The sequence below is a fragment of the Clarias gariepinus genome, chromosome 5, assembly GCF_024256425.1.
Source record: "Clarias gariepinus isolate MV-2021 ecotype Netherlands chromosome 5, CGAR_prim_01v2, whole genome shotgun sequence".
NCBI lineage: Eukaryota > Metazoa > Chordata > Actinopteri > Siluriformes > Clariidae > Clarias > Clarias gariepinus.
Window position 1 is genome coordinate 1,089,816 of NC_071104.1, and position 72,089 is coordinate 1,161,904.

The 72,089-nt window shown below is 40.3% G+C and overlaps 3 protein-coding genes across 3 annotated transcripts; 2 read left to right on the top strand and 1 right to left on the bottom strand.

Moving 5' to 3' along the window:
- Positions 1-4,792: 4,792 nt before the first annotated feature.
- Positions 4,793-8,408, top strand: slitrk5b (SLIT and NTRK-like family, member 5b). The gene is made up of 2 exons (XM_053495935.1): positions 4,793-4,863; positions 5,696-8,408. The coding sequence occupies exon 2, from the start codon at positions 5,743-5,745 to the stop codon at positions 8,200-8,202; it is 2,460 nt and encodes an 819-aa protein (XP_053351910.1). The 5' UTR covers positions 4,793-4,863; positions 5,696-5,742; the 3' UTR covers positions 8,203-8,408.
- A 21,658-nt stretch (positions 8,409-30,066) lies between these two features.
- Positions 30,067-46,247, top strand: LOC128523797 (glypican-6-like). The gene is made up of 9 exons (XM_053495934.1): positions 30,067-30,408; positions 37,232-37,390; positions 38,189-38,580; positions 39,630-39,795; positions 41,576-41,706; positions 41,841-41,963; positions 43,930-44,063; positions 44,166-44,269; positions 44,398-46,247. Exons 1-9 carry the CDS (start codon positions 30,264-30,266, stop codon positions 44,586-44,588), a joined length of 1,545 nt encoding a protein of 514 aa, XP_053351909.1. The 5' UTR covers positions 30,067-30,263; the 3' UTR covers positions 44,589-46,247.
- Positions 46,248-49,220: 2,973 nt separating this feature from the next.
- dct (dopachrome tautomerase) lies at positions 49,221-55,675 on the bottom strand. The gene is made up of 8 exons (XM_053495863.1): positions 55,287-55,675; positions 53,143-53,442; positions 52,683-52,783; positions 51,914-52,080; positions 51,459-51,638; positions 51,199-51,334; positions 50,829-51,027; positions 49,221-50,298 (listed from the first exon to the last, which is right to left on the bottom strand). Exons 1-8 carry the CDS (start codon positions 55,573-55,575, stop codon positions 50,135-50,137), a joined length of 1,536 nt encoding a protein of 511 aa, XP_053351838.1. The 5' UTR covers positions 55,576-55,675; the 3' UTR covers positions 49,221-50,134.
- Between the last annotated feature and the right edge of the window lie 16,414 nt (positions 55,676-72,089).

The window sequence follows — 72,089 nt, forward strand, 5'->3', positions numbered from 1 at the left end:
GAGAGGAGAAGAGAGAGATAACAGTTAGGTATGGTCACAGTCACACAGTGTATAATGTGAATGTATATTAACTGTAGAGTGAAAGCAGAGACTCCGGCAGGACTAACTATGACATCATAACTAAAAGGGAGGAGCCAGAGGGAAACACAGACATGAGGGGGAACTGAGATGTAAAGCGACCAATCACCTCACCGTCAACAAACCTGAGTGATCAATGAGAGTGAGGAGGACAACATCTAAACATACCAGACGAGACCGTTTAATGCTTTATATCATCAGCAGAGAATGTGATTATACTCTGTTATTTCGCTGTAAACTGCTCCAGTTAGTGCAGACGAAGCCACGCTGTCCCCAGTCCAGTGCAGAGACTTAAGTCTTTATGTGGGCAAAAGATCAGGAAAGTCGAGATACCAGAGGACGAGCCTCAGTATTATAAGCACCCTTAATGTTTCCAAAGCCTTAAATCCAACACCCAGGTGCCGTGTTTGACACATCGATGAAATCGGGTTGGTTGAGATCACCTAAAATAAAGACGATGGCCCACAGGGTGCGCTGCGGTTGAGTTTGAGCATTAAAGTGATTCACCGCTCTAACTGCATTTCCACTGAGAGGGAAATACAGCAGAAATAATGATGTTCCCAAACTCACTGCAGGGAGGTACGAGGTCTCGCAGAGGGACAGAGCAGTTCTGTGTCACATGAGATCTCTCTCTAATTGTATACTGTTTACACCAGTTCTTACTCACGCACACACACACACACTCGATCTCAAGCACAGGATCTGCCTTGTTCATCCAGGATTCAGTGAACAGCACGATTTACATATTCATAATGTGGTTTTATCCAGTCCTGGCTCCGCCCCTGTGATCATGTGATTGGCTGATTAGCCTAACATGTCCACCTGTTCCATGTCTTCTCCCCAGTCCTGGATCAGTAATTGATTTCTTACCGTAAGTCCGAGCTTTTGTGTTTTCAGGGCCTACATTTTCTTTACGTTCTGGATCTGCATATAGTGATGTTTAAATTGTCCCTAATAAGAAACTCGTACCAGAAAAGTGTAAAATGATTAAAGTTAAAGATGTTTACATTATTTTATATGGAGCAAAAGTACCGCGCACGATGAACTGCAGGACGTCTTGCGGTTCAGCGGCGTGATGCAGACCGTGACCCATTTCTTCCCTGCTGTGTCCGATCGCATATCTCCAGCCAGCACCACTTGAGTCACAACGGTGGTCTTTAAGACGCGCAGTCAGCTCAGGCTCAGAGCCTTGTTCCAGAGATTACCCTCTAAGCTGAAAGACTTCATGAGGTATTAGGGAAAAACCCGCTCGAGTGTGACACGGTAGTCTTCGGCTCGCTAGATTTAAAACCAATTACTCACCTTTTCGGGCTCCGGACGTAAACGTGCTTTAACGCGCGGCTGACGTGCAAGGAATGCAAGCTCGTGCAAATCATAAAACTGGGGGAAATCATAGAGAAGATCATGCTCTGCTGTTCGTTCTCCACTGATGTACGTCATAAATGAGAATGTCAGTTTAATTAACTGTTAAGGGACAATTTATACCGGAGGATAGCGTGGTGTACAGACAAGCTGACTTGACATGTGTGAGAGCACTTCATAATCAAGCCAATGAATTCCACTGACCAAAACAACAACAACAACAAATCATTGGGTTAAAATGTGCATCATAACTTAAACTTTCTTTCTATTTCAATACGGTTTGTCGCCTGGCAACAGAGTCAGCTGAACCCACCATCACACCATCATACAGCTGTTCCTGATAAACCTGCTCCTCACCTGCTCTTCTTTCTGAGATAATGATGGAGATGTTCGGTCTGCTCCCTCACCCAGGTGATCTAGAGCATCAGACCTCCACGGGGTAAAGTGCAGAGCAAACTCTGTCCCATGACACTCTGAGATGGGATTCAACATATTATAAATGCACAAATCAGTAAAGACTGTGTGGAATAAAATAAGGGATTCATCTTCTTTCAGCCATCCATGGCCGAGAGCCAAGGGAGTCAAACCGACCGTGCTCTGTGGGTGGGTTACATACCCCTCGCGTGTGTGTGTGTGTGTGTGTGAGAGAGAGAGAGAGAGAGAGAGAGTTTTAAACCTGACTCCTGGTTCAGTTCAATAGCATTAACTTATAACTCTGCAGTCAAAATTCTGCAGTAAAGTCCATAAATGAATTTTAATGCCTGAGCGCGATGGCGTCTGTTCGAACCCGCTCGCTCGCTCGTCCTCTCAGCTCCCTTACATTCGACTCCGGACTCGTCTAGACTCACTGATCATGTGACTCTGAGACTCTGAGAACTTTAGGAACGCAGCAGAGCTCAGCTTTACTGCCTAAACTCTCACTGATGAACTGCAGTATACACACACACACACACACCTATACAGTACATGTTTGTGTCTGTGTGTTTGTGTGTGTGTGTGTGTGTGTGTGTATACTGCAGTTCATCAGTGAGCCTGTAAAAATTGGAATGTGGTGTCCTACATACATCAGGACCTCATGAATTAAAGATTACATTTAGAATAAATAGGAATGTGTGTGTGTGTGTGTGTGTGTATGCCCCGCCTATTTGAATCTGTATTTCGATCTGTTTAGTATATGAAGGCATAGTGTAGGTGTGGAATCTGTTTCAACCAGTCTCAGTGAAGGGGGCGTGGCTTTTATATCTGTCAGTCTCAGTGAAGGGGGCGTGGCTTTTATATCTGTTAGTCTCAGTGAAGGGGCGTGGCTTGTATATGTACTCTAAGTCAGTCGCAGTGAAAGAGACGTGGCTTTTATATCTGTTAATTTCAGTAAGGGAGGCGTGGCCTGTGTATCTGTCAGTCTCAGTGAAAGAGGCGTGGCTTGTGTATCTGTCAGTCTCAGTGAGGAAAATGCTTGTCTTCTGTATCTGTGAAGTGAAGAAGGCGTGGCCTGTATATGTGTCAGTCTTAGTTAAGGAGGCGTGGCCTGTATATGTGTCAGTCTTAGTTAAGAAGGTGTGGCCTGTATATGTGTCAGTCTTAGTTAGGGAGGTGTGGCCTGTATATGTGTCAGTCTTAGTTAAGGAGGCGTGGCCTGTATATGTGTCAGTCTTAGTTAAGGAGGTGTGGCCTGTATATGTGTCAGCCTTAGTTAAGGAGGCGTGGCCTGTATATGTGTCAGTCTTAGTTAAGGAGGCGTGGCCTGTATATGTGTCAGTCTCAGTAAAGAAGGTGTGGCCTGTATATGTGTCAGCCTTAGTTAAGGAGGTGTGGCCTGTATATGTGTCAGCCTTAGTTAAGGAGGTGTGGCCTGTATATGTGTCAGCCTTAGTTAAGGAGGCGTGGCCTGTATATGTGTCAGTCTTAGTTAAGGAGGCGTGGCCTGTATATGTGTCAGTCTCAGTAAAGAAGGTGTGGCCTGTATATGTGTCAGTCTTAGTTAAGGAGGCGTGGCCTGTATATGTGTCAGTCTTAGTTAAGAAGGTGTGGCCTGTATATGTGTCAGTCTTAGTTAAGAAGGTGTGGCCTGTATATGTGTCAGTCTTAGTTAAGGAGGTGTGGCCTGTATATGTGTCAGTCTTAGTTAGGGAGGTGTGGCCTGTATATGTGTCAGTCTTAGTTAAGGAGGCGTGGCCTGTATATGTGTCAGTCTTAGTTAAGGAGGTGTGGCCTGTATATGTGTCAGCCTTAGTTAAGGAGGCGTGGCCTGTATATGTGTCAGTCTTAGTTAAGGAGGCGTGGCCTGTATATGTGTCAGTCTCAGTAAAGAAGGTGTGGCCTGTATATGTGTCAGTCTTAGTTAAGGAGGCGTGGCCTGTATATGTGTCAGTCTCAGTAAAGAAGGTGTGGCCTGTATATGTGTCAGTCTTAGTTAAGGAGGCGTGGCCTGTATATGTGTCAGTCTTAGTTAAGAAGGTGTGGCCTGTATATGTGTCAGTCTTAGTTAAGGAGGTGTGGCCTGTATATGTGTCAGTCTTAGTTAAGGAGGTGTGGCCTGTATATGTGTCAGTCTCAGTGAGGGAAATGTGGCTTGTCTTCTGTATCTGTGAAGTGAAGAAGGCGTGGCCTGTATATGTGTCAGTCTTAGTTAAGGAGGCGTGGCCTGTATATGTGTCAGTCTTAGTTAAGGAGGCGTGGCCTGTATATGTGTCAGTCTCAGTAAAGAAGGAGGTGTGGCTTAAGGCCCATGTATTATATATTTTTATTAGATTATTTTTACAGCATAAATAATTCTTATCAAATACATAACATTTTAAATCTGTATATTTTCTGTGTCATTAAGCACTAAAGATTTCTTCACACTCGGTCCTGCTGCGTCGGTTTCGTCCTGATTCCCCTTAAGGTGTTTTTCCACTGTGAAATATAACACATGCAGTTATGCAACGCAAATGTAGATGTTTGTTTTATTCTTAGTGAAAATATTCAGCTGCGAATCACGATGAGACAAGGGGTGATTAAAAAAAGAGGAGAGCCAATCAGAGGCAGGCTAAACAGGCAAAGAGAAAGAAAGGGAGTGTGTGTGTGTGTGTGTGTGTGAGAGAGAGAGAGAGAGAGTGGGAGGGAGAGGAAAGACAGAGAGGGAGACACTGCAGCTCATGTCCTGTCCTCTGGTAAATCAGCCTTGTTACATAAACATTAAACACACATGACGGGGAGATCTTTAGAATAATGCAGTAGAGGTGGAGAAAAGGAAGCAGAGGAGTGGGAGGATCAAAAGAGGAAGACGAGCCAAAGAAACGGAGAAGAGAGAAAGGAAGGAAAAGAAAGACGAGAGAAGAAGGAGACAGGCAGAGGACGGAGATGTGGCGGAATTCGTCATCTTCACAATAATGAATCAACAGTTCTCGTTTATTAACAAATGTTTTGTGGATCTTAACGTCACCGGTAAGTGGATCACGCTGAGAAAATGTTCTTAAAATATGTATGAAAAATTAGAGAAAATAAATATTTACATGTATAAGATGTAGGTCATGCGCTTCGGGCTTGACACGTTATTTACATGCATGTCATCACCAATATTTCTGGTGTTCTATTTATTTATCTATTTTTTGATAAACTGTGTAGGACTCAGCAAGCAGCATGTCACAGTGCGTCTTAGATCGGGACCTTTATTTAGTTATGATGTTTAGTAAGAGTTAAAAAATAATAACATGCGTGTGCATTAATTTATATTAAAACTTTAGTTTTCAGTGCAAATGCTTAGAATGAAAAACGCCTGCAGCGGGAAAAGACGCAAGAAACTAAACATTACCTAATGAGGTTTGTTTTTTGTAGAAGAACATGAGCAGGTGTATATATATATATATATATATATGTGTGTGTGTGTGTGTGTGTGTGTGCGCTCTGACATCATACAGGTGCTGTTTAAGGCTCGAATCTGATTGGTCAGCAGGTGTTGTCACACCTATACTAACAGCATGGCTTACACAGTAATGTCAGCTGTAAGTCGTTACTGTAGCAACAGTTTATTATAGACACCGACTTTAAAAGCGTGTATTTCTTTTTTACTAATTGTGGAAGGAGTCTCCAGTCTCAGTGCTTTGTAACAGTTAGAGATAAAGCTATAATCTGTCTATTTATTCCATAACAGCCTGTGTTATTCAGAATATCATTATGCAGTGGTACGGTCAATAAAAAATATTAATATGGATTATTTATATCATGAATGCATTATTCTCTCTCTCTCTCTCTCTCTCTCTCTGTCTTCTTCTTCTAGAACAAACGAGGAAACTGAAGTGATTATCACCATCCACGCTGATAAACATGAAAGTCTGCGCAACTGTGATATCGTTTATCACCATATCTGTTTGTTTTAGCGAGACGTTTGATATTTACGAGGACGTTTGCGAAGGGTTGTGTGTTTGCGAAGAAAAAGAGGGAGTTTTGATAACCAGCTGTGAACGACGCGGAATCGTAAATCTCTCTGAAGTGGGATTTCTGCGCTTCAACACACATCATCTGTTTCTCACAGGAAATCTGCTGCAGAAACTTTCGCTTGACGATTTCTCACGTTATGAAGGACTCAGGATCTTGCATCTTGGCAGTAACGACATAGCCGAGATTGAGAGCGGGGCTTTTAACGGACTCAGTGCGCTGAAGCGCTTACACTTGAACAACAACAAAATCGAGGTGCTAAGGGATGACACTTTTATTGGCTTGGAAAGTCTGGAGTACCTTCAAGTCGACTATAATTACATCAGCCGCATTGAATCGAACACCCTCAACAGGTTACGCCGTCTAGATGTGCTGATTCTGAACGACAACTTGCTGTACTCCTTACCCAAATATGTTTTCCAGTTTGTTTCGTTGACCCACCTCGACCTTCGAGGGAACCAGCTTAAAGTTCTTCCTTATAATGGACTTCTTGAACACTTATCCAAAATTGTAGAATTACAACTTGAAGAAAATCCTTGGAACTGTACATGCGAGCTTATTGGGCTCAAAGACTGGCTAGAAAGCATCTCGTATAAGTCGTTAGCAGGAGACATAGTGTGTGAAGCGCCCTTCAGGCTTCATGGCAGGGACCTTGACGTGATCTCCAAGCAGGAACTTTGTCCAAGAAGAGCCATAGCCGAGTATGAGATGGGTGCTGAGGCATTTCACGAACCCGAGGCAATCGCATCTTCAAATATCATACGTGCTACCCAACCCCCAAGGGGCAGCCGTCAATCAGGGAAGCTACGTACCAAACCGACGGCAAGGGTTTCCTTAGGGAAACCGCGGAAATACGACCCAGTGGTGGCTAACCAAACCAAAGCCCCGGTCTCTCTTGAGTGTCCAAATGTATGCACTTGCAATCTCCAGATTTCAGATCTCGGCTTGAACGTGAACTGCCAAGAGCGGAAAATCGACTGCATCTCAGATCTTAATCCCAAACCATATAATCCCAAAAAGATGTACCTTACAGGAAATTACATCAGCATGTTACACAGTTCAGACTTTCTTCATGCCACTGGCTTGGATCTGCTTCACCTGGGCAACAATCGGATATCCGTCATTCATAGCAAAGCATTTGTAGAGCTACGTAACTTACGAAGACTTTATTTAAACGGAAACTTAATCGAGCGTCTTACTGATGATATGTTCTCGGGGTTAGAACACCTCCAGTTCCTTTACTTGGAGTACAACCTGATCAGAGAGATAGAAACTGGAACCTTTGAGCAGGTTCCCAATCTTCAACTCCTGTTCCTTAACAACAACCTTCTCAAAGCATTGCCAATGGGGGTTTTCAGAGGCTTAAACCTGGCACGGTTGAATCTGCGCAACAATCACTTACGGAACTTGCCGGTCGATGGTGTTTTGGAAGATTTGACATTGTTGGTGCAGATCGATCTGTTTGAAAACCCCTGGGATTGCTTCTGCTCGATTGTGGAAATGAAAAAATGGTTGGAAGAGCTCGGATCCGGAACTATTGTAAACGATGTGATTTGTGAATCTCCACCAAAACTGACCGGAGAGGAATTACGCTTTGTTCATTCCTCTGATCTTTGCCCAGTTGATTTAAACGTTCGAACTTCCTCGTCTCCTCCGTCAGAGGAATCCTTCCCGGGCAGCACTGTTACTGTTGAAACATCTTCGGATTACAATTCAGTAGATCCTACAGTGCCTCTCTCCGTTCTCATTCTCGCTTTGTTCCTTATTTTCATTGCGACTGTGTTCATTACTGCCGGTCTGTTCACGATGTTCAAGATGAAAAAGCACAAAAAAGACAAGAGCAAAAACACAGACTCTAGTTCCTTTGATATCGTTTACGTAGACAGACCAGGAGCAAAGGTCAGGACGTCTGCGGGTCACGTTTATGAATATGTGCCTCCTCTTCCATCATCTAAGTGCGGGCTTCTGGAAGAACGGTACACTGATTTTGACGAGCAGAACGCTTTGTCGTTTACCTCTGATGACGAATTAAGAAGCATCGTAAATGGCTCGGAGTTTGGCGCGAGTAACAGGCCTTCCCCTCTACACGACGATGACCTTTTTTATCGAGACATGCTGCCGCGAGGCCACCAAGGCTCCTGCAGGTCCAGTTTACCGTGCAAACATAGTTCGACACACTATTTGCCCGAGTACAACGTTACACCTCAGTATTTGCACCCGGAAAGACAACAAGCAACGATGCACGTAAAGCCCAACCGGAGTGAATATTGGGAGTTAAAAGCACAGCTTAATTTTGAGCCGGACTATCTGGAGGTTCATGAGAAAAGGACAATGTTCACTCAGTTTTGAGTTGAAACAAATGTTCTTTGTTTTGGATTTTGTCCATAGCAGGGCTGTTATGTATAAACCCTCTGGGAATAACTCCTACAAGTCTAAGAACAAAAAAATAAGTTCAAATCTGGAAGATGAAATGTGTTATGCAGGTTTTTAGAGCAACTCTTGGCAAGGAGTAAGAGGTACTCTTCAGAGTAGATCTTCTTCATGAAGTATGACTAGTGCAACCAACAAAACACAAACCAGTGGAAGTGCATCAGATGTGTATAAATAACACCAGTTCTAAATTATGTCTCATGTTCTTATGTTTTCATGTTCATGAAAAAAAGAAGAAGAAGAGGAAGTGGCTCCAAAACTCTGAGGGGACCCAGCACCCTTTTTTTTCAGTTCAAATTGCACCCCCCAGTGGCCAGTTCTTGCAAAGTTCACATAACAATATAATACAGATAGAAAAACTGTTTTAAGATTCTTAACTAACCTTTTGAAATGCCTACTGAAAACTAATTGGCTGGTCAGAAATCCATGTGCAGATTGGCATAACGATGCTGAGTACAATTAAATAATTGTAACCCCTCCAGGGTCTCACCTGCTGGTCTGTATGTGAGTCCAAAGTCATGCAGATTACAATCACAACACAATAGATATCTGACAAAAAACAACAACAAAAAAACAAAACAAAAAAACACACACACACATGGCAACAGCGCCACCACTAGGCTGATCTGGCTCGTCTTCCTTGTCTAGCAATGACTTGGTCAGCATGTTTTGATAGAAGCAGAGGAATTGGATTTTAATGCAAGCACTGGGATCTTACTCCTGATGTTTTACCAAAAAGACCATGATAAGAAAACAGTTTACTGGAAGCCTTTTTTTTGTCTCTTTTTGGCTGCTGAAACTGTAAATGTTAGTTTACTGTACACCGCGCAGTCAGCGTCTGAGAGAAATTTGTGTTGATTCATATTTACAGTTTACATACAGTACAGTACAGTATAGTATAGTGTACCGCTTAACTCCTGAGATAATATGAACATAGCAACCAGATGTGCTTCATTGTTCCTCCAACAGCCATTAGTACTTTGTATCTCATATTTTATAAATAGTTAATCGATTACTATATTAAGATCTCGAAGATTAACAGTGTGAGACGCCGCTCTTGGAGCGCTCCTAAACCCTCGCCCATTAGAGTAATGTTTCGTAGGAGTTAATGAAGGAGCTTTGAGCTGCTCCTGAGGAAGCGGTCTAGTCTTAGAGTCGGTCGAGAAATTATCTGGAAATGTCGACTGAAAGCTCAACCGGGCCATCCGTACAGATCTGGAAATAAAAGACACAAAATTCACTCCAGGATCATCTGCGCTCTCCCCGTGCACGCGCCTTAAACGACATCACATAATGAACACCTCGCGCAGTCAGGAATATTTTTAGCTTACCGCGATTCATTTGAAGAGCGCACATTTATCCGCAAACCATTTGTACTGAGATCGGGACCTCTCCTCCCTGCAGCACATCTGATACGGTATGTTGGTTTGGTTCGAGTCGTAACCTCCTTGCAGAGGCTGAAATATCACATGTTTATTGCAGTTCCAAAGCATGATCACATGACACACGTGCAGGTGTGCAGCCATTAGACAGTCAGGAGCTGCATCTCTCTCTCTCTCTCTCTCTCTCTCTCTCTCTCAGGAAGGGCTTATTTTGTGCAACTCGTAAAGGAAGGGTTACTGCAAAATCAAACAGTGCGATGAAAATTCAGGTCATTTTATGCTTTCAGAGGCTCTTTGTCTGAACCTTTAGGTTAAATGCTGTAATGTGGAGTTTAGACAGCGTTTAAACACTTAGCCTTCTTTCCCCTTTTGGCTCTTTATTTGCTTTTAATAAAGGACATAGCAATAAAAATTGCATTTTATTAATAAGCGTTTGTATGGCCGGTGTGTGGCAGTTTTCTACATTTTGCGTTCTCTTTATCAAACCACAGAAACAGCTGTGTGAGTTAAACTAGAGCCATAAACAAAAGAAAAGAAAACTTTTGTCCTTATATTCACTTTTTTTTAATATATCATTTAATGTGTTTTATTTTTTTATTATTTCTTTGTTATTATTTATATTTGTTATATTTATTTTTTAGATATTGTTCCAGGTATTGACTTAATTTATATAGTCAACCAATTTCTTTTTCTTTTTTGACACTAAAATTAACAACTAACAGCATAAAAATCTTAAAAATGACAACATGACTAACTCCAGGTCCTTAAACTCAGTTCAGTCCTGCAACTCTTCCTGATAAATTATGTACATACATATAATAATGATTTATTTATTTATTTTTATTTTTTCCCCTTTATGGGGCGTGGTTGGATAGTTAGCCCTGACATTGCACTAATTTTTCAAATATAATTACAGTTTAAATATATGCATTTCAAATTGATTGGAAAGTTGTTGGTATTTTTGTTACAAGTGTGTTAGTGCTGTGTTTATTTTATGTTTGAAACAGTTGCTTTCAGGTGAATTTGTTGGTGTGACTGTGAACTTCATTTGTTTCTAAATGGAAAATAAAGTTTTCACTGGTCGCAGTTATTTCTAATTATTTCATGCACGTACAGTAGGAGCAATCTGCAGGTCCGCGTAGGTGAGTTTGTGACCCTCGGTCTTGATCGCACACCAGCATTAAGGTGTAGAGAGGAGCCGTTTGTGACAGGGCCACTGTGAAGAAAACCATGATAAACACGCGAAACAATAAAAACAGTTTCCTTTAAATGAAAGTAAAGTCACTGGGGTATTTTTATAAACCGAGCTTAACACACTGTGGTCAAGAAGCGACTGATGACCGAGATCGTTCCAGTGAGGAAGCGTAGGCTGTAGTAAGATGGAGCCCCGGGCTCGAGTCCTCGGCACAGTGAGAGTGTAACGTGCCTGAAGATGCAGATGAGGACGGGAAGGAAGAGAAGGCATGAGAGTGTTATATAAGTGAGATGACCACTAACTCAAAAAAAACAGCACTGTCTTCAGATTAGAGGGAGAGTGTAACATGCATACAGGACATTATACTCAGATCCATACTGGACATTATACTCAGATCTATACTGGACATTATACTCAGATCCATACTGGACATTATACTCAGATCCATACTGGACATTATACTCAGATCCATAAAGGACATTATACTCAGATCCATACTGGACATTATACTCAGATCCATACTGGACATTATACTCAGATCCATAAAGGACATTATACTCAGATCCATAAAGGACATTATACTCAGATCCATACTGGACATTATACTCAGATCCATAAAGGACATTATACTCAGATCCATAAAGGACATTATACTCAGATCCATACTGGACATTATACTCAGATCCATAAAGGACATTATACTCAGATCCATAAAGGACATTATACTCAGATCCATAAAGGACATTATACTCAGATCCATACTGGACATTATACTCAGATCCATACTGGACATTATACTCAGATCCATACTGGACATTATACTCAGATCCATACTGGACATTATACTCAGATCCATAAAGGACATTATACTCAGATCCATACTGGACATTATACTCAGATCCATACTGGACATTATACTCAGATCCATACTGGACATTATACTCAGATCCATACTGGACATTATACTCAGATCCATAAAGGACATTATACTCAGATCCATACTGGACATTGAATCAGTGAGGAAACACATGAACAGTGCATACATCAATGTTTTAGAAATAATCAACTGCATGTTTATCTGTAGATTAGTTTAGCTGTATACCTACAATAATATACTGAAACTTGTATTCATGTCCATACAGTAGTCATTTTGGTTCATATGAGACATTATACTTACTGGACATAATACTCCAGCCCATACTGGACATTATACGTACTGGACATCATATTAACGTCCATACTGGACATCATGTCTACACTGGACATCATACTTACTGGACATAGTACTTACATCCATACTGGACATCATACTCAGGTCTATACTGGACATCATACTGTATAATGTCTATTATGGACATACTACTCATGTTCATATGGGACATCATACCCAAGATTATACTGGACATAATAATCAGATTCATACTGGACATAATACATATGTTTAAACTAGACTTCTTCATCAGGTCTGTACTGGTTGTGAAAAATAAATGTCCAGTAGAATGTAGGATGGATGCGGAAGGTTTGACATAGGTTGACAGTCTTGTTTTTTAAACTTCTCATAAACTTACACACACACACACACACACACACACACACACACACGTTCATGCTGGTTTCTGAGCTCTACTCTCTTTCATGGACTTCTCCTACACATACAAATAACACCAATAAATAAAGTGTGATTATCCACAGGTGAAAAGAAAGCAATTTGTTTTATCTGCCATTGTCACCTGCCCTTGTCTGTGTGGGCAACACACTACTGCGCCCCTGATTCCACACACCAACCACCTGTCACCTCAGCGCGGAGCAGAAGGAAAGGCAATCTGTGAACGCCAGCTGTGCCCCAGCCTGTGGAACTTAGAATCCTAAAGCACCAACAAGTTCTGTGAAACAAACGCTGTGGAGCCAATGGAGGGGTTTAGGATCGGGTTAATGGGCCCCCAGTAGGAAAGTGGGGACCGCCCACTTTATAGCCAGAAACACCTTCTCCTTAGTGTTGATGGTTAATTCTGTCCATGAGACAGAGGACCAGGATGAATTGGACTGGGTGAGTTCTGCACTTTAGGGAACTCATCACCAGAGGCAGGTTTCAAAAGATTGTGGTGATAAATCTGTAGTGTCCATTAGTTCTTTTTGTTCATCTTACTCCATAGCTGTCGAAAGTGGCACATGAGCCTGGGTTCTCTGTTCATTGTCCACACTCGGGGGACAGAAGTGTGACGTCAGGGAGTCACTTTTATGGGAATGGGTCCCTGATGTTTGGGTTTGGGGATAGTGAGTGGGAGAACACAGAGAGGGAGCGGAAAGGCAGAGTGAGAGAGGTGATGGGGGGCGGGGTTTGCTCTGTCACATGATATTCAGCCAGCTGGATCACTGCAGAGGGCGACGGAGGCCAGTGTTAAACCTCTCTGCTGTGTGTGCTCCTGAATTTGTGAAACAATTTCAATGTATTTTTATGTATTTTTATTTATTAATTTCAATGTATTTTTATGTATTTTATAGCGTTTTAACAATACTCATTGTCTCAAAGCAGCTTCACAAAATGAAGAGAAAACTTATGGAAGACACAAACACAACTAAGTGAATGCAGCATTTAATGATACATTAACATGAATCAATCAACCAATCTGTTCTGTCCCGATCAGGGTTGCAGTGTCTCCTATTGGTATGAGGGAGGAACTTAGGCTTGGAAAAGGGTTGATATTAAAATACAGTGGAACCTTGGATTATAAGTAACACGGTTTACGAGTGTTCCGCAAGACGAGCTAATATTTTTAATAAATTTTGACTTGAAAAACGAACAAGTCCTGGTTTACGAGTACCGGGTATCATGTATCACGCATGCGCTTCTTGTTTTGACGCCAAGCGTCACGTGATCACAACTGATTTGATGGTTTTTCTCTCTCTTGCGCTGTGGAATTGTGGGTAATCGTCTCCCCTGCTGGGTCTTAGTGCTCGTCTCTTACTGGTATAATCAACATCCGAGCATGTGTGTACTGTTTACTATAACACCGTGACCGCGTGTATCCCTCTTTGTATCAACCTGTCAGTTTTATTTTTACTTTATATTTTGTATAAATTATTTTTATGTATTTTTTGGGGGGCTGTAGAACGAATAATTTGAGTTTTCATTATTATGGGAAAATTACATTTGGTTTACGAGTGTTTTGGAATACGAGCTCACTTCCGGAACGGATTATGCTCGTAATCCGAGGTTCCACTGTATCAGGAAGGAAATTCTCAGGTAATTATTTCTGAATTGCCTTGTGTGTTCTTTCAACACCTTAGGATGGGGAAAAAACTTTAATAAGTCACTACTGACAGCAAAACACAGCGTTGTTACACAGCGGTGGTTTGTTTACGCGTGCAGGTGTTGCTGAGCACCAAAGAGACATTTAAGCTCTTAAACAAATGATAATTTTCATTTGATAAACTTCCTTACTCACAACTCTGTACATTTCTATTACACTCCATACACGTCTCTGTACACCAGAGAACAGGCCGCGGGGTGAAGCAACTGACACACGTTTCAAAAGTGGAATTACAAGCGGCGTTCAAGTCAAACCAGGACTTGTGGTGAAATTTCTGGTGAATGAAGGTGTAAAACAGGTGATGGACATTTACACAAGACTTTAGTCCCAGTATGGTGATAAGACTCTCAGTAGCTGTGAAACATCTGAACGGTGTGAAAGTTTTAAAGAAGTCTGTACCATCCCGGCCGAGGTGTCTCAGAGCTCACTGCAGGCGTTCCCGTGAACACTCAGAGAGTTGAACCCTGATCACTGAAGATCAACGTTGTTGACTTGTGAAAGAGACGCATCTGTGTGTGGATGAACATTTCACACACTCATTCACCAACACCACTCACACTTTACAGGAACTCGGCTGGGAGTTATCCCTCCCCCTATTCATCCTTATATACTGTGACCTGAATAATTTCAATAAAATTAAATTATTTAAATAAAGTGTAAAGTATAAACTGAACAAGCTTGATATATGGATTAGTCAGTATATGAATGCCCCTTTCAAGTAGATATAATCTGTTTATTATTAACTATAAGCAAAAAAAAGTAAGAAATCCTGTGAGATAAGGATTCCATCAGTAAAGTTTTGATGGTACAGCTCACCTGCTGAAGACAATGAGAATAATTTTAAAATAGATAAGAAACAATATTATTCATAACTAATAAAAAAATAAAAAATAAATATGTGAGTAAATAAGTAAATAAATAAAAAGATACTAAACCATCATATACAGTACTGTAAACATTTTTTAGGCCCTGTGTTTCATTTTTATTTCTCTGTACAAACTTTATATACCTTTTTTAAATAATTTTTTGTATGACGAAAAAAAGTTAAACTTTAATATTCCAGAAAAATAACAAAAAATTATAATAATATTAGTAATAATAATAATAATTTTACAGGAAAATAACTGCAGGCCAGAAAAGAAATCAGCGGATAATGTAAAAAAAAAAAAGCACTTTTCAGGCAAAACAAAAAACTTTCATGCACTTTTCTGCATGAAAAAAGAACGATATCTGCACGATATTCATTTAAACTAAGCAGCACACACACACACACACACACACACAGGACCTGAGACTATATTATAACCAAAGGCTTATCGTACTTATTAATTAGTGTCACTAATTACTGTTTACTGCTTTTCGTAATTTATTATTTTCATGTAGAAATGTTTTTTCGAAGACATCCTTGCTCTACACCAGTTATTGGTGCAGTACTTTATGATTCAGTTTATACAGCACTGTGTTTGTTTACGGTGCACAATGTGAACTGCTCAGGACTACAGAGGTGATAAATTAAATAAAATCATTTAAAGGTGTGAAACAAAAAAAAATATTTAAAAAATGAAATAAACTAAATTTCAAATACTTTAAAAATGCTGAAACAAAATTTACAAGAATATGATTATCATATGATTAACATAACAATATAAAGATATAAATATCACATTTTAAATACTAAAATAGACCAAAGCAATACTGAAATGCAAACTGAAATTTTTATAATATATAATAAATTATTACATACTTTGTGTATTATTATTATTATTATTATTACATTTATTATTATTTTGAACAAAACAACAACACACTTAAAATCAACATGGACAGGGAGGTTAAAGGGGCAGTAAATAGCTAATTTACAACAGACACAAAAGAAGATATAAAACACGAAAAAATAAAAATGGGAGCACTAATAAAACCTGTTTCATTTAACTCACCGAAAAATACAATTTTAACAGCCTTAAAGTTTCTTTTACTTAATATGTTCGTCATTATATTAACTGTACTGTGTAAATTTGTCATTTCTGAAAACAAGAAAGAGGCGTAAAGTGTTATTACATTTTCATTTATAAATAGAAATCTAAGCAATTATAAAGATTTAATTTACTAGAAAAAGTTTATCCTCATCCTCGCTTTTGTAAGTACAAATCCATAAACAACGAAAATAAAAAGAAAACTCAGGAATCAAACTTAGCATTAAAACAAGAATATCAAATATTTTGCTTTATAATGTATTTATTTATTTATTTATTTATTTATTTAGTACAAAAGTAACGCACAGCAGTTTGAAGACTTACAGAAAGAGCAGCTGGTGTTAATGTGTCTCTTAAACTCCGAGTAATAAACGATTTGACAGGGTAACGTTTATACACTGATGATGATGATGATGATGATGTCAGTCGCACTTGTGGCTGTAGTAGAGCGGCGCGCTCTGATTGGCGCAGGCAGCCAAGTTATGCTAATGAGGTAGTTGGAGTTCTGGCGCGCGGGCGCCGCCCTTCATTCAAGCACGCGGTGCGGCTGAGATGCGGTGCTGCGCGTGCGTCTCTCTCGCGCTCTGTCACACATGTACACACTATGTGTGCGGCATTCACGCGCGCTTTCCTTTCTCTCTCTCCTTCATTTATTCCTCCACTCGGATCAGCGCGCGCAGACGGTAAGTGTGTGTCTCTCTCTCTGTGTGTGTAAGATGGTGGATATTCAGCAGGCGGGCGCGTGTTGGCTCGATGCGTTGCGCGCGCGCTGTTGACGTGCGACCTGTTGTAGCGCGAGGCTCTCGCGTGCGCGCCTGTGTGCGCACGCGGGCCGGTCTGAGCTCCGAGCGCGCGTTAATTCCCGCAAACTAACCCGCATGCGTACGCGCGCAGCAGTGTGATGATGATGATAAAGGATTTGCGCGAGAGCCAGCGCACGCGCCGGACAACTTTAGTGCTGGGGGGAAAACAGCGCGTGGGGCATTTAAACCGTGTAAATAAAACTGCAGTGAAGTTTAAAAGTTTACACCCGAGAGTTGTGGAGTTGTTCTCCAGAGTGTTTGTGGGCGAGAAACGGACAGGGAGTGTGTGTGTGTAAGAGAGCGAGAGTTGTGTAAGTGCCTGCAGAACAAAGCACTGAAAGCACATGGGGGGCTGCAGGCCGCACGAGACCTGTTAGCACTGTGGCTAATGCTAAGCCCACACACACGCATGGATTATTGTGGCGAAAAAAAAAATTAAATACATGTAACTCACACTTGTGTTCGTACACAAACCGCGTGGGTTTTTAGGTTATGTTATAAAATTGAACTTATATGTGTGTATACACATTGCGCGTGGTGTGTGCGCGCGTGCGCAGGCCGGGTAGCGCGCGTGTGAGTTGCGCTTACTTTCTAATCTATGACTTTTTAAATTCACTTCATCGTTCACGCTGAACTTTGTTTTTTGTTTGTTTTTTTGAGGAGAACCTGTGTGTGTGTGTGTGTAAACCCTCCAGGAGTGTGAGGCTCGGGAGAATGAGCTGGACATTAGCATGGCTAGCTTGTTTATTCTTGTTTTAGGCGGTTTTAATGCTCGTTTTCCCGTTCGCTCGGTATTCTGAGCAGACTGGACCGCGCTTTTACCCGCTGAGACAACAGGCCAGCGTCGCGTCCGGTCCTCGGCGCTCTCAGTGCGGGACTGTGTGTGATGTTCGGCTTGAGTTTGAGTCCAAACACACCGCGGGACTCGGCGGCGCCATGTTGGAGTCGCTCTGTGGGGGGAGGGGAGGGATAGAGGAGGAACCGCGCATGCGCAGTTTTTGTTGGGGTAGTAAGAACGGGTCCGCGATCGTTGTAGGGTCTGCTGCGCATGCGCGGGACTCGAAATAAGCCCCCCCCCAAATACACACTCCTGGTAAACACATCCAGTCAGAAATCGCAGTGCTTTTTACACACACACACACACACACACACACTGCTTTCTTTAATTCTCTCATTAACGTTTAAAGATTTGAGTTCAAAGAGCTGTGGCTCAAAACCAATCCCTTTATCCAAAAATGTCCCTAAATAAAATGAGTGTTTCTCCTTTTCCTCAGTGTTGGGGTCAAAACATGTTTCTCAAAACATGAGGTTATCTGGACTCTTTAACATGTTTTAACAGTGCGCGCACACAGACACACACACACACACAGGTCACTGTCATATTTGTGTTGTGTAATTTGTGGATTGTCAAAAAAAAAGTAAAGCAAAATTTGCTATAATTTCTTTATTATGTCTGTTGAAGATCTCCTCAGCACAAGGTACGACTCAACACAGTCTCCATCACAGACCGCAGGTTTGCATCGTTAAACCTGACTCTTTCTCACAGTCGATGGTCCCGCACCCTGCTTCTAAACATTTACAGGGACGACAGCACTGAAGTTTTACGGATGTACGAAAGTTTCAATGTTGACAGTGCGAGACCTCCACCGGGGGATTTTCACAGACCGTTCAAGAATTGGGTTCGACTGAGATGCAAACGCACGGCTTGTGATGGGGACCATGCTGACTCGTACCTTTGTACTCATTGGACCACTTTTGGTACGGCCAGCGTATGTTAGGTTTTTGTAGTACCGTCTCGTCCACGGGGACGCGTACAACACGTTTCATATTACAGTTTAAAAATGGGATGTAAGCATAGATGTCTGGATTTCTTTGGTAAGGTGTTTAACATTTAGAGTCTCCTGTGTCAGTGGTTTGTTCGCCTTTGTGTGTGTCTGCTGTATTAAATGTGACCGTCACCTGTAACTCACAAGTCTTTAATAAATCAGGAGTAAATCTTTTCTGAAAAACTTTTTCATTCTTTTATGTAGAAGTTTTATAACTCATCACATTTATGTGTAATCCGCTTTCTCTCTTCTTTTTCATTCCTCCAGATATTCATCATCCGTCACCCTCTGTTCATTACGGAGCGACGCGATTCCGTTCCCAGGGCCGAGTGTGTCTGTAGAGTCAAAGTGCTTACAGTGCAGGTAGTTCAGTATGACGTCTACTGCAGTGGAGGCACTTCAAGCCCTACACACTCCAAACACTTCGCCCGCCATGCCAGCGCGGCTAACGGAGGGCTGGCACAGAGTTTGCAGAATGTCTGAGTTCTGACAGTCTGGTGGTCGGCTTAATGCCAAACTGTTCATGGGTAAGTCGGATTAGATTAGCCAAAAACAGAGCCAAGTTCAATTAGCCAATTCAATGTATTTTATTTAGAAACAAATTGCATTTAATAATAAATGTAAAAATTTTAAACAAAGTTAACAATTTAAGATCAAAATTGTAGGAAGACATCAGCAACCTGTTATTAAAGAAAGAAAAAAACTCATTCTTAGTGTAACTCAGTGTTTACACCACAAGTGTAAAATATATCTCGTCATATGTTTATAGCTTTCAGTTTTACTTTTAGACCAGTTCAACACTTTTGGACTGCACGTTTCCTTTTTCACACATTGTCCTCTATAGCGTTGTGAGGATTAGAAAATTTATTCTGCTTAATTAACTTTAGTGAGAAGTTTTTGCACTTAAAAAGCCACAGAAGCACCAATCAAGGCAGTTTGGTTAACCTGAGGCCCGTATGAGATTGAGATGAAATGTTTTAAAGGTAAATACTGTTTGATTCCATTAAACTGCTTCTTTTGCTAAGGTGCATCTAGTGCAGATAGTGGATTGGACCGGGACCTACTGCCCTAAGTGCTCCTTCTGGCATGAGAAAGCCGGAATGTTCTTCCGTCTCCGTGCCCAGTTATCACATTTTATTATTATTATTTTTGCGTCCCGTCCTGGTGTGTTTTTATCGTTTCACCGCGGCCCTCTGTCAGTTTTGCATCGTTGCACCACAAGAAAAATGGAGTTGTGCAAATCTATGCAAAACTGACAGCGGTCTCGCCGGCCGACATCACTTCCTGTCTGTGTTCTCCGCGGCAGTATTAAAGTGCTTATAGTGCAGGTAGTCTGGTCTTTAACGCTTCTACTGCAGTGTGAGCACTTGAAGTACTTCCAGGCAGGAAAAGCCGACACGTCGCCGAGGGTCCCTTCACACTGCACGGCTCTGGTTAGTTTTGCTGGTTTGCATTCAGCGTTCAGTCTGAATTCGGCTGTGCAAATCCATGCAAAACTGATCGTAGCTGTGAATAAAAGTGAGGATTTGGGTTTCACAGGTCTCACAATGTTGACTTTGTTTCTTTGAATTTTCAGTAAAGCAAGAGTTTTTGATCTGCTCCTGAATTTTCTTTCCTCTTTATTTAAAATTCTTTGTTGCTCTATATGGATTATATGAGAACTTTAACATAATGTCATTTATCTATGAAGTTTGTTTGCAAAAAAAAAAAAACTGTTTACAAATATTTTTTATCTTCAGAATTTTCTCTTGGTTACTTTTCCCGTTTTTCGGCAGGTCGGGATTGGCCGCAATATTTTTCTTTGGATGAAATATTGCACTTGTCCCGGCCTGTGGAGAGCACCGGGTTAGTCGCCGTGTGTTTCACACTCCTGATATATTTAACACGGTTGGAAGGGTCAGTGCAGATATTGGAGCAGGAATTGTTTTTCTGTTGTTGTCTAAATGATGTCGCAATAAACTCTGGCTTGAATTCTCTCTGACTGTGTGATGGTGTGTTCTGTGTTGCTCTAATAATAAATGTCATAAAGTTAATAACTACAATCATGTTTTTAGTTGTACGCTGCAAAGCAAACAAAAATTCCAGCTCATGGTCTTGGGCTCGTCTTCTGATCTACTAGGTTTATGTATTGATATCAAACCAACATGGCCGCTCACTGCATCAGCACTAAACACCACGAAACGTATTCAGTATTGGTTTACACTGATTATACGATGCTGACAACTCGTCACTTTCCAGAGAGTTGAACATGGAGGTAGTTTACAAGGTTTAAAATCTCATCGTGCCTCCAACCCGCAATTTATGACTTGTACCGCAAGTCAGTTGTTGAATCAGTTACTCGGATCTCTGAGCCCTGGAGTGTTTTTGATTGGTTCAGAGTGACAGCCAATGGGAATGGAGAGGAGGCAGGGTTTATGTTAAAAGTTTAGCCAAAACCCCTTGCTAGCTAGAACAAACAAACCATGAAATCATCAGGGGCGTTAAACTCCTAAGTGAGTTATGTTGGTTTCTCTTTAAAATACATAGATCAGAATCAGAAATGTACCAATCATTGTTTTCTCCAATGAGCATCTGCATTCTGATTGGTCAGAGGATGTGAAAGTAATTTCCTACAACAGTTGTAGGTTCTGAGAATGCTTTCTGTAAAGGATGCTTCAATATCCTGTGCCGATATGTCAGAATTCACCACAAGACTAGTAATCATGGTACAGATTCTATTAAACACTATAATAAGGTGTGATCTGTGATATCTGCTCATTAAGTGTTAGAAAGGGGTTTGCATGTATGAGCATTTTTGCATTTACACCACTAGATGGTGATGGAATAAAAAGAAAATTCTGCTATATGATGTTGCGTACACACACACACACACACACACACCAAGGCATGGGGTGGTGATTGAGCTGGGACAGACATGATTAGTCTGCAAGTACATTAATATTAGTGGTTATTGATCATGTATGAATTTGTTAAATATTAACAATCTCCTGCTGACATCCTTCAAACATTTCATAATCATATGCACACACACACACACACGAGAAATACCCCAGAAATGCAGTGATTAGAAAAATAGATGTTAAGTGATCAAATTAAAGCAGACCACAACTTACCAGTTAAACAATGCTAGGAATATTCCTCAGGAGGAAAAAAACTTTAATTGAATCGCTGTTAAATGACATCATGAAAGGAATAAAGTTAATTAATAGTTAAGAGTATAAATGAAAAGATGAAATGGAAGATTTTTTTTACCATCCGCCATCATCATCCATTTCAAAGAGAAGAAAGTGAATATTATAACAACTATAAATCACAACCTGGTTTGCCGGTAATAATAATAAGGATATTCACAACACAGTTTAAGATTCTTCCCCCATCACTTTGCGTTCAAGGTCCTTCAGGCAGGAAGAGACTCGTCATTTTCAGGCTGGGAGACAGGAGGATGGTAGTGAAGATGGATTCATCACTGCAGGAGAATGACTCTCACCCCCTGTATCGAACAGTTTCATCTCTGAGCAGCTCCTTTAGTACCAGACTGTCACATCCTCAGTGTCTGAAGGAGTGATGTCCAAGGTCTGTACTTTATATATGCTAATGTTTTCTATGCTGTCGTAACAGAAATTTCCCCACTGTGGGCCAAATAAAGGAATCTTATCTAGTACTAGTTAGAGGTGAGTAAACGCCAGTCAGGTGTGGATAAACACTATGGTCAAAGATGGGTAAACAATAGTTCAGGAATTTTAGAGATGCATAAAGGCTATTTACATGAGTTCAGCCACCACATACATCATTGTTACCATAGCAACAAGTAGCACCACTCAGAGTGTATACCTGCCATCCATTAAAGTAGGTGTGTTTATGTGGACGGCACGGTGACGTAGTGATTAGCACCTCCAGGGTCCGGGTTCGTTTCCAGCCTCTGTGTGCATGGAGGTTGCATGTTCTCCCCGTGCTTGGTGGGTTTCCTTCCACAGTTTAAAGACATTCCAATTAGACTAATTGGCATTCCCAAGTTGCCTGTAGTTTGTGTGAGTGTGCATGTGTGTGTCTCCAGGGATGGATTGGAAAAAGCTTAATCAGATTAAATCCATTCAGTCATTCAATAAGTAAATATAAGCCATGTTTCACCTGACCTGACTGTTTTTGATAAGTTGGAATAAAAATATTAAATCATTTATTGGAATAATATAAAAGCACACTGTCACATCACCTAACATTAGATGATGTGACAGTCTCCAGGAGGGAAATTTTGCTTCCATCGCCAATCATTAAACCCAGTAAGAACGACTCTCTCCCACGTGTTTACTTGTATTCATGGCTTGACTCCTGGGTTCGGGTGAGGATGGAGGTCTGATCGGATCGCATTTCACACGCACTGAGACATCAAACCAATCCGAGATGAGACAGAATTTTTTACCCAAAGTTTTAAATCCAATCTCCCAAAACCATGTGGGATGATGTGTTATGGTCTGATCATCCCAAACATAAGGTTTTTGGCCATGATAGCAAAAGATATATTTGTCATGAAAAACATTCCACAGAACCTAACCACAAGAGCTCCATCACCATGGTGAAGCCATGTGCCAGCTGCATCATGCAGATGTTTTTTTTTTTTTTAGCTGGGGCTTTAGTCCGGGTGTAATGAATATAGAATATCTGTAAATATAAGTCCATTAAATGTAGGTCCATTAAAAAAAAATAACAGAGGAAGGGCCGTCCTGACACCTGCACATCTGTTTGAACAGAGTATTTATGACTGGTAGTAATCACTCACATAGAGCAACCAGAAGATAGTAGCCATAATTGTAAAGAGACATTTAAGCATGAATTTGGGGATATGATCACTGGGTCACTGGGGTGAAGGGGTCTAATTTTTACAGCTTGACACTTTCAATGATTCTAGGAACATGACTAATGATAAAAAGGGTCCTACATGTCAGAAGTGGGATTTGATTTAAACCCATGCCACCATTCGCCACCAGAATCCCTCTTTACACAGGGGAAAGGGCTGAACCATGAGTCTGGGGCCTTAGACCTCTCTGCCCTCCTGACACCTAGGATAAAGCAGTATAGACGATGATGAGTGATTAAGTTTAAGGAGTTCTGCAGTTGACTGAACTTTAGCAAGAACCAGGAACTGAACTCAATCAGATGAATATCTTGGAGATCTGGGAAATCAGAAACTCAAGGCAACACCCTGAAAACTTTGTCATGTTCCTCGCCAACTCTCATTAAATTTGTTTGTGTGGCAGGGTGCAGTATCCTACTGAAAGAGCGCACTGCAGATAGGGACAACATTACCATGAAGACAAGTCATGAGGACTTTAAAACACGGGGATACGCAGATGTTAATGAAATAATGAAGTGCTGTTTATAACGGAGAATCTAAAATAAACAGTTGTGTACACTCAATTAATGTAAGTCTATAAAATGTGTATATAAATATGATTATTTAATGTGTGTGCCATGGATGATGCCCACAACTTGTAATGCAGCTTATTATTCATTGATTTCTCGGTGCATGGAGGATAAATTTATGATCTGTGATACTGTAAGAGCAGAGTTTAATTTATTATTTCTGACACTGTCGGCTGTGGCACTGTTTCAAAGCTGCATCTTCACTGTTACTAAAAAAAACTTACTGTATCAGTAACCTGCAGAGACAACATACGCCATGTTTATTAATGTACCAGTTACATAAAGCATGCAATGATAAAAAAAATTGTCTAATTTTTTTTTTATAAGCTCCATGTCAACGCCTCTCCTCCTTGTGTGTCTCTGCCTGAATAGCATTTCCTCACTACTCTTAACCAGTTAGGACACCTCCAGATAAATTGTTGATAAATTGCTCTTGCTCCTACTCCTAAAAGTAGGACCAAAATTGCATCACTGAGAAATTTTGGCTACTTAGGAGCGATTTCCTACCCTGAGATGCTCAGTAAAAATTGGCCCCGGCCACCTTCTGCCACTGGTCAGTAGTCAAGCTGTTTTTCTCCTTTAAAAACATCCTATATTAGATGTGGGATTATATGTCAGAAGTGCGATTCAAACCCATACCTCTATCCAGAGACCAGAATCCTCCTTTTCACAGGGGAAAGGTCTAACCCTTGAACCTAAGGTCGAACAGAGTATACAATATGTCTCTGATAGTAATAACTCTCATATGAAGATGATAGTAGCCATGGTTTGGAGAGTTATCAAGCAAAATCACCTGAATTAAGCTTAGCTAGCAATGCTGTTTTAATCCCTTATGAATATCAATGTATAAACACTAAGGTTATTATATTTTATTATAGGCTAATGTGTATTATTATAAAATTCAATTTGGGAATTTTCTTGCTTGCAGTTTAAGCACCTCTGCAGTTGGCTAAACTAGCAAGTAACAGGAACCGGTGGAACTTTGCTAGAGCTGTGGAGGGACGTCTCTCACACAGGAGAGTCAAAACTTTATTTCAGAAAGTATTTAACGTGCTCAGCCAAACAAGGATGGTCAAACAAAAAAGTTCATATCCGAATCAGTGGAACAAGAAACTATGGGCATTTAAGTGAAGTAGCCTATCTGTAGACAGTGGTACATGGGGTGCAAAACAGGATTTGCTCAGGCAGGGTTGGGTCACTGGGCTGAGGAGGTCTAATATTAAAGGCTTGAAACCTTCAGTGATTCTATAAACATGACTGATGATACATCCCAATGCATACGAAAGATGTACAAGACACTGTGGACAAGGAAAAAAGGAGCAGCCTTCTCCATGAATTAGACTTGGTTTTCCAGCACATCCCACAGATGCTCAGTTGGATGGAGATCTGACAGATCTGGGGAATTGGTAAGCCAAGGCAACACATGAGATCTTTGTCATGTTTCTCATACTGTACCATTCCTTAACAAACTTTGTTGTGTGGCAGGACGCAGTATCCTACTGAAAGAGAAGGCACTGCAGTTAGGGACAATGTTACCATGAAGAGGTGTCCATGCTCTGCAACATGTTTAGGGTAGTTGGTATGTGGCAAAGTAACATCGACATGAATGCCAGGAAAACTGCCCAATGGCCAAGCTGATTTACCCTTAAAAAAAAAACATTCCTCATGTCAGGCATGACGTCTATTCAGAGTCCAGATTCCCGATTTGAACGGAGTAAAGGTCTGACCCATGAGACTGGTGCCTTAGACCAGCATAGCACACCTTGAACACCTTGAGAGTCAAGCGCTTGTGGAAAAGTAACTATAATACATCAAAGCTTTGCAGGGTATTTTGCTCACTTTACAGATAAAATAACTTTCTGCATCAAATAACAGTTATATTTCACTTCAAACACCACATTTCTGCAGCTATGATGTTTTAATGTCGTAGATACATACAACCGAATTCTGGAAAAGTTGGTATGTTTAATATATTTAAATGAAAGACTTTCAAATCACGATTGCCAACATTTTATTTGCAATAAAACAAGAACAACATAACAAATATTTAAACTGGGAAATTTTATGCCTGCCACAGGTCTTAAAGAAGTTGGGGCGGGGCAAAAAGGGGCTGAAAAAGCAACACATTTTGAAAAGATTCAGCTAAGAGAACATCTAGCATCAGGTCTGTAACATGATTAGCTATAAAAGGGATGGCTTAGAGAGGCAGAGTCTCTCAGAAGAAAAGAAGGACAGAGGCTCACCAATATGCGAAAAAGTGCGTTAAAAGATTGTGGAATATTTTAAAAACAAAATTCCTTAACGACAAATTGCAAAGGCTTTGCAAATCTCATCATCTACAGTGCATCTGATATCAACAAAAAGTTTAGAGAAACTGTGGAAAACTCTGTGCGTTAGAGACAAGGCCGAAGACCTTTGTTGGACTCATGATTGTGTCATTGACGTTACTAAATGGGCCCAGGAATACATCCAGAAACCAGTGTCAGTAAACACAATCCGCCGTGCCATCTGTAGATGCCAACTAAATCTCTATCATGCAAAAAGAAAGCCATGCGTGAACCTGGTCCTGTGTCCTGTAAACCAAGGCTCATATGAAATTGACTGTTTCAAAGTGGAAAAGTGTTAGAATGCTGAAAGATATATAAAGGTTTTAGACAACGTCTATTTCAGGGAGCTCAGCTGGAAACCTATATCAGGCAGGAATGGGACCAAATTCCAACACCAATACTCCAGAAACTCATAGTCTTAATGCCCAGACATCTTTAAACTGTTTATAAACAAAGAGGAGTTGCTACACCATGGTAATCAGGCCCCTATCCCGAAGCATCAAGGCATCAAACTTGAAATGAAAAAAAAAACTCATTTTGTGCATAAAATTAAAAAATTCTGAAATTCGGGTTATAGTTGGATGGATAGATAATTAGCTAGGTGCCTTATTGTTCCAGAAAGAAAATCCAGATATCCAGCAGCAGTAGAGACAGTAACACAAAGACAGGTTGTAGATGTGATTGCACACTGTATATCTTACATACAGTCAGTATACACAGGGTAATGTGAGAACTGACCAGAAGTTACTAGTGCAATGTCAAGAACAGAATGCTACGAAATATATTAAAAGAACATAAATAAGGCATTTAAGTTACAACAACTAATAATAATAATAAAAAGACAATAATGAATAACACTAATAAGTAAAATGCAGAGCAGCCTTAATGTGGAAATGTATGTATGACAAAACACATATGCTCCAGTATCTATTATATACACTAACATTATCGTACAGTATATTTTCATAGGATATTGTATATAAGATAACATCGACATGAATGCCAGGACGGAAGGTTTTAGAGCGAAAATTGTGGAGAGCATTAGCACACAGCTTTACGTCAGTCTTCCACCTTTCCACTGTGCATGCAGTTGTGGCTATCCACCTGTTTCATTAGACCAGGTCACCTCTCAACGGTCTAGCTGCTTTTCCCCTTAAGAGAACTTTACTGAACCTTACAGGTTGCTAGGTATTTTTCAGTACTTTACAAGTTCAGTCAATTACAGTATCTTACCTGTCACTCAGTAATTTACAGTAACTTACATTTTAAATGCACATTTTAAATGCACATTGCCGGCATAGCAACTGCCTATAAATACCCTAGCAATAACCTGGAATATTACAGCAGATTTCTATCATTACACTAGTAATCACACAGAATAGCCCAAGAGCATCAAGAAACAACCAGAAATGCTGTGTAGAAACACCATAGCAAACAGGCTGAACATCATAGCTACTATCCAGTGGGTTACACAAAAAGTGGTAAGTTATTGGCGGCACGGTGGTTTAGTGGTTAGCACTGTCGTCTGGCACCTTCAGGGTGCAGGATCGATTATACTACTATTCCATGTAGTTACTGGTGTAATGATAGACGTCTGCTATGATATTCCTGGTGCAATTGTACACTTAACATGTAAGGTACCGTAAATTCAATTACCGCCTCTGGGTCTATGTGTGTGTGCATGTTCTCCCCGTGCTTGGTGGGTTTCCTCCGGGTACTCCGGTTTCCTCCCACAGTTCAAAGACATGCAGATTTGGCCCCAAATTGTAGTTTGTGAATGCATGTGTGAAAACTGAATGTCATACCACGGTCGTGAAATATGGATAAATACAATGTTCACCACTGGCCTCCATTATTAATTATATATTATATATATATTATATATATTATATATAATTATTATATATATATATATATATACAGTGGAACCTCGGATTACGAGTAACGTGGTTTACGAGTGTTTTGCAAGACGAGCAACAATTTTTAATAAATTTTTACTTGAAAAACGAGCATTGTCTTAGTTAACGAGCACCGAGTATCATGTTTCACGCATGCGCTTCTTGTTTTAACAACAAGCGTTACGTCATCACAAGTGAGCCAACGGTTTTCTCTCTCTTGCAGCAGAATTGTAGGTAATCGTCTCTCCTGCTGGGTGAATACACACACGCGCTGTGTGTGTGTGTGTGTGTGTGAGATGTGCGTGTGCGCGCGCACACACACACACACACACACATTAACGGAGAGACCGTTTTTAAAACCGTTTAAAAATTAGCAAGGAACATCGCTAGTCACACTCGCGTGAGTGCATACTAACGGGATCACTACTGTAAAGTAAAACAACAACAACAACAAGAACAACAACAAAAATTAAACAGCTCCTCACCTTTGAAGAGCTGGGTCTTAGAGCCTGCAGTGTTTTTGAGTGCGCGCGCGCGTGTGTGTGTGTGTGTGTTTGTGTCTGTATAAGGCAGAGAGTTTGTGTGTTTGTTTGGCAACCTGAGAGAAGGGGACCGTAAACGCGAGCGAGCCCCTCTTCATCCCCCCCTCCTCCCAGGTTGCCAAATAAACACACAAACTTCTCTCTGTCGCGAATGTTTTCAAAGGTGAGGAGCTGTTTAATTTGTTTTTTGTTGTTGTTGTTTTACTTACAGCAGTGATCCTGTTAGTATGCGCTTACGTGAGTGTGACTAGGAATGTTCCTTGCTAATTTTTAAATGGTTTTAAAAACGGTCTATCCGTTAATGTGTGTGCGCGCGCGCGCGCGCACATTTTACACACATACACTGCATGCACAAACGAAAACCCTTATCTGTCGGGGTTTCATTTTAAATTTTTTTAAGGTAAAGTACAGGTTAATTTGTTTTATTTTTACTTCATATTTTGTATTAATTATATTTATGTATTTATTTTTTTGGGCTGTAGAACGAATAATTTAAGTTTCCATTATTTCTTATGGGAAAATTAAATTTGGTTTACGAGTGTTTTGGAATACGAGCCCACTTCCGGAACGAATTAAGCTCGTAATCCGAGGTTTCACTGTATTTTTTTTTTTTTTTTTTTTTTTATTTTAAATCAATCATGCTCCAGTAACAAAAGAACTGGATGCATGACCTCAAACTTTTTTTTTTTTTTGGACTTAAGTAATATTGAGATGCTAATATTGAGATTCAGTAATACCTCTAAATGTTTGAATAGTGAATTTGGGGTTTTAATTAGCTGTAAGAAATAAACATGAAAACTTTAAATATATCAGTCTGTGTGTAATCAATCTATATAATATATGAGTTTTTATTTTGTTTTTAATTACTGAAATAATGATATGATTTACTGAGGCGCACCTGTGTGTGTGTGTGTGTGTGTGTGTGTTAATGATGTAACACAGGAGGATAATCAAGTGTTTAGATCACAGGATCCTCCTGAGCGCAGTGAGACACCCCGGTCTGTCTCCCGCTCCCGCTGTCTCACTGCCGTGTCCCCGCCCTCACACACACACACACACACACCGAGCCCGCTGCTGCTGCTTCACTCTGGACCTGCGCGCGCGAACAAACACAGCTCGAGACCCGTCGCGCGCGCGTGTCTGTGATTATTATAATACTTCTAATCATTATAATGGTGATGATGATGACGGTGCCCGCTGAACCCGGAAGTGGAGCTGGATGATACTGTTACTATTCTCCGTTATAATAAGAGTTATAAACATTCTCCCCGGTTTCTTTGCTCTCAGTAATAAGGCGGGTGCACGATGGTCCCCGCGCGCGCCGCCGCTGCCCTGCTCCTGTGCGCGCTCTGTGCGCTCGCGTGCGCCGAGGAGAGCGCGAGCGCGGGCTGCAGCGCGGTGAGACGGGTGTACCGGGAGATGGGCTTCAGCTCGGGGAATAACAGCGCGGGTAAGGAGCACGCACACACACACACACACACTCACATCAGAGACTTAAGGATCTCTCTGTTCCTGTGGCACCAACACGTTACACTCAATAAGGAGAGCAGGTCCATCAATCAATAAAGATCTAAAGACTTATAGATATACAAACTTTACAGTTACAGTAATAACAAACTCTCAAGTACAACATCACACACTTGTATCTCTCATCCAGAACTGTGCTGATAGTGTAAAACATTTCTCCCCCTTTTTTTTTTTATAATTTTTTAAGAAATTTAATAAAAAGTAAAAGATTTATTATAAATCACTTTATTTGTTGCTTCAGGTGCTTTGTGTGACTGTCTCGGTGCACAGGGGGGACAGGCAGTTCGTCTCCTTATTTTAAGTCTGTTTAAATAAGAATAATTACTTATTTTAAAATGATGTTGCTATGAACAAGTTCTATTCTGCATTCTGAGAATCATAAGTCCAACAAACACTGTCTGTGTGTTAGGATGGTAACACAACTGGCCGGCCAAATTTCAAGTTGCTAACTTCAGCCGTTTTGGAGAGATGATTTTATTGTTTCATTGTACTATCTCGCTTTAAACAATAATCATTTATAATGCAAATTATGTATATTTCTTTATGAGTATTGATTCTTACATTGTTGTAAGTTTCTAGAAGCATATGACCTGTTAAACTGTTGCTTAAATTGTTTTTTGGTGAAAGTGTTAAAAATAATAATAATAATTAAAAAAAAATCTGTAGTGTCCGTAACCATGGAGCTTTTAATTGTCTTTTGTATGGATTTTAAGATGTAGTCATCCTGGAAAATGCTAAAGTTGTTTAAAGCTTGTTTCTGTGATAAAATATGGCAACATTTTGAAAAATAGGGATGAAATATAGATAAATAGTTAAACCTTAGTGAATAATTCCACAGGAAAGGTGATGATGGTGTGTGTTTAATGGAATGAACATAGTCACAGGAGTTGCTTCTGTATCTATATAGTGAAGTTCTTCGACAGAGTATAATGTGTGTGGACTATGACTGCTACTGTACTGATGTCAGATACACACGCAGTCCCAAAGCACTGACACTGGAGACTCCTTTCACATGTTCTACATAAACATTCACTTACAGAAAACTATATTTAGAACAATTATGCACTTTTTTAATGTTAAAAGCCTGTTTTTAATCCGTTTATTTTTAGGCTTAGATTTCGTGGAACGTACACGGACTTTAACTTGTAGTATTGTGGTACAAAACTACAATATTTAAGTTACCATGTAAACATACTTTATTAAGTCATAATTTTGGACATACAGTATGTAAATGAGCCTAAATGTTAAAGGCCAGCGCAAAACTGTGTTTAAAGTTAACACAGACATTAGAAAAGCATGGCAGACTGTCGAAAATATACTGTCGTATGGAAACGTATCCAAATCAGCATTACTATTTCTAACCCTAACATGACCCGACTGATGAGGTCTCGCCGATAACTGGCGTCTCAAACTTCCTGAAAGTCCAAAAGATTCTGGAATTACAATGTATATATACAGGTATAAATATTTGTTAATGTTACATGTAAAATGATCGTGTAGTGCATTAATTATGTACTGTCCCTAACAATAAGTCAGAGTTTTCCTGTGTCGTCTTTATTTAATAATTTTCTTTCCCTCGTTTCTTGAAACTTAACCAGCGTAACCTAGAAGAAGACTTAAAGCGCTGCCCATGTCACAAACAATCACATCACAGCACAAGGTCTATCTCAACCTCAGATTAATACATTAATTATGATATTTATGTGATTTTCTTAATTGCTTATAAGATTGAAAAGAGATGAAATCGGGTTGTGTTGTTTCTTTTTCTTTCTCAAAGTCAGTATATTTATATTTAGAAGGAAAAAATATACTGCAAATTTTTTTAAATGGAAATAATTTTTTGTATATCTAGTACTTTACATGATCTTTTTTTTAAATGATATATATATATATATGTACAGATATTTAATTTCTTAAATTGTAAATCATTGTAAATATGATATGTAGACATGTAAAGTATTAAAAGTACAAAAAATGATTTCCATTTAGAAAGATTTGCAGTAGATGTTATTATATATATCATGTCAGAAGTGGGATTTGAACCCACACCCCCATTTGGAGACCAGTATCTATCTTTTAATGAGTTAAGGTCTGAACTTTGACTCTGGCACCTTAGACCAGTCAGCCATCCTGACACCCATGGAAGACTGACCCTGTAATCCCTCTCTCTCTTTATATATATATTATATATTTTATTAATCTTTAAGCCATAGAATAGAGCTTTGCTAAACTGCAGCCAGCATCCAGCACACCGGTGCATCAATTTCCAAACCGGTTTAGCAAGAGGTGAGAACCTTGCCTGAAGGTGCCATCTCAGCATCTCAGGACTTCTTGGTCATTGGAATGTGTGTATTTATGGTGGCTTTTACCCGCCTTGATTCCATCACCTTGGAGGAATTCAGTTATATCAGCATCCATTTAATACGACCTTCCATATCATCCATATCATGAATGGTGGCTGTTGGCAGAGGCATGTGTGCTGCTGGAAACCCGTGACGCTGCAGTCAGATCGGGTGACATGGCAGCTCTCTGGACAACAGGGCCAACCAGCATCTGGTCCCCGACACCAGAGATACACAGACTATATGGCAGGGCGTCCAGGTCATAAGGTGCGAGGGCTGAGGCACAGGCTGTGCATGCTGTATCATCATATCAGTGACTCCCATCCAATAACCCTGACACCAGTCATTTACAGACAGAGGCATAAAGTTATGAATTCCCTTCTGGAGTTCCCAGAGCCACGAGTGCTGCTTTTGCATCATGTCCTGGGTGATCAAGTCCTATATCCATTACTGTGTTCACCTCTTTGACCTTTAGCATTGATTATGTATAGCCGGCTGTTTCTTTTGTCCCATTTGTGGAAGTTCTGGGCCATGTCACAGCAGATTGATGTTATTTCCTTATACGACTGGCTTATTTATTGCACAATTTTTGTTAAACCTACCTGCAATATCATAGTGCATATTTTATATATTTTTATATCCGTTAAGGGAACTGAACACCTCAGTCAGTTAGTGGATCTTAACCTGGAGACCTCAGTCAGTTAGCGAGACTCGGCGTGAGCATCTCATGGGCTCAAAAGGTTATGGCTCTGGGTTACTAATCAGAAGGTTGGAGGTTTTGTTTAACTTTTTAGCAAGGCCCTTAACCCCATCTGCTCCAGGGGGTGCTGTATCCAGGCTGACATTGAGCTCTGACCCCAGCCTCCTAACTGGGATATGTAGAAAAAAACATTTAATTATGCACACAATAATCATAATAATAATTAAACATAATAATAAGTACGGATAATTCAGTCTAATCTTAGGATAAATGATTCAAACAACGGTGTCCCACAGGGCAGTACTCTAAGTCTAGTGCTGTTCACATGGGTCACCCTGGTGCACAACTACACCACAACGTACAGCTTGGATCACATTAAGTACACTCAAGGGTGAGCCAGTCGCAGAACTGGTTTGGACAAAATGTGCTCCTAGTGGGCTGTAAGGGTACTGCAGGTGGGCAGCACGAAAAGATTTTAACAAAAAAATAAAATGTTTTTAATTTTCAAATGTTGAATTTAGGTTTACAATTTTCATAACAACAATTTTCCACCTCATGTATTAAATGCACTCTGATTGGTTAAAGTTGTGCTGAAATGTATAGATCACATAACCATTACAAGTCTGTAGGATGTATCTATGCTATTAACTCCAAAACATGCTTCATCTTCATCCGGGTCTCCAGCGTGTGTAAATTCAAACAAAAAACATGAGATAAAAACTTTCTCTTCTGTCTGTTCCAATTCTAATTGTATTGGCTGGATGTTAAACTAACCAATTAGAATCTCCGCTAATGTGACCTCATATATGAAAGGCATCTCTCCCAGCTTGTTGCTTAGTGTTGCTGTTCCCTGGAGGGGACACTCATCCACATAGACACTGAAACAGCACACACACACACACACACACACACACACACACACACACACACACACACACACACACACACACTCTGGGGGGGGGCCTAAAACCTGTACTCACATGTGAAAGAGGATATTAATGTGTAGGACCTTTAAACTCTATACTTGGAATATCAGATGAGGTTCATTCGTGTCATGTAACGACAGAGCCGACTCTTAGCTAACGGGAATCACTAAGTTTAATTCCCTGAAAGTTTAAATCTCATCTGCATTTAAATGGCCACGGTGGCTGAAAACTGTTTCAGAGTATGAACACGTTTAAAAAAAAAAAAAATTAAACAGCTATGCCAAAAAACAAGGCATTTTGACTGAAACGTATCATCATCTAACCAAAAAAGCGAACAAAAATAAAACTCTTTTTTAAATTTACAATCTCCTTGATCTTCAGATCTGTACATTTACTTAATGCATTCAAGGTTTTGCCACAACAAATTACACACTGGATTCCCCAAATTATTACCAAGCGAGAATCATAATGCTTACACACGTAGAGATAGCATGTTTTATTTAAATGGGAATAAAAATCTTTGGGATGGTTCTGGAAACAGATTCAGTCACCAACCAGCACCATTCTGTTAAAAACAAAACCAAAACCTCAAGTATTCTCTGTTAACCAGGCTCGATGTAGACAGAGGGGAAACATTTTATAATGATAATTTCACCATATTAAACCCCGGATATCCCATGTTTAAAGCTTTCACCATATCATGACCAGTCTATTATTTACCGCGCAGGGAGACGGTGCGGCGTTGCCACCTCTCACCCTCAGGGTCTGTGCATGGAGAACATTCCATCAGAGGGATCAGCTAGGACAAACTGCCCCTAGGTGTGTGTGTGTGTGTGTGTGAGTGTGTGTGCCCTGCGATGGCCTGGCGTCTCATCTGGGGTGTATCCCTGCCTCATGCCCAGTGTTCCCGGGACAGGCTCCAGGTCCACCGCGACCCTGACAGGAGGATAAAGCGGTTACTGAACATGAGTCAGCTCGATATGCTTAGAAATTACTGTCTTGAGAACAGCCAAATTTAGCGTATGGACGCCCGTTACAACAACATCCAACAACAAACCATGCTGCTAATTATTGGGAGGTCAGGCTCCGAAGCATCTTTGGCAGACATGAGTGGACTTAAATTAGCTTTAGATTTAGTACACTGTCTTTAGCTCCATGTAATATTTAAAGCTAGCACCTCGAGTGATGTTTCCACATAGCCACAACAAGATCATCATGGATCAGCTGAACAGCCTACAACGTATATATAGCTGGGGTAAAAATAACCCTGTTTGGGTCCTTTTGGAATCTCAAAGTCCCCATCATGGGTTGTTTTACCCCACTGAGGTTGGGTTAGGATTTTGACCAACATGCTGGGTAGATTTTGTTTATTTTGAACTGGACTTGTGGGTATAAAAGTGACTATGGTGCTGCACTGTAGACTCCAGTGCTATATGATAACCTGAGACATGGTACACGGAGAGGAGAGAGAAGTAATCCCAGCTGAAACTAGCTAGAATTAATATTAATACAAGCTTAAACAGTTACAAACAAACAAACATGTTACGCATATGGTTCACATAATGTCAGTTTAAAACTAACAGTATAACTACAGTTCAATACCGGAATATAATTTTGAATGGCGCAACAGAAAACTCTTTGCCCAACTCTTGGGAGATTGCGAGTGTGAAATTCAGACAATGCCACAGAATGTAAACCACACAAAATATTTCTGGTACGCCAAAAATATTTCCCAGTATGCACCAGAGCTACTGTATCCTTAGGATGAAATGCAAGCTCATCGTCTTTTTCAACTTACGTGGCATTCTGCATCGAGAATTATCCATAATGAATTCTGCTTCCAGGTTTTAAGGCTTCTGAGAGAGGACGTACGGCGAATCGGTCGGACCTGTCATGCGCAAATCTCAAAACTTTTTGAATCTCACTTGTAATAAATAATAGTTTATGTGCCACAAAATTTGCAGCCACTCTCACTCACTCACCATCTATACCGCTTTATCCTGTATTCAGGGTCGCAGGGGGCCTGGAGCCTATCCCAGGAGACTTAGGGCACGAGGTGGGGTTCACCCTGGACAGGGTGCCAATTTATCACAGGGTACACACACACACTACGGGCAATTTGGGAACACCAATTAGGCTAATCTTTCAATTTGGGAGGAAACCGGGGTACCCGAATGAAACCCACCAAGCACGGGGAGAGCATGCAAACTCTGTGCACTCAGAGACGGGAATCAAACCCGGACCCTGGAGGTGCAAGGCGACAGTGCTAACCACTACACCACCATGCCGCCTTATATTTATATATATATATTTATTTATTTATACTTAAATTGAAACTTAACCAACATATAATTGATGCTAAATGTGTACTCAAATAACCACAAACACAACTGCAGGCTGTTTTATTCATATGTGCCAAAACTGCGGTAGCTGGATTTATAGATTGAAAAATCTAGTATAACGGAAACCAGTTTGGGAAAATATTTTGGCATTTGTGCTTTTAATCAGTCTTGTGCCTCAAAGATCACAGAAAAAAATACTTTCAATCAATTTGCAATACTTTAAATAACAAAACTTATAAAAATGGAGTTATCTCATTTTGCGGAAAAACTGTTCACATACAGTCTCAGAATATCACAGTTTATGTTGTCATCATTCTCTATATTAATTGCCCACAGTTTTTACTAAGGTTCCTCTTTAATTCTACTTTAATCAGCTCCATCGATGTTCTGCTGTTTCTAATGGATGTTAGACTTTATCGTTTCCCTTTGATTCCAGGTGACAACCTGCAAGTGTGCACTCAGAACTCGACATGCTGTAATTCTGAAATGGAGGAGAATTTCATTGAGAGGAGTAAACACGAGTTTGGCAAGTTTGTGGATGAGGCGACTGAAGACCTGAGGAACACGTTTGAGTCCAGATATAAAAGGTTTGATGGTACGTCCGCACTCTTTATATTTTGCTCAAGCTAAAATATATATATATATATTCCATTGTGAAGATCTTGGATTTCTCACATAAATTATTTCATGAGCTGTTCTTTCAAATTAGTTAGCTCTTAGCTCTCGAATCATTGTTCACTTGTTCCCTACCCTGTTCACAATTCCCTTTAAACAAAGTAGTTTTGGTCACTACAGTCTGCATTCCTACTGTAACCTTGCTGAACACCCTGTGCAGTCCACTTCTTCGCAAGAAACCACTAGCTGATTGGAACACAGCCCCGGTGTCTCTTGGTCTATCAGATGCTGAAGTGCACAAGGTGGAGCTGTGATTATGGAAAGCCAAATGGGTCACATGGAAACAAAATAAATACATGCATCCCAGACAACTGTTTTACTAATATAGCTCAGAAATATATACAATTTATAGTCTCAGTGTGATTTATTAAATAATATGTATATTAATAAAGTAAGTATTTAAAAAAAATTAACAGGGATGATATAAGACACACTAACTGAGGTTTGATATTATTATTTTACTTATTTTACAATTTTCTGTCGTGGAGAAATTTAACAGACTTGAGTATAATCTTATATATAAAAGATTAATGATGACGTCTGGAACTTTGGACCAGAATCTTGGGACTGTGAACACTACAATAGATAAAATTTAATTAGTGTTAAACTGTAACATGGTCATCATCTCAAATTGTTTAAACACGATGCAAATTGTAGTCGTACACACTCCAACAGGATCTAAAAGTTCTAACTCCTTGTCACCTTTTCCTCTGGGTAGATTTCTTTCTGGAGCTCCTGGAGAATACCGAGCGATCGCTGAACGAGATGTTTGTTCGTACTTACGGAGATCTTTACACCCAAAACGCTGACGTTTTTCAAAGACTGTTTTCTGAACTGAAACTCTACTACATTGGTGGAAACGTGAACCTGGACGAGACGATGGACGATTTCTGGACCCGTCTGATGGAGCGCATGTTCCAGCTGCTGAATTCACAGTACAACATCAATGATGATTACATGGAGTGCGTGAACAAGCACATGGATGACCTGAAGCCCTTCGGCGATGTCCCCAAAAAGGTCAAGGCTCAAGTCTCGAGGTCGTTTGTCATCGCTCGAACCTTCGTCCAGGGACTCGAGTTTGGACAGGGAGTAGCTACCAATGCATCCAAGGTTAGCTCAGTTTGCTCTTGCGTGTTTTGATATCATTTGTTTAAGATAACGGTAAGTAGCTAGCTTTGTTGTGGGGGAATATATATTTTTTTATAAAACTGTTGTCTGACACCAGTGATGATGTAAAGTGATTTTGATTAGTGTTGACATATAACTACTGGTTTAGCTATTCACATCACTTTTGTCATCTTTATTATTATCGCATGTGGGAAGTGCAGTATAATTAACATGATCGAATGGCTTGATGCTAAAAAACAAGCAAACAAATGGTCGGGTATATGGTCATGCTGTTTATGACCAGGTCTGACCAGTTTAAACCAGTTTGACCCATGATTAACCTTAATGTGTGTCTTTAGAAGAATAGACGTCTAGCTGCATGCTATAAATGGGCTATTATCTACAGATTCCCATACTGTGGATACGAATTAATGTAGCGAGGAATGAAACTACAAGCTACTCATGATTTCAGTAACACTTTCAGCAAGAACACACGTCTGATAACATTATGTCGTTTTAAGCAACACGCTGTGGCTCGCTAACTGTCGGACGGCTGTTCCGCATGTCGTGGTTAGTTAGTTAGTTCCGCAAGGCGTGGACGGATATGAGTGGCACCAAATATAGAAACAAATCATAGTCTCCTGATAATAAATGGTGTTTGTGGAACTGTTGTATAAATGCAATATCACACTCAAGCATCACAGCCATGCTGATATTCGGCATAACAATGAATAATATGAGTAATATGAATAATAACACTTCTAAGCATGGATTGTTATGTTGTACTGGATGAGTTATGCTGATTAAAAATGCTTTTATTGTTCACTGCTTTGTTTCATGAATCAATAGAAAATACACAAATCCTAAACGTGTTATGTGTTTAAAATGAGTGAAAACATATGTGTGTGTGTGTGTGTGTGTGTGTGAGCTGCATCTAAAAATCTTATTAAACTGTTGAACTTACAGTCAGCGCTCTAACTCAGATGTACGCTGGGCCGATGTGGAGCGGCGTTAAAACCGGTGATTTCTGTGTCATTTTCTGTCTCTCTCAGGTTAGCATGAGCCCGGAGTGCGTTAGCAACGTCACTGAAATGCTTTACTGCCCGTACTGCCAGGGCGTGACGCAGACCAAGCCGTGTAAAGATTACTGCCTTCACGTCCTGAAGCTCTGTTTATGGAGCCAGCTCGGGATCAGTGACGACTGGACGCGATACATCGGTAAGAATCCGCGGGTTTGCCTGACATCACCGTACGTCACAGCAGCACAGCTAGCCTGCCTAGCCTCCTGACTGCTAGCTGAATGAAAACAACAGTACAAATGTCTCACCATCAGCAGGACACCGAGGACATTGTCCCAAACCGCACGCCCTGCCCACTATATAGGCCACGGGCTGAAACGGGGCCTAAATGGGTTTATAATGAGTGTTTATGTGACCTCGGTGGTTTGGTTTTATTTTATTTTGGAGGTTAAATAAATGTGAATAAGTGGACAGGGGAGCAGCTGTAGGCTGAGGATAATGGCTTACAGCTGTGCTGCCCTTAACCACACACACACACACACACACACACACACACACACACACACACACACACACACACACACACACATTCCATGCAAAACCAGCCAGAACAATGCATAAAATAATGCAGATACAAGACTAGAGCTTCAGTTAATGTTGAGAATTGTGGAACAGACCTGATGTCTGTGACCTCCTGGGCTTTTCACACACAACCGTCTGTAGACTTTAGACAGAGTGGTGAGTGGACAGTGGTGGACTGATGTCAACTGACAGGCTAACTTATAAATAATCACTCTTTCTAACGGTGTTGAGCGGAAAAGCATCTCGCAGCCAACCTGGAAGAGACAACGTGTGATTAGCGTAGGCGTGTCCGCTGTCAGCTGACTGCGCTCTTTTATGTACAGCGCTAGTCTCACACGTACAGTATATCCCTGTCTAACAACGGACTAGCCAAGCAGGTTCCCGTGATTATTAGAGTATATTTTTATCAATAATCTAATTTGCATTCTGAGAAATGATCAAATCAAATATGTTCAATTAGAAAGAATAACCGTTACAGGTTAGCTGTTGATATTTTAGCCCACAGGACCAATCTGTCCACATGAGTACCGGATGGTTTTGTGGTGTTCACGTAATCCCCAAAAATGTGCAAAATGCATGTTTCCAGGAAGAGAAGGATTTCCTCAAACATTTTTGTGGCTTTACAGGCAGTTTGGACAGATTTGATGTTACCAAAATAAATTGGGAACCAAAGAACAAGAGCGAGGAAAGTGTCCTTCTGTCCAGGACAAAAACCACCGAGATTCGCCCTCGTTCACCTCGAAATTGCAAAAGTTCATTCCAGTAATAAGAATATATACATATATATATATATATATATATATATATATATATATATATATATAATCGAGGAGTAGATGTGAAGTGAAAGAGAAGGTTTGCTTATTATAAATAATAATAATAATAAAAACAAACTTAAATATCTGTTATTATTTTTTTTCTTATATGGAATGATTTTTTTTGTCTCTTCTTTGTCAGGAAGCGATGACCAAAACAAAGAGAAATAAAAAAAAAGGAATATATATATATATATATATACAGTAGAGAGAGAGAATTAATTATGCTACATGTATTATTATTATTATTATTATTATTATTATTAATAATAAATTTGCTAGGTGTGTTTCAGGAGTCAGGGTAGATGAATCAAAGTGCTATATCTTACTGAAAATGTATTTTTAAATGATCTATTGTCTATTTTTAGAATAATCTGCTAATGTTTTAATAATAATTTTTTTCTAAAAATATATTTTTATAATATGATTAGCGAAACTGCTAAAATATATTTTATTCACAACTACCACCTCTCAATTTTTTTTCTGTTTCATTGTTTGAGCAATTTAAAAACACTAGCACATGAATCTTCGATCTGTTTCTTTTTCCTTTTTTTAATTTATGAAATCTCTTTTTCGTTCCAGATGCGATGCTGCTGCTGATCGAGAGACTCGAAGGACCGTTTAACATCGAGTCCGTCATGGAACCGATTGACGTCAAGATTTCAGACGCCATCATGACCATGCAAGAGAAAACCATGGAGCTGTCGGAGGAAGTATGTCCTATTTAATATGTTAATATAAATGTTATAAACAAGCTGCAATGTCGTAAAAAAAAAAAAAACCTGCGCGACTCCGGAATGCAACGTCCTGTTTTACTTTCTTTTACTGTTTTTCTGTGTAATTGCAGGTTTTTCTTGGTTGTGGTAAACCAGAGCTTTTGGAAAAAAGCAGAGTTTCCCGCGATGTCTCGGGCAAATTTGCTGACGAATTTATAACAACTGAGTCTTCTGGCACAAACCTTCAAAAGCTGGTAAATACAAGACACATGAACATTAACATGATTAACGCAGCTAGTTACAGAGCTAATAAGAATTAAACTGAAACAAATTAAATATGCTCTTTACAATTTAGAGCTAATGGTAGATAAAATGTTTATATGCTACACACAGATGTGAAGGGTAACTAAGGACATAATGAACTCATCTGTACTTTATTTGAATCATTCAACAAATATTAGTATTTTTTACTTCGCCACATTTCTGCGTGGCGTTGCATTAAGTAACCGCAGCAGTGTGTAGTGTTTAAAGTGGGAATATCACCACCTGCTGATTATTATCACAACTGTGTGATTTGTCTTCCCTCTGGGAAACATCGAACAATGTAGCAGGTGTTTGAAATCAGAAGTACTGATGGTTGTAGGCAGCGATAAAAACAGCAGTCAGGGAGAGAGAGAGAGAGAGAGAGACTATAAAAAGGCTATTATCAGCTAAAACAAGCTCCTTTTGTAGTCAATTTGAAGGAGCCCCCTTTGCTTTTACTTCAGTAATATTTTGCCTGTGATATCTCTACTGTTACTCAAGTACAGGGTTTACGTCTTACAGATAACACTAGAGAAGTTACATGGACGAATGAATGCGAGTTTAATGAAAAATGCGAGTCATTTTGGGGGAATTTCGATGATCCATATGTCCAGGCGTAGACTCAGTTGCTTAAGTGATTTCCTGTAGCTGGAAAGTGTGTGTGTGTGTGTGTGTGTGTGTGTGTGTGTGGGAGAGACAGAAAGACGGTGGTAAACCACTTCCACAGACAGAGTGTTCTTACCCACACTGCACATTTGCCTCCGTCTTTAAGCAGCAGTCGGATTTATATTTAGCTCCGTGTAATGTTTCAGTGTTTCTAACACTCCGTGGATGATTTATGCGCGAGTTTAACCGAACTCGACACGCCGCACACCTCATTAGTCGCCTCACCGCTACCTCTCAAGCATCTATTTTCTTACTTCAAATTGACCCATAAAAACGTAATTGTAATGTCGTGTTAAATGTTAAAGTGCTTAACTCATAATCCTGGCTCTAAGCATAATCCTTTAAACCATGAACATAAACCTGGTAGTAACCCTAATACTAATCAAGATGCCCAATCTTCAACCTGATCCCAGGTATAATCCCTGAACCTGATACTTTCATCAACTGCTAAAACATTACGTCCTAAACTTCAATCCTAACTCTGGGATTATCTTAAAACAATAAAAAAATAAATAAATAAACAGATTAAAAACAGCCTGGAGTAATTTAGTTCTTAATCGCAATCCGAGTCAGGAGAAAAGAAAACAATGTTTTAATGTTTATATACAAATATTATTTTAGCAACCCTTTGTCCTTTCTTGCATTTTTATTCAAACTAAAAAAACAACACACAGAACAGATTGCTGGACGCCCTACATCTCTCTATGTGACCAAGTCTGGTTTTTTTAAGTACTTTTACTTATTTATTCTGGGCGAAACCATACTGTTGTGTAATTACAGTTTTCGGCAAATTCCACAATAACTATCTCTTAGCGAGCCGGGCTGCGCCAACACAAACAACGACGTCTGTATTTCTGCGTACTTTTGTGGACATGACCAGTTATTTCACATGATGCAAAAACCCAAACGGTCAGGAAAATATTTAACCTTTAAAGAAACATGTAGGGAAACTTTATTGTCATGCAAATGCTCACCGACCCCAAACACTGTGGCTGTGATCCAGTCCTGAGTCTAGTGCACGTCTACCGGGTTCCATCCTCACATGGATCTGTATTAAATGTGATTTGATTGGTCAACTGTTTCCTTTAAACCCGTGTCACTGTGTGATTCTGCTTTACCGTCTGCGCTATGAAGAAATCAGCCTCGTCCCACTTCTTCATTCCGTCTCTTTTTATGTCCAAACCACTCGAGACAGATGAACTGCATTTATTCCAGTTTAAAATCTTTTGTTGTTGTTGTTGTTTGCTGCAGGTGGCAGACGTTAAGGGGAAGCTGTCCCAGTTTAGGTCGTTCTGGTCGTCGCTGCCCGGGTTTGTGTGTCAGGATGAAAACGTCGCAGCGCGGGTCGAAGACACGGACTGTTGGGACGTAGAGAAACAAAGCTGGTGCGCTAATAACGTGATCCCACAAAGCAGTGAAGGTCATTTTTTACTTCACACTTTTCATACACTTTGCTTTGTGTTTTTTTTTTTTTTTTTTTTAACCAGGAACATCACGGATGTGTTTGATGAAGAGTTAATAGACTTCCAGACGATGATCAACACGCTAAAGCGTGCTTATAACGGCTACCAGTCACACTACGACGACTCCAGTAAGACACTTCACGTCACATGCTTTAGTGAATATTCTCTTTTATTTTCTGTATTTTCGTCTTTCCTTCTTTTTGTGATCACTCTCTGTCTCTCTCTCTCCCTCTGTCCCTCTGTCTCTCTCTCTTAGGTGATGAAATAAGTGGATCAGGAAGTGGGAGTGGCTGCATGGACTCATGTCTTCCTCCGCCTTCCACTCTCCCGCCAGAAATACCGGACGTAGATTGGTCCTCTGCCTCATGCCAGCACACATGCAACATCTTTCTTCTTCTTCTTTTGTTGGTTCTATCCGTCCTCAAAACTCTCAATCAGCAGAGATAATACGTGCTTTACTCCAGCCTTTGTTTTTGCTTAATCTGGGTTTAGGACTCCAGGATGAAGGAACTAAAAACCAAATTAATGAATGTTCACATTGTTTATTTCCTTTAAAAGGTTCTTGGAGTGTTAAAAGAGTGTTGCCGTCATTCTTTTTTACTTTTTAAAAATTTCATAACCACTATGTTCTTGCCTGCTTCCCTTATGTCTTATATTATTTTCTTTTGGTTAAAGGTACTTTGAGTTAAATATAATCTGCGTAACAGAGGAAATACGTAAATTGGAATAAAATTTTCTCTATTTCCCAGATTAATCCATATTTTCTCATTTACCCCTTCCTTGCTTCACCAGATATCTGTACAATAGTTAAGGCATAAGAATGCAAAAACTGTATTTTGTCTTCTCCGCATTTTGGAAGGGTCCATCCTGGAACTGAAAAAAGACTTGGATTAAGAGCACAGATTTACAGATACTGTATACATAAAAAAAGGTGAAGCATGGTGGCGGGAGCATCATATCACAAAGATATTATTTCTCATCAAGGACTGATGAACACTTCAGGATAGAGGACAAGATGTATGGAGCTAATTGCAGGGCGTCCTCGAAGAGAACATGTAAAGCATTTAGACGGGGCGGAGCTTCACCTTCTAACAGGACAAGTGTATTAGCAAAGCTTGACAGTAGTGTCTCTAAACCAAGAATCGTCACATGGAGAGACGGACGTGATGAATCAGGAGAAGGCGAGAAGATCACCACTGTGTCATGATGCCTGTTTTATTAGCCCTAAAAGAAATATTTTTCGCCTTTTTAAAGCAAAGTCTACTTCAGTTCCAGATTGTAACGGGACTGAAGGTGGCGTTATGGAGTTGAACTACACCTCTGTGCTGATCAGTGCACATTTAACTCCATTCAGTTTCTCTGAGGACCTAAACATCAATACACAGTCCTATTTTCGTTTCTTTCTTTATTTTTAATCGAGGGCAGATGATTAATTAAGCAGTGTTTCGAACATAATGTAAAACACGCAGAATGTACATGAAGCACTTTGCTCGGGTTGTGTGAGGAAATCAATTGTGTTTTTAAAATCACCTTACGATTATAATTGCTGTAAAATTGCACAATTAAAACCTTTACTCACTCATCCATAGACCTAAAAATTCTTTTTTATCAGGATATACACTTAGTGACCATTTAATAGGAACACCTGTACCTCTGCTCCGTCATCCGGTTATCCAGACATCGAACGCGCTGACGTCTGAGCGATCTTCAGCTCTCTGGTCGCCTCGGATTCGTCTGCTCGGCCGGCAGGATGGAACGTTCCATGTCCTCCTGCTGTTGTAGTGTTTGCTCGAGGTCAGCCTGTTCTGAGGTGCCTTTCTGCTCACCACGGTGGTAAAGCGTGCTTATCTGATTGCACTGTCGCCTCACCAACAAGCAGGTGTATGAGTGTTCCTATTTATGTAGACGGTGTGATTTGGAATCCTTTTTCTCAAATCTGAGCGACTTAGCAATGCTAATACATATTGTGTGTCTATAGTCAAACCCGTTCGCATATCAAGGTTCACTTACATGCAGAAATAAACAGAAAAGTCATTGACTGAACATTTATGAAGTCTTGTTTCTTTAGATAAGTGTTTGATGTGAATAAATTAACTCTAAAAAACATTTAGCACTCTTGTGGCTCATTTGTCTGAACATTTGTGTGGATTTGGAGAATTTTGAGTAAATCCTTTAAAATAAAAGTATAAACACTGCCTCCTTATCCCTCTTTATGTTTGCTTTAGATTATGGCACACAGTGTGGAGTTCATGTGTGAACATATATAGAAGGCATATTTTTATTTATTTATTTGTTTGTTTATTTAACAGGGACAGTGCATGGCCTCCAGCCTTACCAGAATTAGCTACAAGCTAAATTTCATCTGTAGTCCCCGGACAGAAAGAAGTAACATACAGTTAATCCAACAAACACATATAAATATGCCATAAAAGCATCATCACACAAGTAGCCTTTCAAACAACAACAACAAAGTTTCACACTCTTTAGAACACATTAAAACTCTATATTAATAAAATTCCATATTAATAGATGCAACAATGCAATGTTAGAACATGACAATAAAGAATTTTTGAAATTTATGATTGATAAGTACATGATTGAGTAGATTTAAGCCATAATTTTATCTTATATTTAAAACCAGTAAATGAACTGATGTATGTGATCCCGTTTGGTATGGAGTTCCAGTAATTGGAGGCTCTGATAGAGAAGGCTGATCTGCCAAACTCAGTACGTCTGTGCTGTACGGCTCAGTGACCTCTACTGGTCACCCTGGTTGTTCTTCTACTGTCGGAGAGTAATGATATGAACTCCTCCAATGAAGGTGCAGCCAGATTATTAATTATTCTGTACACTAAGCAAACATTGGCGAAGTACATAAAAATGTGTCTAAATTTTCTTAAATTAAATTTAACAATATTGCAAACCTGCTTTATATGTTTCTTAAAAGACAACTGTGAATCAAGAGTAACTCCCAGATATTTAAAATGTGACACAGTCGGGATTTTTTTTCCCATTTACAGTGACATCTGGCTGATTTCCATTTTTCCTTATATAAAAATACATACAGGCAGTTTTACTGATGTTAAGTGTCAAGCAAGACTCAGAAAGCCAGGTGGCAATTTTTGCCATTGCTGCTGTTAATTTGGTTGCCACTTCATATCCGTCTTTTCCATGTGCCAAGATGACCGTGTCATCTGCATACATTTGGATGTCAACTTCAGGACATGCTAGCGGTAGGTCGTTAACATACAGACTAAATAACAAAGGGCCTAAGACTGAGCCTTGCGGGATGCCAACAGAACAGTTACTAAATGATGACATTTTATTCCCAACTCTGGTGCATTGTCTTCTCATAGTGAGATAGGACTCCATCCATTTCATTGCATCATCAGAAAAATTTAAGTTTGACAACTTAAAATAAAGAACATTATGATTTACTGTATCGAAAGCTTTTTTCAGATCAAGAAAAACATGACCAACACGTTTTCTTGTCACTTATTATTATTATTACTATTTTATATTTTTAGTCTGCTATAATATCACACCAGTGCAGGTGTGTAGTCACTAGGGGAATGGAGGATGCACCCCCACCTAATTTTATGCCAAAGAGGAATGAGGGAAATTCGACCCCACCAATGATCCAACATCCTTACCGGGGTTCATACTCATTTATCTGCCCTTGGTATGTAGTATCCTTTGCATTATTACACTCTGGGAGGAAACAGCCTTAAAAACTTTACCTTGATGCACCAGAAAAATGAACAGAAGCAAACAACAGTGTGTGTGCGCGCAAGTGTGTAAATCCTTAAAATAAACTAGCTTTTACTACTAATGACATTTTATAGCAGAGAAAATACTTTCAGCGGCTTCAAGGTGAGCTTCATGGAAAAGTTTTTGAACACTAACAAAATTTGGCTGAATGTCTGTATGTTACATGTTCGTACTGGGGGTAGTATTTTCAAATCCATGGTTTGAGTATAAATATGAAACCAGATGTTATATTTTATTAGTACATGGAATATGCTCAATGCTATCAGCGAAGAAACTCTCCATAGATGTGATTCTCTGGTGATTCAGTACATTCAGGTGGTCAGCTGACTTCATTTTATTGCCCCATAACGTTACTGAGTCTAGACCTGAGTAACTGATCAACCCCAGATCATAACACTGTCTCCAGAGGCTTGTACAGTGGATGATGGGACACTATGCATGATGGGAGCATCGCTCCATGTCCTTCCCTTCTTACCCTGACACGCCCATCACTCTGGAATAGGCTCAGTCTGGACCCATCAGGTCACATTACCTTTCTTCATCACTCCAAAGTCTCTAATCTCTTAATCTATATCAGTCTCTGAAACCTTTTTTTCCGACCACATTCCTTCAGTGAAGTCGAAGGTTCAGCTCTATCCCTAAGGAGAGATCCTTTAATAATGGTCTGTACAGCTCTGAACCTAATTCCAGTCTTTTCAGCTTTTTATCTCTTTAGCTGCCTGTTGAAACTGTGACTGTTTTTTGGCCACTAAAGAACTCATAGTTTGGGGCCCTCTGCTGTTTGAGAGAGGAAATGCAATTGCTGTGAACTGAGGAAACAGAAGAGTTCTGTGGTTATGGGAAGTTTTCAAATTAAATATGGAAAAAAATGATAACAGGCTGATAACATGGTGGCTTAACATGTGGAAAACTCCCCAATCGGATCAGATGATGATTACTAAACGTTATGTTTTATGTTCACGGGATACTACGCTATCTGACATGAAAAAATGCTAACGTCTAGCATACAGGTTTTTTTTTTTAGGAAAATAAATCTCTACGAGGGAAATCTGTTATGGCAGCGTGTAAAGTGGAAACCTCAATGCAGTGTTTCATTGATTAGTTTAATAAATTAGACCACCAGTCATGTTACCATAAGCGTAATTGATTCAGCTACAAGCTCCGTAGCTAGCCATTAAAACATACGGGTCACAGTCCTTTTTGGAATAACAAATCAGTTTAATATTTTACACCTGATGTGGGACATTAATTAACAAAAAAGACACATAAATATGAGTCTGAAATGTACAGAATAGTGATCTTTTAAAAAAAAAAAAAAGAGTCTTTTTTGAGTCATTTAGTTGATTTATAAACAAAATAAAATGTTACATTTTCAATAAAAAGACACCCAGCACATCTACAAAATCTAATTTTGGCTATAGTTCCAGTAATGTTAATATTACAATGCAGCTAAAGGTTATATTATAATAAACAAAATGAGCAGCACGCTATCATATCTTCTAGTCTGAGTCATTTGGTCTTTTGAATCTACTGCACCGCATAGCGTCCATGGGAGTCACGTGACAAAAGAACAATCGATTTGGAACAAAAGACCCGAGCGGTAACTACTCATTTCTGTTTCCTGTACATAACCTACGGAGGCCTTGCGATGATTCGCGCATGAGCGTCCAGTAGAAAATGAAGACTAATCGTTCTTCTGGGTCACGTTAAAGATCTATTTGAAAAGAACGACTCGTTCATAATCGACCCATCACTAGTACAGAACCCCGTCTGACTGGCTGCACATCAGTGTTTTTCATCACAACAGGATTAATTCAAGTGTAGAAACAATTTGTAAAAATCACAGACTGCACCTTAAGTGAAATAATGTATAAACACATACACTTTACACAGTTAATTCACAGATGATTGTCATATGCTGAAATAAAATAAACATTTATAAATGAAATATCAAATTGCATTTTTAAAACAAATTTATATATAATTTGCATTCTTGTCTGTGTCAAAGTCTGCTTCTAGCTACTAGCTTAAGGCTGGCTATAGTGTACCATTAGCATAATGTTAGCGTGAGATTAGCATGAGGAATAAAGTAGTGTGCTAACTAGTGTGATCATTTCTTAGCTAGCTTTATTTCATTTTAGCTTTATTACTCTTATTTTACTATACTAGACAGACTGCCGCAGTGAAAAAAATACTGCGCAAGTTTCTGAATTAGTTTTAAATCAGGCGTCGTCTGTGTATTTCACAGCAGTGTAGCCGGAGCTGATTAGCGGCTCGTACTGGCGCCTGCGTCTCTGCTGTGCGTACAGAACCAAGAGGACGATGAGGACAAGAAGAGCCAGGCAGCAGCCGGCAACAATGAATGAGACCTGGGACTGAGCTGCATCTGCAACACACACATACAAAAACATGGGAAGTTTATTAGGCGTCTAATCAATGTGAGAAGGTACTGCTTCAGTTTTTTAGTTTTTATGTTGTTAGAACAACATTAGAAATTACAGTTAAGGTTAGCATCATTTTACAGATTGATTTGGGGACCAAAAGCCAGTCTGTCAGGTCTGATCCAATGGAAAAGTCAATGCAGCACAAATGACAACACGGCACCAGAACACCCAGTTCACCACAGCCCACCCCAGCAGGCTAAGAGCCCCAACTCAGCCTTTAAACTCACCAGATCCCAATCCGATCGAGTCCCATGGGATACACGAGACAAACAAGTCTAATCCATGGAGGCCCCTCCCACAACCCACAACACACAAAGGATCTGCCCCCCAGAGGTCTCGTGGAGTCACGCCCTGAGGGGCCAGAACTGCCTCGGTGGCACAAGGGGATTCCTCACAATACTAGGCATGTTTTGCATTGTAATGTTATGGCTGATCAGTGTAAAAGATACAAGTTGAAGAACTACGTACGTACCTGTGAGGTCGATCTGGTAGGAGTAGCCAAGATCGACAGAGGGAATGTAGAGTTCCTCGTTCGTGACTGGAGGGAAAAAGGGGACCATGTTAAAATGCCGGTTATGGCCGATCGGAGCCATTTCTTCAGGAAAACTGTCATTTTTTGGGAAGCGGCGTAGCCATTCTTCAAATATGGCGTCTGTAAAGGCGTGTAAGACCTGAAATAGAACAAAAGCAAAATCACTGTCTGTATTTAGTTTTCTCCTAAAGATAGTGTGTGATGATGTATTAGTGTTAGAAAATCACATGATTTGCTGTCAACCTCGAGTCAGCGTCCTTATGGGTTCTGAGCAATAAAATGAGTTGTGGAAGAGTTTCTGTTCTCTCACCACGAAGATGGGGTCATTGGCGGCGGAGTGGGACAGCGCGTTCGTGCCACTGAGGAAGTCATGGACCAGGTTGTGTAAACCAGTCATAGCGTTGTCGAGTTCCCCGTCAGCTTTATCGAAACCCTCCAGTGCGTTCCTGTGAAACACAATGCGGTTTGTTGAAAAGCCAGCACGTGTGAAAGAACTCAAGAGCTAACATCTTGCTGAAACTGTAACCATAAACCTGGTAGAAATTAACAGTTTCTACGGGTTTGTTGCACCTGAAGCTGAATGTGGAGTTGGTAAAATATGGCGGATTGTCAAAGTCTCGTAACCGGAGGCAGCTGTGCACGTCGTCCATCGTGGGCAGAGTACCATTGCCTCTTCCTCTGCGTCTGCGACGTAAAGGACCCTCGCTCGTCCCGTTACAGAGCGTAACCAAGCGGTTATACTCGTCCAAGCTAAAGTCGGGGAAAAATAACCACCAGAAAACGAATTTCATTGCTTAGAGGATATCACGAAATTCAACAAGCACAAGTTTCAGAGAACATACCATATGGCGTGTTTGAACTCCAGAGGTAAAGTCTGTCCATAGGGAATCATCCATTTATTACACTAATATACTCTGAGCCCTGAATCGTCTCACAGATTCTCAAACACATTTAATACCAAGAGAACAGAAGATGTAAAAACACACTGACATGGACGCTGGTGTGTATATGGGTTTGAGACGAACCTGTCACACACGATTCCCCAGTCGCTAAACGGTGATCCCGGGCTGATGAGCGAGGGGTCACTGGGGTTCTCTCCTCCCAAAAGGTCATCAGTGCACACCTCACACTCGGATGCACCCGTAGCAAAATTCCAGTAAGGGATAGCAAAATTTTCATCACCAATCAGTCTCTAAACAGAGGGAAACATCAAGAAGTTTGAAGTGTTAGAGTGAGTGGAATCACAACGGGCCATGCTATGGAAAGCAACTTTCTTAAAGTATTTTTCTCACTCAAGATGAGAAACAAACTAAACCAATATAGTACAATATGCACTATATCAAGTGCTACTCTATTAGCTGCTGTATAATGAGTATGGAAGCCATTTTCTAAGCAAAAAATAAAGCCATGAAAGTGTGTAACCCGACTCTAAATACCAGCCATTTTTGGGGACTGTAAATGCTATAACACTGCAGCATTGACACTAACTTTCTAACTAATCCCTTAATCCTTACTCTAACCTTGAGGCATCGAAATCTTTAAGTTGGCCTCTACTCATTGATCTGCACCAGTGAATGTGTGATTGACTGTGACATGTGACCTCTTCAGAGAGAGAACCATAATGAGACCTCTTCAGGGTCCTCATTACGGAGTGTTACGGAGCTTTGGGAGGCAGCAGTCATGTGAACACTGCACAGTTTCCCTAAAACTAACAAGATATGTTCCAAAAGGCCCAAGGCTTAACAAACAGAGTGACATTTGACCCTTTGAAGTGACAGTGTTCGTTTTACTCACCTGTAGGTCTCTCTCCAGACTCAGTAGATGGTACCTGTGCCAGGTGATGAAGGCGGGGCCTTTGTGAGAGAAATCGATGGCTTTGAACGGCCGCCCAGGACCTGAGATGCAGTCACAGTGAAATGTAATTCATTACTGCACTCACAGTGGGCCTGTTTATGGAATGAGCTTAATAAAGTGTCTCTCATAACCAATCATATCTATAAGGTTTTAAGATTGGGTAGAGAAGTGAGCATTTAGTAAACATTAACAATGCAGTCCACTTACCTACTCCTAAACCAAATCCCTAAAAAGTCCTAACCTATAACCACCAAACAAACAGCAAACATGCTGTCCCCTAACTGAAATTCCCATCCAATCCCAAAGCCTGTACACTATCTATCTATAAACTATCTATCTAATTAAAGCACTGTTTTAGACCATGCTTTAACCCTTAATGTTGACCTTTGACCCTTCTCACCAAGCAGCGTGTCCCTCACAGAGTAGTAGTGTTGCCAGACGAACAGGTCGTACACACTGATGTTGCTGAAGCGTGTCTGGTTGGTCTCCCGGTCGATCAGGCCGAGCCAGTGCTCGGTGGCGATGACGTACTGAGGGTGCACGGTGCGTTTGGAACGCTGCAGCGCCTCCAGGAAGACCTGCCTCTCGTCCACACTCAGGGACATGATGTTCCTCCTAATCACAGGAGCCTTGCGGAGATTGCAGTTCGGCCCCGTCCAGCCAAACTTACACTCACCACAATCGAAACCAGCAAAGTTACCTGAGAAGAGAACACAAAGGTAATGTGAAACAGAGTCAGTGTAATTCTGGCCCAAAGCCCAGTTTTGCCTTTAAAGTGCACTCAGCTATAATTTAACTCATCCTGTATAATTCATACACTAAACACCTCATAAACTTCTATTTTAATTTTATTCTATAGCAACCTTGTACATATTGTATTTTTAGCTTTCAGTTTTTCATACATTTTTCTTTTATTTAATATTCTTATTTCCCTATTTGAATATTCTATTTTTGTACTCTATTTATTTCTCGTGGAGAAATCCTTTTAGGTCACGGGCAGGCGTATAAGCATTTCACTGCATATTATACCGTGTATGAGTTTTGTATCTGACAACATTTGAACTTAATTATGTAATTAACAAGTGTACAGTGCGTGTGAGATGGTTGTCGCAGGTTCAACAACAGAAACTAGTTTATTCCTCACCGAGAAATCTCCTTTAGGTTGGGGCGCAGACCGGATTAGGAGCTTTAGCTAAAACACAATGGGCCATGTGATGGATTATGCAATAAAATAACACTTGTGTGCGTTTAAATCTGACTGTAAACTGAATTCTTTTATTTGTAGAGCAAATATATTGAAACAGTTTTTGAATTTTACAATTTTCTTGCCATTAATAAAAACTAAATCTGGGAGGTATTTATTTTTCTTTGTAATTTATTACATTAATGTGATTTAACTTCTCCACATCTCCTGTTATACTGAACTTCCAGCCTCCTAACACACAGTATGAGTGCAGATCAATCCCTGCTATCTGTTATCACCCAGATGAGGATGGGTTCCCTGTTGAGTCTGGTTCCTCTCAAGGTTCCTTCCTATTACCATCTCAGGGAGTTTTTCCCTCAGCACCGTCGGCTTGTTCATCAGGGACGATCTGATCATTCTGATTCACACACATTCACATTTCATACACACTAAAATAATCCTCTTGATTGTTTAAAGCTGCTTTGTAAAAAGGACTAATGTTAAAGCGCTAGACAAATAAAAGGTAATTTAATTAAATATTTATTCATAATTAAACATAATTAACTAATTACTAACTAATTATTGCCATCTTGTGCTATTGAAAGATTATTTTAAACATCTATTATTTAATTTACATACTTTTTAAATAAATAAGCTAAATTATCTGTCAAAAATATAAGAAACTAAATGTAAAGCCTTGAATTAGTAGAAAAACAATTATAAAATAAGTTACCATTTTTTTTCTTTCTACTTTGGTGTCAGACTTTGTTTCAGGATCCGTGCTTCGTTTTTTTTTTTTTTTTTTAAATATTCATTATATTTTTATCAGATAAAAAGAAACACATTTGCTAAAATTCAGGTCCTTTTATGTTTTAGTGTCCGTCCTTTTTTAATTTAAATCTTTTAATGATCTTAACTGTCACTCAAATGAAACTCGGCCAATTTAGATTTCACACGAAAAGACATAAACCTGGAAAAGTGTTTCATTCTAAAATGCTAAATTGTTAAGATACTGCAACATAAACTTGACATGGTTACGGACACTACAGATATTTGTTTGAGAAAAAAAAAAACCTAATTTTGCACGGAATGCTTTATTTAAAGCAACAGTTTTTAGTCTACACCAATGTTAGTATCGATACTCATAAAGAAGTAGAAATAATTAGCATTTAAAATTATTTTTTAGGAAAGTGGGTTCGGTCACTTCCATGTTGCATAAACTGCAGAAGGAGTTTTTTTTTTTTTGTGTATAACATTAAAACAATAATAAAATCAGCACAGTACTGCGCTTTGGCGGAGTGTTTAAGGCCCCGGTCCCGGTTACCGCTAAATGACGTGACCGGAGAAGAGCGCGGCTTTACCGAAGCACGTGCAGGTCTGCGTGTAGAACTTGGTGGGCCAGCGCTCGCGGTCGTCCACGTTGCGCAGCGTGTACGTTCCCCCCCACGGCCGCGTGTCCGTGCGCACGGCGCTGCAGGTTCCGCGTCCCGAGCGCGCGCCGCACGCATCCGCCGCATCCGCGCTCAGTGACGGACAGCAGCGCTTCGCCTCGAGCGCCTCCACCGTGCTGCACGCGCGCGGAAACTGCGCCCGGACCCCGCAAAGCGCGAGCCCGTACAGCAGTAGTGCCTTCATCATCATCATCCTCATCGTCCTGTCCTTACAGAGACACACTGAGCGGAGTGTGAGGAATACAAGTCCACTTCAGTGTGTGTGTGTGTGTGTGTGTGGTCGGAGTGGACCCTTTCTCCTTCCCAGTTTAATACATCATTTATACAGGGATTAGAGCTGAGGCCTCGTGGTCATCACCTGACTCACACACACACACACACACACACACAGATCAGAGAGTTCACTACAGTTCTCATCCGGAGCATGAAACTCCCCGTGTGTGTGTGTGTGTGTGTGTGTGTGATGTTAGTGTGCTGAACTGTATGAGTCTGCATATAAAAGTCCCTACATGTGAACATCAGAACATTAATGGTTCAAAAAAAGTCCAAAATCAGTCCAGTCGGACCTCAACGTCTATAAAACGTTTCAGTTACAAACATCTTGTATTAAACAAACGAGAAAAGATATTTACATAAATTCATATAAATATACAAATAAATATATAATTAAATATTTGTGTACACATACACACACACATATACACACACACATACAGAAATAAAATTATATAACATTTATAAACAAAAGGCTAAATATATAGTACAACAGTAACAGTAATACTCGAATTATTGCTGTCAGTTATTAAAGGCCCGTGTCTTACAGTATATCCGCCACCCCCGGCTCTTACTGGAGCATGTTTTAGATGTTCCACCATTGCTACCTCAATCTCGGAGTCTGTAGCATTTGGGCTCCCTCTTTTCACTGCATCTGAGGGAAGTAAATATTAAAAAACAAATTCACTTGCAAATTGACATGCACTTAATTTGAAAAATGTCTTTATGATCCGACAGCTACATTAAAAATACTTCTTGAAACAACATTTTATTAGTTTAATTAACGAAGCATTAAAAAAAGTAATCAACTTTTATGTATTACATTACATTTTACTGTTGAATAACCATTTGTTAATAAAAGATGTTCTGCGTTAATGGAAAAACAGCATGTCCCCTTCCCCTTCAAGGCGACTGTGGTTGAGAAAGTCCCATAACTAGGTGTGTAACTGTGTGAAAGTGAACAGGACATTTCTGTGGTCTTTTAGACAATATCCCTTAAATAGATAAAAGGTACCAATAAAAATTATATAAATATTAAAAAACTTACGTCATAAGGCCAAAATTACTTTAAATTATATTGTATATGATTGTAGCTCTAAATGGCTTTTTCTGAAGTTGGCCACCTAAATTCATATGGAATTTTGCCATTAAGGCGTTCGACATGATTCTGTAAAAGAAATTAATCAGGATTACTTCACCTTCATTAAAATTGTAACAAAAAAAAAAAAGTAAGGTCAATCAGTTGTAATATTATCAGCGTATAATATATAATGACTACTCATCTGCCATGTAACGAGTTCCCTGAACTATGTCCTTATCCATATCCACATTGTTTGTGACAACTAATTAGTCATGTGTAATGGCTTTCACTGAAATTATCTTTTGATCTTTTGGTCAGACATCTAAAACCTTCTGAACAAGAAAATAGGCATGTACGGTGGGGCAAAAAAGTATTTAGTCAGCCACCAAAATCAGTACATGTTCACAAACCTCTACACATTACTACTTAAAAATTGCAAGATTTGCCACAAAATAGTGGTGGCACTCTTTCCAAATTCAAAAAAAAAAAAAAAAAACTTTTTTTATCCACGTGGGGCAATAAAACGCATGCAGAGTATATATATATATATATATATATATATATATATATATATATTTTTTTTTTTTTTTTTTTTTAATTTGACAATCCACATCCAACTCGGACTTCAAATGGTGATCAAATCTACCTGTTTATATGTAAATGCATACATTTCATAAAAATAATAAAATCATTTTGTATTATACGAAAACAAGGGTCGCATAATGCCAAATGCAGTGGCTTCACCATCACTTAACCACACAGAGCACTTTGTGAACATATCATTTGTCATGAAACAAGATGTAAATAAAAATTATTGTGCATTTCATAAACATTTTCTCCTTTTTTTCCCAACGAGTCTTGCTTGACTATAGACGTGTAAAGGACGTTAATGGCCTTCTATTCACAACCTCTTAAAACTACTCGGGGCACTTACTTTTTATTGCAGTATTACCCAAGGTGTAAGCACAATCACTTTTGCATGTTTTGCGCTCAATACCACAGTGGATTTAATAAAGGATCATGATGGACTGTAAATGCACGTGTAAAGGATGTCACATAGTGCACCATCGCTCACACATGCACTCACTAATGAAATGCACTTAGCTAAAAGTCAATCTGAAGCTACACATGCAACCCCAGACAAGTATCTGAATGCATTTGTCACATATTTTTACAGATTTATGCTGTCTTACCTCAACTGTTTTTGGCCAGGGACACGATGTTGCCATCGGACCAATGTTTGCTGTCTATCAGTACCTCTCTGTTTCTCAGTTTCTCTCAAATTTGCCGGCGGAAGGACAGGAAGTGCCGCATGTTGGAGCTCTTACACCCGAGCGGGATAGCTCTCATGGGCCGACGGACTTCCCGAAACGGGCCAGCTCCTTCATTATCGCCTCGTCCTATATGAACGGAGGCACGTTGGATAGCACCATTCTTGCCGCAGGTGCAGACAGAGAGGTGACTTTTACTGCGGTTCCTCTCACACATATTCCACTCCTAGTCAGTGTACTCACGAGGTCCACCTTGGTTAGAAAGACCACCACGGCTTTATTCATTCGGGAGGCAGAGTAGATGTTTTCACACCCGACCGCCTCTCCCACTGCTAACAACACCTCTTCTATCCGTACGCCGTCCTCCGGCACGCACCTAATGCCATGCCGGAGAGACAGTCTCCACACCAACCTCAGAGGCCATGGTGCCCCGTCCACTCTCACTCTCACTATAAAGTTTAAAACTTTAATAAGTCACTACAAACAAAAATAAGACAAATAAGGGAAAAGAAAAAGCGTAAAAAAAAAAAAAACTTGGCAGATCGCCAAACAGTCTTCCACTAGCGCATGCGCGGAGAGAGAGAGAGAGAGAGACTGCAGGATTATTAATTACCAACCCAAACTCTGACTTTTCTATCGATATACAGTAATTTGTCAAAGTGGAGAGCTCTTCCTCAAAAACAGGTCTTTGTCTCTGAGTTCTCAGCATCTCTCAACATTGTCTCTTAGTGTCTTAGCATCTCTCAGTGTCTCTTAGTGTCTCAGCATCCCTCAGTGTCTCTCAGTATGTCTGTCTTTCATTGTTGCTTAGTTTCTCAGCATCTCTCAGTGTCTCTTAGTGTCTCAGCATCTCTCAGTGTCTTTCAGTGTCTCTCAGTATTTCAGTGTCTCTCACTGTTGCTTAGTGTATTAGCATCTCTCAGTGTCTCTCAGTACGTCAGTGTCTCTCATTGTCGCTTAGTGTCTCAGCATCTCTCATTGTTGCTTAGTGTCTTAGCATCTCTTAGTGTCTCAGCATCTCTCAGTGTCTCTCAGTACGTCAGTGTCTCTCATTGTCGCTTAGTGTCTCAGCATCTCTCATTGTTGCTTAGTGTCTCAGCATCTCTCAGTGTCTCTCAGTACGTCAGTGTCTCTCATTGTCGCTTAGTGTCTCAGCATCTCTCAGTGTCTCTCAGTACGCCAGTGTCTCTCATTGTCGCTTAGTGTCTCAGCATCTCTCAGTGTCTCAGCATCTCTCAGTGTCTCTCAGTACGTCAGTGTCTCTCATTGTTGCTTAGTGTATTAGCATCTCTCAGTGTCTCTCAGTGTCTCAGCATCTCTCAGTGTCTCTTAGTGTCTCAGCATCTCTCAGTGTCTCTCAGTATGTCAGTGTCTTTCATTGTCGCTTAGTGTTTCAGCATCTCTCAGTGTCTCTTAGTGTCTCAGCATCTTTCAGTGTCTCTCAGTATGTCAGTGTCTCTCATTGTTGCTTAGTGTATTAGCATCTCTCAGTGTCAAAAAATTATTCTGGTTTATCATGTTTTTTTTTTTTTTTACAACATCAGTATTAATGTATAATGTTCAAAACAATAATCACTATAAAGAAAAAAAAACATTGACTAAGAAAGTCTGTCCAAACTATTGACTGATAATGGACATGATGATGGTAATGATCTTTTTATTTAGGCTACAGTAGACTCTTTCAACTTGCTCTCTTGATGAGTTTTACTGGTGGTGTGATGTTCAGCTGGTCTCTTAGAAGATCGTAATTTTCTCAAAATAAAATTGATGCTTTACGACTGGGTTGTATGTTTAGTAGCCTACAGCCATGTGTCTCTTGTAGTCCTTGTTTCAAAAACTTGTTTTACATGGAGTCATATGTCTTAGCCGTGACGTGTATGAACTGAACTCTGAATGCGGCTCATTGTCAGTAAAGCATGAGGAGTATATGTCCGGGAGATGAAGAGATCAGACCAGAGCATTGTATAGAGTCTGCTTCTGGCTACAGGCAGACATGCTTTATGTCAGGGCTCAGGACATCGCGAGGGATTAATCATTTTAAATGTTTTATAGCTGTTTTTATATAAAACACTCACAAGTATCACAGCCCCTAATCACATGGTTTATTTTTCCTCTATAGTGTGAGGATTTATACTTTACATAAACGTCAATTTCAACATCTCTCTCTCTCTCTCGCTCTCTCTTTTACATTTCCGTTATGAACTTTACATATATAGGTTTTAGATAATCCAGATCTAAAAATGTTCCACACAGTATTCTTTTAAATATACTGCACATGGTATACCTTCAGATGTGATCATTCTTATATATTCTGTATAATTCATGGACAATCACTTTCAAAAGTATTGGAACAGCCATCTGTTGTTGATATAATTTTTTTTACAACCTCTATTTCGAAAATGTTGAGGGCGTTTTGTAAAATGTAAATTAAAAACAAAATCCACTGATTTACAAATTATTTCTGTCATGTATTTCGTAGAACACAGGTTTAAACCGATCAGCTTTTTATTTTTGTAAATAAATGATTAACATGAATTTGATGGCTGTAACACATTTAAAAAATTATTGGGACTGGAAAAAAAACCATGAAAAAGTAATTGAAAAAGGGAGAGTGAATCATTCCACTGATACATAGGTTAATTAGTAAAAGGTGTTAGTCATGATTAGGTCTAAAAGAGGAAATTTTGAAAGGGTCTGTTTAATTCAATTTAATTTTATTTGTATAGCGCTTTTAACAATTGTCACAAAGCAGCTTTACACAATCAAAAGAATTATTTAAGTTTGTATGGAATGTAAATGTGTATGAATCAAAATGCTTAGATTGTCCCTGGTGAGCAAGCTGAGGGTGACGGTGCTGAGGGAAAAACTCCCTGAGATGGTAATAGGAAGAAACCTTGAGAGGAACCAGACTTAACAGGGAACCCATCCTCATCTGGGTGAAACAGAAAGCAGGGATTGATCTGCACTCATACTGTGTGTTAGGTGGAGTCCAGTTAGTTATTGAAAACTCAGGTAGACTTGTATGAAGTTCCAGTCCTGAACTATCGAACGGTCAAGTCCTCAGAGAAACAGCTGCCAACACAAGTCGAGGTCAGAGCTGTCTTCTAGGTCGAGAGAATCATCCCCAGACACCAGACGCATCCCAAAGAGACACACGAGGCATCCATGTGACAGATCTCCAACCAGAAGCGGAGCACCAGGATGGGTCAGACAGGTCCAGAGGGCAGAGGGAGTCTGGATCACTGGCAGCTCAGGAACGACATATGTAGCTCCACAGAGAGAGGGGGAGAAAAAGAGGGGGAGAGAGGGAAGAGAAAGAGCGGGAGAAGGCAGAAGAGAAGAGATAACAGTTAGGTCTGGTCACAGTCATACTGTATAATGTTAATGTATATTAAGCTCTGCCCCCAGCTGTAGTTTTCATAATACGCGGTACTGATAAGCAGCCTGCATCCTTTGATCGAAGTAGGCGTGGCGGATCGTAAGACACTAGCAGTTCGCTCAGGTACTGCGGTGCAAGACCATTTAAAGCTTTATATGTCAAGAGTATTATTTTTAAATGAATGCAAAATTTCACAGGGAGCCAATGCAGTGAAGATAAGATAGGCGTGATGTGCCAGGGCTAGCTCAGTGGTTAAGGCATTGTACTATGGTTTAGAACATCCTTGGTTCAAACCCCACATCCACCAAGTTGTCACTGTCGGGCCCTTGAGCAAGGCCCTTAACCCTGAAGTGCTCAGCTGTATAATGAAAAAAGAAGAGGATAAGAGTGTCTGCTAAATGTAAATGTGCTCGTATCTTCTGGTTCTAGTGAGGACTTTTGCTGCTGCGTTCTGGACTAGCTGAAGCTTATGTATGCACCTAGTTGAACAACCAGACAGTAAGGCATTACAATAGTCCAACCTAGAGGTGCTAAAAGCATGAACTAGTTTTATTGCATCGTTTAGCGACAGTATATTTCTTATCTTGGCAATATTTCTGAGGTAATAGAATGCTATCCTGGTAATATTATCTACATGTGCTTCAAATGAAAGACTGGAATCTATAATCACACCGAGGTCTTTTACTGTTGCACTTGATGGAACAGAAAGGCCATCTAAAGTTACAGAGTAATCTAGAATCTTACTTCTAGCTGTATGCGGTCCTATGACTAGAACTTCTGTCTTATCTGGATTAAGCAAAAGGAAGTTAATTAGCATCCAATTTCTTATGTCCTGCACACATTGCTCAACTTTAGTAAGCTGGTTTTTCTCATCTGGTTTTGCTGAGACATATAACTGTGTGTCTTCAGCATAACAGTGAAAACTAATACCATGCTTATGGATTATGTTGCCCAGAGGAAGCATGTATAGGGAAAAAAGCAGTGGGCCTAAAACTGAACCCTGCGGAACACCAAACTCCACTAGAGAACATGCAGAATAATCACCATTTAAGTCTACATACTGATATCGATCGGTCAAATAGGATCTGAGCCAGGAGAGGGCTGTACCCTTAATTCCTACTACATTTTCTAATCTGTGAAGAAGAATAGACTTAATCCTGACTGATACAGTTCATGTATGCCATTTCTATGTAGATATGAGCATAGCTGCTCCGCTACTATCTTTTCCAGAACCTTAGAGATAAAGGGGAGGTTTGATATTGGCCTGTAACTGGACAGCTGACAGGGGTCGAGGTCAGGTTTTTTAATAATCGGTTTAATAACTGCTAATTTAAAAGATTTTAAAACATAACCAATGCTGAGTGAAGAATTAATTATTCTCAACAGGGGTTCTGTTATTGCTGGTACTATCTGTTTAAGAAAATGTGTCGGTACAGGATCTAATGTACAGGTTAATGAATTTGCAGGAAAGATGAGTGAAATTAGTTCATTCTCTTCAAGGGGAGTAAAGTATTCTAGGTTCTGATCTGACATGGCTAGATTAACATCAGCATAACTTACATTGTTCGGTTTTAAAGCCTCAATTTTATGCCCAATTTTTACAATTTTATTATTAAAAAAGTTCATGAAGTCCTCACTATTACATGATGTTGTTGTAGAGATTTCTGCAGTGGTCTTATTTCTGGTTAATTTGGCTACAGCATTAAATAAAAATCTAGGATTATTTTTGTTATTTTCTATAAGAGTGGAGAGATATGTTGATCTAGCTACACTATGTAAGGGTTAACCCCTAGAGGGCGCCAAAGCGCCCAAAGACTCTGTTTGTTTGTTGTGTTTTTGTTATAGTTTGTGTGAAGGAGACTTCATTTCCCATAGGGCACCTGGGTCAGGTGATGGAAGCAGGCACCTGATCCAGGTCAGTTATTAGTTGAGTTATAAATAGCCTGACTAAAGCTCAGTCAGGCGTGTAACATTTGTTATGGTTGTTTTGTGTTGGTTGTTTTTCAGTAAGACGTTCTCTTAAAGATTTCTAAGTGCTCTTGGAAAAGAGCTTTTGTTTTTGTTTTGAATATATAAATAAAAGAGTTTATCTGGAAGGTCTCGTCTCAGCCTCTGCATCTATGCCACAACACCGACACAGACAGCCAGGTCGTGACAGAATGTTACACCATAAAAGTGGCATAGCAGAGGTGTCTCCCCTAAATGTTTTTTGGGGGGGAGCAATGACGATGGAGCCGGAGCGAGCGGACTGGCTGGGCGATATCGAGGAGCACAGAAAGGACAGAGAGCAAAGTGAGCAAAAGGCGCTGCAGAGCTGGAAAGGCTGCAGGCTTGCCATCCGGCGAACACCGTTTAAGAGCGACGCAGCTCGAGGTGACAGACTTCCCCGCACCGACCAGGAGGTACGGACCAAGAAGGTCTGGTACGGCGGTGGCGAGAGGGAGGAAGAACCTCAAACGGTGCGGCAATGGAAGGAGAGAGGAACAAGAAATCTCTGCATGTTTTGGGCGGAGCAGAATCAGGAGCGGATACTGAACCTGCGGGAGCAGGTAGAACAGCTCCAAAACCTGCTCGTCCAAATTCACAAGAGCCGCGGAACGGGCTCTGATTTTCACGGGAGCCACGCAGAGGGCTCCGATCGTCTTCCTCCTCCGTGGCCTCTCCTCGACAGTGAGGACGTCGCGCATCCTCCGCTGGACAGCGAGGACTTCGCGCTTCTTCCTCCGCCGCCTCTCCTCGACAGTGAGGACGTCGCGCATCCTCCGCTGGACAGCGAGGACTTCGCGCTTCTTCTTCCTCCGCCGCCTCTCCTCGACAGTGAGGACGTCGCGCATCCTCCGCTGGACAGCGAGGACTTCGCGCTTCTTCTTCCTCCGCCGCCAGGCTTTGAGGACGTCATGCCCAAGCCTCAGTCCAGTGCCGCGGACGTCGCCTCAGCTCCGCAGGCCCTAAGTAACACGGACGTTGCTTCAGACCTGCAGCCGCCGAGCGCAGCGGACGTCGCTCCGGCTCCTCAGCCGGCGAGCGCGCAAAGCGTCGCTCCAGATCCTCAGCTGCCGGACGCAGCGAGCGTCGCTCCAGATCCTCAGCCGCCGGACGCAGCGAGCGTCGCTCCAGATCCTCAGCCGCCGGACGCAGCGAGCGTCGCTCCAGATCCTCAGCCGCCGGACGCAGCGAGCGTCGCTCCAGATCCTCAGCCGCCGGACGCAGCGAGCGTCGCTCCAGATCCTCAGCCGCCGGACGCAGCGAGCGTCGCTCCAGATCCTCAGCCGCCGGACGCAGCGAGCGTCGCTCCAGCTCAGCAGCCGCCGAGTCTCACGTACGTCGCTTCAGCTCCACTGCCTCCAAGTGCCTCCGAGATCGGCATGCCCACTTCGCAGCCCGGCTCTGGGAAACCTGTCCTGCTGGCAATGCAGCCCGGTCCAGGGGACAAGGGCTACAGCCTCCAGGTCGGAAGGTCAGACTTTGAACATTGGGGAGGGAGTCCCGGGCCTCCGTTAGCGCTCCGGAGGAGCGTTTTTTTGGGGGGGGGGTACTGTAAGGGTTAACCCCTAGAGGGCGCCAAAGCGCCCAAAGACTCTGTTTGTTTGTTGTGTTTTTGTTATAGTTTGTGTGAAGGAGACTTCATTTCCCATAGGGCACCTGGGTCAGGTGATGGAAGCAGGCACCTGATCCAGGTCAGTTATTAGTTGAGTTATAAATAGCCTGACTAAAGCTCAGTCAGGCGTGTAACATTTGTTATGGTTGTTTTGTGTTGGTTGTTTTTCAGTAAGACGTTCTATTAAAGATTTCTAAGTGCTCTTGGAAAAGAGCTTTTGTTTTTGTTTGAATATATAAATAAAAGAGTTTATCTGGAAGGTCTCGTCTCAGCCTCTGCATCTATGCCACAACACCAACACAGACAGCCAGGTCGTGACACACTAAGAGCTTTTCTATAGTTCAGGATGCTCTCCTTCCATGCTATTTGAAATACTAGCAATTTAGTTTGACGCCATTTACGTTCTAATTTCCGAGCGGTCTGTTTTAAAGTGCGCGTGTGATCGTTATACCAGGGAGCAAGTTTCTTATCTCTAATAATTTTTCTTTTAACTGGAGCTACATTATCTAAGGTATAGCGAAATGTCGACTCTAAATATTCAGTCGCCTGATCGAGTTCTGTGGGGTCAGATGGTGATCTAATCGAAGTTGGGAACTCTGGGAGATTACTGATAAAACTCTGTTTGGTAGTTGATGTGAATGTATGTTTCATACGGTAGCGCGGCGCTGTGCGTACATTATTACTGTGACACACTTTAATTGAGACGAGATAGTGATCTGAGATAACTTCAGACAATGGACTTGTAAATAAATATCTTATACTTAATCAGAATCAGAATCAGAATCCGAAGAATATTATTTAATCCAAAGTATGACCTGCTTTATGAGTGGGTCCTACTACACACTGATTTACTCCTACCGAGTCCAGTATGGACATAAATGCTCTACGCACAGGGTCTTCTGGATTCTCAAAGTGAATATTAAAATCTCCAGCAATTAACATTTTGTCTACAGAAACGACTAGGTTTGAGGGGAAATCTGCGTAAAGAAATTCAGAGTACGGCCCTGGAGGTCTGTAAATGACGATTAGTGGAATCGACTGAGCTGACTTAATATTTGTAGCTACACTTGTTACTATGTTACTATGTTACTATGAAGAACTTCAAATGAATTAGATTTGTGTCTGTGTTTTTGTATAATAGTCAAAATTATCATTGTGAATAACTGCGACGCCTCCTCCTCTACCAGTTAGCCGAGAGTAACTAAGAGTGTTTAAGAGTAATGTTGCTAAGTGTGCTGTTGTGAAAAAGTAAACAACATCCATAACATTATCAAAAGATTCAAGTCTCTGGTAACATATGTGTGTGTGATAGGCAAAGACCGAAGCTGACACTGAACGCATCTTCGTCCCTCAAGCAGCACTGCATCCAAATCTGACATCGGACAATAAAAGATATAATGATGTGGACTTGGGAACACTTCAGGAACACTTGGTCTGTAACACTGTTCGTCGTTACGTCACTAAAAGCAGATAAAACTCTACAGAGCAAAGCAAAAGCCATGTGTGACAACATCTAGAATTGCAGAGAACGTTTCTGGGCCCAAGCTCATCTGTATGAGAGTGTGCTGTGGTGTGATGAGTCCACACGGCAGATCTGTTTTGGAAATATTGATCTTTCCTCAATGCGAAAGACTTTGATTTTTGGAAAGGAGAAGTTTAAAAGCCATGATGGTGTGGAGGTGTGTTAGTGACCATCATGCGGGTAACTTGCACATATTGTGAGGGGACCACCTTCTTGTTGGAACTTTATCCTGAACTGTATGCTGCCATCCATGACATGTCTCTTTCATCAATGTCCCTGTTTATTCCAGCAGCACATTCCTACATTTAGCATATTTTACAACAGTGTGGCCGTGGAGTTAAAATGTTCCCTTAGTGAAAATGTGCGTTGAGACTGTACATTCAGTTAGAATGGAAAAAGTTTCCATGTACAACATCAACTATTGCTCTTTTCTGTTTCTTGTTGTTAGAAGAAAAAGTGAGATATAGCAGTGCCCATGTCCCAACTTTTTAAAAATCTGTTGCAGTTCTTATCCAAAATGTTGCAATCCATTGCCCCGTTCATTGTGCGTTTAATGCAGCGGCCTGTACCATTGATGCCAAAGAGCTAAATTTTTCATCGGACCACAGCACTTTCTCTCAATCTCACTCTGTTCATTGGCAGACTTCGGATAGATTGTACATGTGCCTTCTTGAGGAGGAGGACCTTGCAGCGCTGAATGATTTCAGTCCATGGCAGCGTGTTGTGTTACCAATGGTTAGTTTGGTGACTGTGGTCCCAACTGCCTTGAGATCATTCACCAGCTCCACCTGTGTAATTCTGTGCTGGTTCGTCTCTTTTCTCATGATCACCCTTACCCCATGAGGTGGAATCTTGCATGGAGCTCCAGACCAACCCATTCCAGCCTTGTGCAGGACTACAATCTTGTAGCTCTCTGCCTTGCCCATGGAGGTTTGAATAGAAGATAGAGATTCTGTGGACGGGTGTCAAATCTCTGTTTTATCATTAATTATCATTATAGTTTCGAGAAATTATAATGAAGGACCACATGGCGGCGCCACAAACCACATTACCCTCTAACCCCAATCTCATACATTATAAATACCGCTGTTGCTGTTTATCATGGTCTATAACTGTTTATTATTGTTTCTAAAGTTTTATTTATGTTTATAATTGTTTATTATTGTAACTAACACTTATTACAGCTTGCAGCAGTTTATTACCCCAATAAGGATTATTCAACTGTAAATGTATTGAGGCTTAGTCACCTGCACAGTTTAATACTGTTAATAACTGTTATTTTTTATTAGTGTAATTAATGCTTATTATTGAATATAACAGCTTAGTACTCCATTATGGATTTAAAGAGGTCCTATTATGCTTTTTCAAATATGATCTTTTATGCCGTGTGTCATGTAGCTGTATGTGAACATAAACTATCTGTGACGCTGACAGTGTTTTTGTCTATTATAAAAAAAGAATCGGCTCACATTAGCCTAAACGAGTCGTTAGGGTCCGCTTAAACACTTTGTAAAAAACAATAAAAACAAGAGCACACAAAATCCTTTTTAACTGTTTCTTCACCTTTTACCAAAACTGAACTTTTTTTTTTTTTTTTTTTTTTTTTCCGGCCTGTCAGTATCACAGATAACACATATTCACCAAAACTGAACTTAAAACTCATGTAGTGGCTACGGCAAGCCCCGAGGAAAAAATGCATCCGCACACGCGAAGTGCGCACTGTTTCCTTTCCCTGACCTTCCTTCAAAAGAACAGCCGGGAAAGAGCAGGGGGTGGGGTGGGGAGGGGGGGTAGGGGGGGTTGGTGGGATGGGGAGAAGTAGTAATGGTGGACCAGCGTCCGTTATTTGTTTGGACGAGAGAAGGAGAGATTGTTGTGGATCATTTTCTTTTGAAGATTAGATGAAAGCAATATCGCACTCTAAAATTTGCTGATGTACTGAATATCATGATGGATGTGATGCCTTCAATACTTGTGCTACGCCTCCGTGACTACAACCACAACCACATCATAGCCATGCTGATATTTATCACAACAGCTCTCTTTCACTCTTTCTTTTATGATATTGCTTCTAGTGATGGGAAGTTTGAATCATTTTAGTGACTCAGTTCTTTGAATCTCATTTATCAAAATGAACGAATCTTTTTTGATTCATTTGGTTAATTTCGTTCTTTTGATCAGAAATAAAATAAAATGTTGCATTTTCAAGAAAAAGACCACCAACATGTCTACATGCACAATTTTGGCTATAGTTCCAGTAATAAAAATATTACAGTGCAGCTAATATTATAATAAATGCTCCTAATATTATAATAAACAGAATGAGTAGCTCACCTTTTATATCTTCCAGTCTGAGTCGTTCATTCTTTTGACTCCGCATAGCGTCTAGCGTCTTTGTACCGCATAGCGTCTATGGGAGTCACGTGACAAAGGAATGAACGACTTGGGACTTGAAGATTTGTTGAGGACCGTTCAATTCTGTTTCCCGTGTACTGCACTTGCATAGCGTCTTTGTGAATCACGTGACAAAAGAACGAACGACTCGGAGTAGAAGAGTCATTGAGAAAGAATCGCTCAATTCTGTTTCCTGTACATAACTTTTGCGATGATTTCCGCATGCGCACCCAGTAGAAAATGAATGAATTACTCTCGAGACTACTTGTTCTTCTGAGTCACGTTAAAGATTTGTTCAAAAAGAACGAATCGTTCATGAACGACCCATCACTAATTGCTTCAATGAACATGTGAACAATATTAAACCTCTCCTTTGTTTCTAAGATTTTGAAAAAGATAGTAGCGCAGCAGCTATTTTCCTATCTACAGTACATCGGAATAGCATGTATATAAACGAACAGGCCTCATCACAGCACAGAGTTATCGGTGTTGCATCACAATGCTTGTGTTACTCGACCTCAGTGTAGCTTTTCACATCATTGATCATAGTATTTTTCTTCACTCATTGGAAAATTCAATTCAATTCAATTCAATTTTATTTATATAGCGCTGTAGTAGGAATTAAGGGAATGGCCCTCTCCTGGCTCAGATCCTATGTGACTGATCATTATCAGTTTGCAGATTTAAATGGTGACAATTCTGCATGTTCTCAAGTGAACTTTGGTGTTCTACAGGATTCGGTGTTAGGCCCACTGCTTAAACCAGATTATTAAAGTTAAGCAATGTGTGAAGGAATTAAGAGACTGGATCTTTAAATGGCCTTTCTGTTACATCAAGTGCAACAAGACCTCAGTGTGATTATAGATTCCAGCATTTCATTTAAAGCTCATGTAGATAATATATATAGATGGCATTCTTTCGCCTCAGAAATATTGCCAAAATAAGGAATATATTGTCACTAAACGATGCAGAAAGATAGTTCTTGCTTTTATCACCTCTAGGTTGGACTATTGTAACGCCCTACTGTCTGGTTATTTAACTATGTGCATAAACAAGCTTCAGTTAGTTCAGAATGGAGCAGTGAGAGTCCTCACTAAAACCAGAAGATATGAGCACATCACACCTATCTTATCCATACTCTATTGGCTCATGGTGAAATTTCACATCGATTTTAAGATACTACTGTTGATTAAAAGCATTAAATGGTCTCGCGCTGCATTATCTGAGTGAATTGCTAGTGTCTTAAGATCCGCCACGCCTACTTTGATAAAAAGATGCAGGCTGCTTGTCAGTATCGTGTGTTATGAAAACTATAGCAGGGGGTTTTCATACAGAAAAGGTTTTGCTTACAAATTCCCAAAGTTAAGGAATAGCCTTTCAGTGTTTGGGACTCAGAACAGTCTCAGTGTTTAAGTCTGGGCTAAAAATCTATTATTTAGCCAAGCATTTTAAGGAATAGATTTGCCATATGTAAAGGAGCAGATCTGGGGGACTCTGGGTGAACGGGTATGTTTAGTTGCTGTCTCACTCTCACTGATCCTTCAGGTTTGTTGACCTCTCTCACTGTTGAGCTACACATGTCATTCTTGAGCAGCCAGTGATCCAGACCCCCTCTGCCTTCTGGACCTGTTTGACTCGTCCTGGTGTCCCGCTTCTGGTTGGAGATCTTCTCACATGGATGCTCCATGTGGTCTGTGTGGTAACTGGGGACGGTTCCACTTTACCATGAAGACAGTGCACGTCTCGGCTGATCCAGACAGCTGTTCTTGGAGGACTTAATTATAGTTCTATAGTTCAGGACTGGAGTTTCCTAAAGTTGAGGAAACTCAAATCTTGAGCCTCCAATAATGAACCTAACTCCATATTGACTTAAACACTTAATCTCCTGTCATATTAAACATCCGGCCTCCTAACACATAGTATGTCTGCAGATTAATTCCTGCTATCTGTGGATGTTGCAAACATACATTTAATTTTGTTAGTTTCTTTTGATAGATACTGTATACCTAGGGGCCATGTTTAAAATATACCACAATTGTATAAAATATTCATTCTACTTTATCTTTATTTATCACTAAATTCCACTGCACTCAGACTGTTGGTTGGTGTACAAATAGCAAATATACTGAATCTTCACTTTTCTTCATAATATTGGATCTATATACTGGACGTTATATTGGATCTTCCTAATATACAGTGGTGTGAAAAACTATTTGCCCCCTTCCTGTTTTCTTATTCTTTTGCATGTTTGTCACACAAAATGTTTCTGATCATCAAACACATTTAACTATTAGTCAAAGATAACACAAGTAAACACAAAATGCAGTTTTTAAATGATGTTTTTTATTATTTAGGGAGAAAAAAAATCCAAACTTACATGGCCCTGTGTGAAAAAGTAATTGCCCCCTGAACCTAATAACTGGTTGGGCCACCCTTAGCAGCAATAACTGCAATCAAGCGTTTGCGATAACTTGCAACGAGTCTTTTACAGAACTCTGGAGGAATTTTGGCCCACTCATCTTTGCAGAATTGTTGTAATTCAGCTTTATTTGAGGGTTTTCTAGCATGAACCGCCTTTTTAAGGTCATGCCACAACATCTTAATAGGATTCAGGTCAGGACTTTGACTAGGCCACTCCAAAGTCTTCATTTTGTTTGTCTTCAGCCATTCAGAGGTGGATTTGCTGGTGTGTTTTGGGTCATTGTCCTGCTGCAGCACCCAAGATCGCTTCAGCTTGAGTTGACGAACAGATGGCCGGACATTCTCCTTCAGGATTTTTTGGTAGACAGTAGAATTCATGGTTCCATCTATCACAGCAAGCCTTCCAGGTCCTGAAGCAGCAAAACAACCCCAGACCATCACACTACCACCACCATATTTTACTTTTGGTATGATGTTCTTTTTCTGAAATGCTGTGTTACTTTTACGCCAGATGTAACGGGACATGCACCTTCCAAAAAGTTCAACTTTTGTCTCGTCGGTCCACAAGGTATTTCCTCAAAAGTCTTGGCAATCATTGAGATGTTTTTTAGCAAATTGAGACGAGCCTTAATGTTCTTTTTGCTTAAAAGTGGTTTGCGCCTTGGAAATCTGCCATGCAGGCCGTTTTTGCCCAGTCTCTTTCTTATGGTGGAGTCGTAAACACTGACCTTAATTAAGGCAAGTGAGGCCTGCAGTTCTTTAGATGTTGTCCTG

Coding starts and splice junctions, on each gene's coding strand:
- slitrk5b (XM_053495935.1), top strand. CDS start 5,743: ATGAAAGTCTGCGCAACTGTGATATCGTTTATCACCATATCTGTTTGT.
- LOC128523797 (XM_053495934.1), top strand. CDS start 30,264: ATGGTCCCCGCGCGCGCCGCCGCTGCCCTGCTCCTGTGCGCGCTCTGT. Junction 30,409..37,231: donor CTCGGGGAATAACAGCGCGG/GTAAGGAGCACG, acceptor CTTTGATTCCAG/GTGACAACCTGCAAGTGTGC. Junction 38,581..39,629: donor TAGCTACCAATGCATCCAAG/GTTAGCTCAGTT, acceptor TGTCTCTCTCAG/GTTAGCATGAGCCCGGAGTG.
- dct (XM_053495863.1), bottom strand. CDS start 55,575: ATGAGGATGATGATGATGAAGGCACTACTGCTGTACGGGCTCGCGCTT. Junction 52,784..53,142: donor TGTGAGGGACACGCTGCTTG/GTGAGAAGGGTC, acceptor ACTGCATCTCAG/GTCCTGGGCGGCCGTTCAAA. Junction 50,299..50,828: donor CTACCAGATCGACCTCACAG/GTACGTACGTAG, acceptor TGTGTGTTGCAG/ATGCAGCTCAGTCCCAGGTC.